Consider the following 72,089-nt stretch of genomic DNA (forward strand, 5'->3'; position numbering starts at 1 on the left):
TTTATCGACCATGTGATCTCTAGGGTCAGCATATCAGTTGACCTCAGTAAGATAGAGGCAGTGGTGAGTTGGGTGAGACCAAGGAATGTCCAAGAGGTTAGAAGTTTTCTGGGTTTGGTAGGCTATTACCGACGCTTTGTTGATGGTTTTTTTTTTTTTTTTATTTTTTTTTTTTTTTTTTTTTCAGATTATCGAGTCCACTGACGCGACTCATGAGGAAAAATGTGAAGTTTGAATGCACGAATGACTGTGAATAGAGCTTTCAGGAATTGAAGTAGCGGTTGGTCACCGCCCCAGTGTTAGCTATTCCATTAAGAGAGGACGGGTTTGTGATATACAGTGATGCGTCCCTGAAGGTATTTTGGGTGTGTATTGATGCAGCACGGCAAGGTTATCGCATATGCTTCTAGGCAGCTTAAAGAATATGAAAAAAACTATCTTGTGCATGATTTGGAACTAGCTGTAGTGGTGTACGCTCTCAAGATTTGGAGGCATTATCTGTGTGGAGGGAAATGTGAAATCTTTATGTACCACAAAAGTTTAAAATATTTCTTCACTCAGAAAGAGCTAAATATGAGGCAAAGAAGATGGCTGAAACTTATTAAATATTATAACTGCACTATTGGCTACCATTTAGGGAAAGCAAACGTGGTTGTCGATGAATAAGGATATCACTGAATTTGTAAAGCAGTGCTTGACATGCCAGTAGATAAAGGCTGAGCACTAGAGACCTACGGGGCAGTTGCAACCACTCTTCATTCTAGAGTGGAAATGGGATCACGTCTTTATGGATTTTGTTACTGGGCTACCACCATTGCGATAGTGGTTGAGTGCTATTTGGGTGATCGTTGATCGTCTGACGAAGACCGCTCATTTCATCCCTAGTAAAGTCAGCTATTCCATGGACAGACTGACAGAAATATATGTTTAGGAAATAGTTTGCGCCCATGGTGTGCCGGTATCCAAAGTTTTGGACTGAGATCCTCAGTTTACTTTGTGATTTTGGAAAAGCTTTCAGGAGGCTATGGGAACACAATTAGCATTTAGCACTGCTTTTCACCCTCAGATGGATGGTCAGACTGAGAGAACGATCCAAATATTAGAAAATACTTCGGGCATGCGTGTTAGATTTTGGGGGTAGCTAGACTCAATTTATACCGTTGATTGGGTTTGCTTACAATAATTGTAACGACCTGCTTAATCTACTACAGAATCAATCATATTAAATACCCTGATACCATTAACTTAAAACATAACAAAGTCAACCCGACCCCGTCGGTAATGGGGACACACCTGTCATACACAGCGAACACCTAAGCAACGGTAAATATAAATTTCATCCATTCAACCATAAAATACAATACCAGAGTTACTTACATTCCACCATAGTTCTATAGATGTATATATATTATCCTCAAAAACACCAAAAGATAAAACTAGGATCTTACATGAAAAACCTACTGACCCTAGTACAAAACTCACCCTTCTAGCAGGGTAGAACAACTGCCTCAATGACGCAGAGCTCGGTCTGCCTGTCTTTCTGGGTTTCCTGAAATAATTTTGTGCTGGAGTGAGACACCTCTCAGTAAGGGAAATAAACTAAAAATAGTTGTGTGGCAACATGAATATTTGCATACTATAATAAATATACAGTACATATTACATGCCTGAAAACACTAACAATATCATAACTAAATAAATATACAATTTCATAGTTATACTAAATCATACTGTATCTCACTGTTCATAAAATCATCTGCTATAACTAGTAGTAGTGAAATATACCTAGGATGAATAGCTAACTGGTGTCATGTATTACCCCCCATGATGGGTTATGCAGCCCAAAGGCGGGACCTGACAATGCCTGGTCGACCACTACCGAGTCAAAAATGTTTATAATTACGATAAACCTGCCACACCCTAGTCCGAATTGCCAGGTGGGCGTCTACAACTCTACATTAAAAGTCACATCGACTATCCATCTCCCACCCCCTCTACTAGCAGGGGTGGTTAGCACAAGTCTGAACTAAACTGAACTGTATAACTATAGTACTGTGCTCCTGAAAACTAATCTGAACTATCATCCGGGTTCTAATAACATATAGTACATGATCATATACTATTTTAACATAAATAGATTGATAGCATTTTCTGAATTCTGTCATAACATAAATAATCACGGCCTTGCGCTAGATAACATACATAACTGCAACCTTACGCCAGTTATCAATCACGGCCTTGCGCCGAACATATCATAGATACTGAACTGAGCATATGCATTGTTTATCATATATTATGAAACCATAAATTCTTGTGTTATCCGTGTTATTCCTGAAAATAACTGTAAACATATTTTTTCTATAAATCTAACTTAACATAATACAATATACATGAAATAATATTCATGCCACACAAACTGAATAAAAACATGAAATCTGTTCTAGAATTGACATTTTACACTAAAAACATATTCTTGTGCAATAGCAGTATTTTTCCAAATATACTCATACATAATACATGCTTTCTGAAAATTAATATGCTATTAATTAATAATAATTTTCATGAAAAAAACTGCTTTAGTTTACTCCCTTACCTGACTACTAGAAAGCCCCTAAAATGACTAGTCCTGCACCCGCAGGGTTCCCCGCTCAACACCCTGAAAACAACATTGCCCTAAACAAAACTTCAGTATTTCTCCAAATGCTACCTTTTCTACAATTGTAGGAATGTCAAATACTCAATAAAAAGTCTTACCCTAAACCTGGGATGGAGTCCAAGTTAGCCCCACCAACGATCTACTCCAGCAAACTTGAAGAAAACTTCCCCAGGAGTAGCATAGCGGCTTCAGATCGTCAATCCTGTAAAGAATGGACGCAAAATCTTAGAGATAAAGAAGAAGAACCGAAAAGGAGAGAGAGAGAGAGAGAGAGAGAGAGAGAGAGAGAGAGAGAGAGAGAGAGAAGTTCTTCGCATAAATTCTGTGGTAAAAATCGAGTTCAGACTATTTATACACCTGCACTCGTTGACGAGACATGTCACCTCGTCGATGAGGCCACGAAGGGAGGTTGTCGACGGACGCTTATTCCTTGTCGACGAAATTCAGAACTGAAAATATCCCCTTGGTAACTTCTCGTCGATGAGACACGTGTCCACGTCGACAATCCCATCAAGCGTGTTTGTCGACGAGACCCTGTTGAATTCCAAATTTAAAATTTCCTTTTCTCTCCTGCTTCTATTATATAATTAATATAATTCACCGAGTCTCTACAATAACAACTATCAAGCCAGCATTGGCATGACACCTTATAAGGTGCTTTATGGTAGGAGGTGTCGTTCTCCTCTTTTCTAAGATGAAGTAGGCAAGAGGCAAGTTTTGGGTCCGGAGACGGTACAATAGGGGTATGATAAAGTTCGACTAATTAAAGAAAGAATCAATACAGCTCAGAGTCGACAGAAAAGCTATGCAAACACTCACCACCGGGAGTTATGATTTGATGTGGGGGATTAGGTATTCTTGAAGGTAGCATCTCTGAGAGGGGTTATGAGGTTTTGAAAGAAGGGCAAGCTGATCCCTAGGTATGTTGGCCCTTTTGAGATACTTGAGAGAGTATTGTTAGTTGCTTACAGGCTAACTCTGCCACCAACTTTGTCTAGAATACACGACGTATTCCATGTCACCATGCTAAGGAAATATGTCCTAGACCCATCCCACATAATCAGTTATGCAAAAATAGAGCTTAGAGATTCACTAGCCTATGAGGAAGAACCAGTACAGATCTTAGACCGAAAGACATAGGAATTGCGCACCAAGGAAATTCAGTTGGTGAAAGTTTTGTGGAAGAACAATGCTATAGAAGAAGTTTCGTGGGAGCTTGAGAAAGAAATTAGAAAGAAGTACCCACACTTATTTAATGAATTATAGTATTAGTTAGTATTGTTTAAATAAAAACAAAGTTTGTTTAGTATAGAGTGATACATATATGGTTGTATTTTAGATTATAGGATAGGTAATGTTTTGGTTTTGGGAGAATTTTCTTTTATGAGTATATTTGTAACCTCCTAGGACATTGGATGTAACCACGATTTTCCTCTGCCACAAGTGAGGGTAATTAATAAAATAAGTAGCCAATTTTCTTCAGAGAGTGGTGTATGGTACAGATAGTAAATTTCGAGGATGAAATTTTATAAGGAGGGGAGAATGTAGAGACCTAAAGAATTTATAGTAATTAAATAATAAGAAAAGGAAAGAAAAGGGAAATTTCACAAAAAAGGGTCAAGGTCTCGTCGACGAACGAATCATCTGCTTGGGCTTGTCAATACGGATGTGTGTCTCATCGACAAAAATTTACCAAGAGGCTATTTTCAGGGCCTGAATTTCGTTGATGAGGGCATCATCTTCGTCGATGAACCACCTTCATGGACTCATCGATGAGATGACGTGGCTCTTCAACGAGGCCAGCCACCTATAAATATGCAAAAAACAGGTTTTCGGCGAAAAAATTCTCTCACTCATTTTCTCTCTCTAGAAAATGGTTTCTCTTACTTCTCTCTAGATTTATGGCTCTGATTCTCCCTGGTTCGACGATCAGAAGGTACCAAAGTGATCCTGGGGAGATTCTCCACAACCTAACTGGAACGGAAATTCAATTTGAGCAGTTTGGGAACCATCCTAAAATTTGGGTAAATGGATTTTTAGGTGTTTTCAGTATTACCAGTATTATTTGGGGTTAGATTTTGTATTCTATGAGAACATACTAGTGTTTTGTGGAATAAATTTGGGGTATCATATTTTCAGGAATAGGGTGTTTTGGGCCCCTATGGTCATGGGTGAGGACCCTAACAAGTATTTGTTTGGGAGCCGAGGTAAATTATAGTTCAAGAAATTAGGGATAAGCAATCTCAGGAAATATGAGTGTATTGATTTTCTGAAAAATATGTATATGTAAATGCAGGTTTTTGGGGTTGGTACACTCAGGGTACGAGAGTTGAGTGGAGGCCAGCCTCCCAGTCAGATAAGTAAGGGAAATATGTTATACTAGGCATTTTAGAAAGTTACTAGAAAATTATATATATATATATATATATATATATATCAATTTAATATTCAGTTTTTTCCATAATATTATTATTATAGTACGACACGCAGATTCTAGAGTATGAGAATCTAATTACTTAATCGTGTGACATGAGTTCATAACAGTTTAGTATAGTATTTATACAGTTTTACAAATATCATGTTTTACAGTATATTAGCAGAAAATATCGATATGCAGTTTTCAGAAAATGTGATTCATAGTATATTTCAGAATGCCATGACTACAGAACTATAAAATTCAGCTATTCAGTTGTACAGTCAGATATTCAAATTATACAGATTTGTTTAAAAATGTTATGGTTATTTCAAAATCATGGTAAAAAAAAAAAGTTAAGATGATTATATGTATTAGTATTAAATAGTGTCAGACCCTGTGGAAATATTCAGTCAAATTCAGACAGCAAAACACAGTACCGTTGCTATTTTCATATCAAAGTGCAACCACATATCTCAAATAGTATGTGGATTCCGTTAACTGTGTCTATGGAGAGATTGCAGTCTCCCTAGTATTTTGGGTTGAGAAGGCCGGTTTGATGAGGTAGAGACTAGTTATCATGCTTGAAGAGATTGCAGTGGGCCAGATTGATGAATGGTAGAGTTTCAAATTGACTTACCTGGTGGGCCAACCAGAGTTAAGTCCCACCTACAGGCCGCACAACCTTGTCATGAGGAGTTAAATCATGACATTTAGTTCCCAGGATATTATCACAGTTGTTTCTATATACACAGATTTATAGTACACCGACAGATTTATTATAATACTAGAATTATGTGTAACTAGAAAACTCAGATATACAATTGTATTTTCAAATGTAAATAAATGTAATGACTATCAGTTTAATAGTTCCAATATTATATCAGTATATTAAATGTTTAACTCAATTGCCACACACTAGTGATAGCATATTTCCTCTTACTGAGCATTGTCTCACTCTAGTGACTTAACATTTTTCAGGTGATCCAGTTGGGCGAGCATATTAGGCTTGTAGGTAGAGAGGTTCTTGCACTGCCCTTTTTAAAAGATGAGTGTTTTCTGGGTGTTAGTTGTTTGGGTAGATCCCAAGGTTTTTTATGGATGTCACTGGAGTTTTGTAATGTATATTTTGGGACTTTCTAGATTTCTGGTATTGTAAATATTGTTTACAGTTTTATGTTTACCGCTGCTTAGGAATGTAATGTGAATACAGTTTCCTCAGTGCTTTCTTGGGGGCCTAAGATGTTTTAACAGATAATACATAGAGATTTGCTATATATGTTTAAGTGAAAAAAAAAATAGCATGAAAAAGAAGGTCGTTACAGAGAATAGCCTAGAAAGCTCTTTAGGGGAGGGTGAGTGTTCATTAGTCATTGTAAAACTTACTAGCTTTTGTCAACATGTTTCGCCTACTTGCCTCCCTCACTAAGCACACAATGTCAATGTAGGTATTTTTAATGAATTACGTTTGCTTCAATGTTTATTGCTTGCTTGCCACGACTTTCATGAATTGATTATTGTTTCCACTGCTATTTGAATGAATGCTAATGAAAGTATCTCGTGGATGAATGTTGCTAAATGATAGGCTAGCTATTCGAGCAAGAGTGCTTTAGCTAGCGCCGCACGACCCTTCATAAGGGTGTGAAAATAGTCAGATCGTGACACTTGGTATCAGAGCCAAGGCTCAGTTGCTACAAGAATTAAGTTACCTTCGTCGTGGGATTTAGAAAGTTTTGGTGAGTGACCATGGCACCAAATAATGTGAGAGGATTAGTGCACTGGAAGCACAGGTTGAATAAACAACCAATAATATGGCCAACGAGATGGCCTAACTAAGGGGACTTGTTAATGAAGTGATAGGATCACACCAGCATCAAGCAAGTTTGACAAGTGAAATGTTAGAGGACTTTCACCACACTGTGGAAACTTTGTAGGCCCAGATGGCTGATCTGGATGTAAAGGTGAATTTGATGGTTCTTGCTATGAGGAACTCCAACACTCCGAGAGTTAGCAAGACCAAGGTACCGGAACCTAGGACGTAGAGGGTGCCCATGAGGCCAAGGAGTTAGAGAACTTCTTGTTTGATATGGAACAGTATTTTCCCACTGTGAGGATGGCCTCAGAACAGGTGAAAGTGGATACTGCAAGCATGTACTTGGTTGGTGACGCTAAATTGTGGTGGCGTGCTAAGTACAATGAAATTGAAAATGGAAGCTATGGAATTGATAGTTGAGCAGACTTGAAGAGAGAGCTCAAGGCCCAATTCTTTCCTGAGAATGTTGAGTATAATGTAAGGAAAAAACTGAGAGACCTCAAGCATACTGCATCAATCAGGGAATACGTGAAACAATTTTCTACTTTGATGTTGGATATCAAGGATATGTTGGAGAAGGACAAGTTGTTCTATTTTCTAGAAGGGATGAAACTGTGGGCAAGAACTAAACTTCATAAACAAAAAGTTCAAGACTTGTCTACTACACAAGCTATTGCCAAACACTTGACTGACTATGCAAGGAAGAATATTGCTTCGTCCAAAGGGTTTGGTAAAGAGGGAAACAATGGAAAGTGTTTTAAGAAAGGCAAACCCAAGAGTGGGGGAGCTGACTATAAAGCATCAACCTCAAAGGGAGCTTCTTCATCTCGAGGGTTCAACACATCCAAGGGAAAGGGTAAACTTGAGTATTACTTGTGTTGAGGTCCTCATAAAGTTTTTAAGTGCCCTCATGAAGCAACACTTAATGCTTTACAAGGTTCCATTGTAGAATAGGCAGTGGAAGACGATGGGGAAGAGGATGATACCCCGAGGATGGGTGCAATGCAACAGGTGAGCACATTGGAAAAGCAGGCTAAAGTCCCAAATGTTACACGAGCTAGAGGGCTAATATTTAAGGACTTGAGAATCAATGGGAAGAGTACCCGTGCTATGGTGGATACCGAGGCTACCTATAACTTTGTTTCGTAACCGGAAGCTTGGAGACTCAACTTATCCTTAGGGAAGGATACAATACTCATAAAAGTAGTTAATTATGTAGCCCAGCCTACTCTGGGAGTAGCCAAGCAAGTTACTGTGAAGCTTGGGCAATGGGAAGGTCATGTGTATTTCACTGCGGTGCCATTAGATAACTTTTCAGTCATTCGAGGAATGGAGTTCCTAAGGGGGACGAGGGCAGTGCTGATGCCTTTGGCTAGTTCCCTATGTCTGATAGGAGATCACCTATGCATGGTGCAAGTTGCAATGAAAGGAGATGATGGGAAGTTCCTTTCAGCCATGCAACTCAAGAAAGGTTTGGAAAAGGGAGAGCAGACATATCTAGCCACGATGGTGGTAGATAAAGAAGTAGGCCAAAAGCTGGTGTCTATGACCATCCAAGTGGGGTTGGATGAATACTAGGAGGTGATGCCGGATAATTTGTGTAGAGACCCAAAGAATTATAGTAAATAAATAATAAAAGAAAGGATAGAAAAGAATTTTTCAAAAGGGATTTTAGCAGGGTCTCGTCAACGAGTGAAGAAGTGCTCGTCGCTGAGTAGGGCGCTTTGGCTCGTCAACGAGAACTCATGCCTCATCGATGAAAAATTACTGAGAGAACTTCTTCTAGAGCCTAAAACTCATTAACGAGAGGAAGGTGTTCATTGACGAGACTATCACTTGGATTTGTTGATGAGGAGATGTGACTCATCGACGAGGCCACATAGACCAGCATCTTATAAAAGGGCAAGAAACCATTTTTCCCGCGAGAAACATCCAGGAAATATATCTCTCCCTCTAACTTCGATCCCCTTTACCTTCTCTCTAGGTTTTCGAGCCGATTCTTCATCGGTTTGACGATCCGAAGCCGCCACGTTACTCTTGGAAAATTTCTCTTCTTATCTACAAGAGTAGATCGTTGGTTAGGCCAACTTGGGCATCATCCAAAAAATTGGGTAAGTTTATTATTTTAATATTTATTAAGGTATTTGGTATTTTTGGAATGAGGAAAGGTATTCGATAGGTTTATACTGAAGTTTTATTGGGGAAAATATAAATTTCAAGGTGTTGAGCTGGGAACACCATGGGTATAATTTTGGAGTAATTTGTGGGCTTTTCAATAAGTCAGGTAAAGGGATAAACTAAGTCAGAAATTTTCATGAAATTATTTACCATATTACAACATTTATTTTCAGAAATTATGTATGTATTAGCACAGTGTTAGGGAATACTGCAGTTGAATAGGAAAATGGATTTAATGATATTTATTAGGAAACATGATTTTAGATCAGGTTTTATGCTTAAAAACATTATTCATATTTGTGTGGCTTGAGTATAATTTTCATGAAATTGTATTGTATCAGAATATTGTGATTTTCCCAGAATAAGCATGCTTTCTTAGTTTTCAGGAATATCATGAAAACAGTACAGGAAATATGTTTAAAGTATGGTATTGAAACAGTACCTAGATTTCAAACTATGTATGTTAAAATATATGCAGGCGTAAGGGCCGTGGTTTTACATGATATACTATGTCGGCATAAGGGTCGTGGTTTTATATGATATGCTATGTTGGCGTTAGGGTGGTGGTTTTACATGTTATACTATGTCAGCATAAGGGCCATGATTTACAAAATATAATATGCCGGAGCAAGGGCCGTGATTTACATGATATGTAATGCAAAATTTATGAAAATATTATCATGATAGATATTATTATAAAATGGCTATATATCATTATTTGGAATTTACTATATGTTATCAGAACTCGGATGACTTGGTTTAGGCTTTCACGAAGTATGGTACCGTAGCTATATGATTACGATCATGTATATGTTACTGCTGCCACATGTCGTAAGGGACTGTGGGAGATCGGCCGTCGATGTGATTTCAGGGTAGTGCCAGGTCAGATCCTCTAATTGGGTCTTGCGGGTCATAGGGCTTCATACCTCCACCCTTCTATTTAATCGTTTTTTCCCCTTTCTTTTCCCTGTTGGGTGCTGCCCCCAGCCAACTCTCACTTTCTTCTCTCTTCTCTCTTCTCTTTCTCCTTCTCTTCTTCTTCTCTTCTTCTACTCTTTACCTTGATTTATTCCCATCCTCTCTTTCTCTGTTTCAGTTTGTCTTTCTTCTTCCCTGTTCTCTCTCTCTGTATTGCCTTCCCCCTCTGTTCTTTCATTCTCTCCCTCTCTGAAAATCTCTCTACCAGTACCAGACTCCCCTCTGCAACTCCGGCAAGCTCTTGCTGCTCCATCAGCCGGACTCCCTCTGCTGCTAGCCATCATCCACAGCACCCGCAGCCTCCAAAAGCTTGCTACCAGCCGGGAGCTGTTGCATGACCTCCTCCATCTTCAGCAACACCAGCTCTGCCACAGCAGAGCATCACAGACAGCCACCAACCCGAGCAGCCGCTGCAACCAGCTGAAGCTCCAGGAGCTCTTCTCTCTCTCTTTATTCCTTGATTTCTTTTATTTATTTTTTTGTTAAGACTTTAAATATTGCATAAAGTTCAGTTTTTTATTTTATTTGAAATTTCTTTTAAGATTGAATATTGTTAAGCATTTAATTTTTGTTGAATTTTTCTTACTTGTTTATCTAGTTAGTGGTAGTTTTAATTTAGTCTTTTTAATCAAGTCCAATTTGATTTCTCATGTTTTTATTATTATTTTTTTGTTATTGTTTATGTGTTAAATTTTTATTTGTTTTGTGTTTAAATTGTGATTGTGGTTCGAGTTATTGCTTTGGTTAAAGATTCAATTTTTAGTGTGTGTGCATTAAGTCTGATTGAGTTTCCATTGCGCATTTTTGATTCCATGTTCTAGGTTGTCATCTTTAATTAACGCGTGTTTCAGTGTTTCCTTGACTAGATTAGAGTTTCCGTTTTTACTCTCAATTTCAGTGCATACTAGGTCTAGAGTTTTAATTCGTGTGTTATTTAATTCATCAAAAGTGAAATTGAACCATCTTAAAAATCCCGAATCTAAACTGAGTTCAATAACCTTTTTGTTTTCAATTAGAAAAACATAAAATCTGAGATTAAACGCATTCCCTAAGGAGACGATCTAGCCCTTGGGCTGAATATTACACGATGTAACTCCTATACTTGGGATAGCTTTGGAGCTGCTCATTTTTTTGAGTGAGTCAGTTATGACCCTAGGGCACTTTTTGGTCTTTTTGGGATGTGTATGTGTATATAACAGTTTTGATAAAACTCTGGTATTGTGTTGGTTAGATGACTTGATATGTATATGATTTATGTTTTCCACTGCTTAGGTATCAAAGTTATGTTTGTAGTATGTCCCTGATACCCATGGGTCCAGGTTGATTATGTTTTATCAGCTGAATAGGATATCAAGATTATTATATTAAATGTTATTATGAAAAAAATTTATGGTAAAATAGGTAGGTTTTTACAGTATGGTATCAGAGCCTAGGTTGTTAGGTTTTGTAGACTCTAGAGTGCAGCGAAAACAATATAAGAGTTTTAGAAAGAGGGTTTGGGGTTTTGTTCTGCAGGTTAGAGACAGGACTTCTGTGGTGGTTTCTGTGTTTTTCTTAGGGTGACGATTTCAGAAAAGTCATAGTAAACTTTTGTGGGGTTTTGTTTTTAAAGTGTAGAACTGGATCTTGAAATATGATAAGGATGTCATGATAGGGGATTTTTGTTATATGCGTAAGTTATAAGGATAGAGTCCCTAAGTCGTGTTTATTGTCTTTTCCGGATGGACCCTGGAGGAGGTAGTGCCCATGCGAGCAGTAGTGACGGTGCAGGGCCCTCGAGTGCAGATGGGACTGATTCAGATGCAGTACTATGTAGTGTAGTTCAATAGGTTATGACTGAGATCGCTAGGAGCTCTAGAGAGCAAGGAGGCCCGTCTCTAGGCCATGGATGCACGATAGGGAAATTCACCAAGATGAATCTCCCAGCATTTTTAGGAGGTGCTGATCCTGTAGTTGCCGAAAATTGGATGCTAGAGATTGAAAAGGTGTTGGCAATATTTCAGTGTATGGAAGAGCAGAGAGTCCTCACCACTTATAAATTGACAGGGGAGGCCAAGAGGTGGTGGACTGTTGTGAAACTCCTGGAGCAGTAGAGGACGATGCTGATATCTATGACATGGGACCGATTTAAAAAGTTATTCTTTGACAGATATTTTATAGCCACTATTAGAGAGGCCAAAGTGGAAGAATTCTTGAATCTGAAGCAGGGACTGCATTAATCCAGCAGTATGCGGAGAGGTTTATAGAGTTGTCCCGCTTTGCCTCGTATGTTGTTCCTGAGGAAAGGTAAAACAGTTTGAAAGAGGATTGAGGCGTGGAATATACAAGCAGGTGGTAGTATTAAAGATACAATATTTTGCTGAGTTGGTTGACAGAGCAGCATTGGCTAAGGCTAGTGAGCACATGGATGCAAAGGAGCAGGGACAGAAGAAGAGATATACACCTTCAGGCTTCCAGTAGGGAACTAGGTAGGGCTAGTGAAGGAGAGGAAACTATGGCAGAGGACAGAGGCAGCAGACTGGAGGTCGTGAGTTTCAGGTGGTGCAGAATTTCCCTATCTATCAGACTTGTGGAAAGAGATAGTTGGGAGAGTGTCGAGTGGGGAGAGCCGTCTGTTATCGCTGCCGTAAGCAGGGAAATTTGATGCGAGATTGCCCTACACCATTTGGTACTGCTCCTGCTGCCAGACCTTACCAGGGAGGCTATCAGGAGCCCCATGGAGGTCTGCAGAGGAATGTAGCTCCGGTGAGGGTCTATGCTTTGACGCTTACAGATGCCGAGACTGCAGGCAACATCATGATAGGTACCTTTAATGTTTTATCATATCAAGTAATTATTTTATTTGATTCAGGTGCCACCCACTCCTTTGTGTCTGCGGCCTATATTAAATTGTCTAGAAACATGACCCAATTATTAGATGTAGAATTTGAAATTAGGAATAGCTTCCCAAGAGGGGGGGTGAATTGGCTTTTAAAATTTCTTTTAATTCTTTTTTATAATTCTTAAACTTATTTTATTTCTTTTAACCAATTCATGACTGATTTGTTTAATTTGTTAAGCACTCAAGAACTTAGTTTCTTTACTTAATTTTTAACCATACAAACATCCAATCATCCAACCAAATCAATCAACTAAAATTATAAAGTAAACAAACAAGCCAATACACAACACTTATGTAATATAACAACTCAAGATGGTTGTTTGTTTACATTTGCCAAATTTGAACCAAGCCTTGTAGTGAATGAGAATTTATGCTTGTTGATGTAAAGCCCTGTATAGATGTATCAAATCACTCTTTCCAAATATTTAGAACTCAAATAAACTCTTGGTAAATTTATCTTTGGGATGTTAACCAAGTAACGTACTTCCGTAAGGTTTCCGCAAGATATGGTGTAACCAACGTACTCCCTTTTGGTTTCCGCAACCCAAATCAAAATTAAACCTTAAGTTTGTTTGATTTCCAAATATTATGTAGTATATATGATTATCAAATAAACCATCCACGCAATTTAAATATGCTGAAAATAAAAAGTAAAGGAAAGAGAGAATGAGATGGAGATTTTTACGAGGTTCGGCTTATACCCAACCTACGTCATCGCCCTTGGCAATTCACCAAAGGATCCACTAAATCTGTTCCGTTGACGGGTGGAACAAACCTTTACAACCTCCTTGGTTAAGGCTAGAGCCCACCTTCTCCAAACGATATTCTCTCGTTCGGTCACTCCTTTAGGCCAGAGCTTGCCTCTCTAAGCAATATCCCCTTACTTAGCCAACGATCCAAACAATCCTTGGAACATCAAAGAACTACAAGAAATACAAGATAAGATCTGCGTACAAGTATACTCTCTTAAAGAGCAAGTTAGTACAATTTCAGCACTATATACTTGAATGTAAAATATCAATATGAAATACAATGAAGCTCAAGTGTAAAATTCACCAATATCCTTCTTAGATGAGGATTAGCAGTAGAAATTCAGAGGAGGAAGGATTAGCACTTCATAATATCTCAGCAAAATAGTTTTACAATGAGTGAACAAGAGAGCTTTGGAAGAACAAGAGTGCTTCAGCTTTACAAGCAGATTTTTCAATTCTTGGATGAGTTTTGATTTGCAAAACCATGTATTTATAGGCTTTCAAACTTGTTTCCATATTGAAAAAGTTTTCTTAGTGAGTTTCCCAATTTTTTAGAAAGTTTGGAGCTCAAATGGCTATATTTTAAAATATTAGAATTTAAAAAATTTGCCCGTTGAACAGTATTCAGATGTTTGACAGCAGTGACTCCGCTTCAGTGTTTTGGCCATAACTTTTTCTATATAACTCCAAATTAGGTGTTATTGGTGTCAAAAGAAAGCTAAAAGAAAATACTACAACTTTAATGTTGACCACCTTTTAAAATAATGAGTTTTTGATAGATAAATATTTACCTCAATGCGGCTGTATAAAAACTAACAACATTTGGGAAAACTCTTTTTGGTGCTTTTTATTTCAAAAATGATTCTAACCTTTTTTAAAATAATTTTTAACCTTATAAAAATATTTTTCAGGTATTTTAAAAGGTATCTAGGTCTAAGAAATTAACCTATGAGTTTCAAAATATTTCAAACGATATTTTAAACATTAAAGCACTTACATAAAGACTTCTAAGATATTAACATTCTAAGTTCTTGAGTCTTCAGGCTTTGTCCTTGGATTGAGTTCATATTTTCTTCAAGCTTCCATATTCTTTGAGCTTTCTCACTTTGCCTTTCTTTGGCTCTTTGGACTTTAATATTCCTTGGCTTTCAACAACTCATTCATGTCATATTCTTCAAGGTTTCATATATCATCTTTAAATCCATGCTTTGACTCATTTAAGCTTCATTTGATCCTTGTGAGCACTTTCACTTTACTTTCTCATATGTGAGTCCTGAAATAACATTACTTACACAAATACATTAAATTTCACTTGTTTGTTAGTATCAAAACAAGATAACAAGATTTTAAGCCTTGTAGGACCAACAGAATTGTCAGTAGCGACACCGTTAGGGTCAATGATGAAGTGTCATAAGGTGCTCAAGGGTTATCTGATAGAAATTTGGGGGAGAGTGTTACCAACTGACCTGATTGTGTTAGATATGTATGGATTCGATGTAATACTGGGTATCGATTGGCTGGTAGTCAACTACGCTAATATTTACTTTCACCTGAAATAGGTGATTTTCAAACCACCGGGGGAGCAAGAATTTAGATTTGTAAATCATAACTTAGATGAAATGAATTGCTTATACTAATCAAGATTAATCTCACTAGGTATGTCAAGAGTTTATCATAACTATGCTGGATATTGATTGATTCTTGCAACTGTATAATTATCCCTATAATTCACACATGCATCAGACTTGTGATATTAAGACATGATATGATGCTCATAAACCAAGAACAGGCCAAATCAGATCATAAAGCTTTTAGTGTTGGATATAATGTTCAAGGTTTTTCAGAAGAGCCTCAATATTTCAAAAGGAGAAATGATGCATACGAGTCTTTTATGCTTTCTCTCCATGACAGGAGCCCAGCTTCCCCTAAGTATATGATGATTATGTAAGGATGAAGTTTAATTATCTATTTGAGTTTTCACTCATCCTTTCAAAAATATTTTAACTTTCATTTTATTATAATCATCTTTGGACAAAGTTTTACTTGGGAAAATTTTAAGGAGTTAGTGTTAGCCATGTAGGTGAGAACATCACTGCATCTGCCATGCAAGAGACATTCTAGACTAAGCATGCAATCAGGTAGCAATTATCAATTCATAAATAATAATCTATCCATCAAAGAACATAAATACTAAAGAGCAATAGAATTTGAGTTCAGTGCAATTCTTATGAAGGCATATAAACATAAAGGTTATAAGATAATGAAAGCATTTTAATTTATATGACCATGAAAAATTTATGCTCCCCCCGAGCTGTGCACTAAATCATTTTATGCCTTTTCTATCTCTAAATATTTTAGCCAAGGTTCTTAAGATTTTCAATGGCTTCATCTTGGTGTTGTAAACATAGGCTTATAGGACCAAAAAGTCATAATCAATAATTTTCAAGATCATAAGCCTACTTTGCCTCTTTTCTTATGAATCTTAATTCACAAGAGGCTCAAGTTAATAATGACTTTGGAGTTTTATTATTCGTGCATAAGTTTCTATGAATTTTGTTCCATCATCTAGATTGAAACCTAGGCAATCATATCAGTCATTTGATACCAATCAAAAGTTTCAATTGTTTTGACTTAAAGTTTGAGAGCTAATGAAAGGAATTTTGAATTAATACTCTTGAAAGATAGATCATTATAAAGTTCAAAAGAGTATTCATGAGACGCCAGACATTTTCCAAAATATTTTCATGCTAGTAATCATGTCCAAGCTTGGACAAAGAGCATATAGGAGAATATGAATATTGTAAACAATGCTCTTTAGAGAATGGAAAGTATCCTTTAGATATGATCAATAAGTAGATCAAGGATATGACTCACTGAAAGGATGAAACTCTACCAGATATGATCGTGGAGTGGTAAAGGCTTCCTATGGAGGAGGAAGGCATTAGCATGAATCAAAAACCAAATAATTTTATATTTAAAGCACAAGGGATTATTTCGATTTAACAGTAAAGCTTGAATCCCTTAATCGATGACTCTAATTTTGATTATGAGAAGGATGTCTATTAATAAGCACTAGATGAATAAGGAGTTATGATCAATAGTACTTAAGCCTAGAGAGATGACTAAAATTTTTTATTAGGCTATTAAGGCACCAATATGAGTTTAGGATTAGACGATGCTTAACATATGATTCATTTCCTAAGGCTTAGTCCTACACAGCGGACATAGTATGCTTAATGTTAGATTTTCATTATTAAGTATGAGTTAAACGTTTAAAATTAAATACTAAGCAAACATGCCTTGTCCATTTGGAAGTGGATTTTTTTTATTCAAGCTGCCAATAATTTTATATTTTAAAGAATGAATATATGCATTAAGTTTAGATTGATTATATACTTGGATTTGCAGATTGACTTGATTCTCAAATGATCTTAGTGTACCAAAGGTAAAATGATTATACTAAGATTTAACATTTTAGGGACAAACCACTTCGTAGGCCAATAGACATCACTCCCCCAAAGCCTAGAACCTAAGGAAAGCATTTATGTAATTCCAATTGGAATCCGTTCCTCCTTAAGTTCTAATGAGTTTGCTTTCTTGATTATATACTTGGATTTGCAGATTGACTTGATTCTCAAATGATCTTAGTGTACCAAAGGTAAAATGATTATACTAAGATTTAACATTTTAGGGACAGACCACTTCGTAGGCCAATAGACATCACTCCCCCAAAGCCTAGAACCTAAGGAAAGCATTTATGTAATTCCAATTGGAATCCGTTCCTCCTTACGTTCTAATGAGTTTACTTTCTTGACAACCCATACCATTTTTCTATCTTTGAGTCTTGATGGGTTAGGACCAGGTGGTACTTTGACTTTCTAGACCTATTTTGGTTTCACACCTTTCCTTTTAAATGAGCAATCAAATTTTATGTGCCCCCTCTTTTTACACAAGACGCATGTGGTGTGAGTATACGATCTGGAGGAGATACTAGCATAATGTTTAGATTCTCTTACAAAGTACCCCATGTATAGGTTCTTCCTCTTCCTATTTTCAATTTCATTAAACCCTATATCTTCTTTGTCTAAGGTCATTGTTTGTAAACCTAAGAGATTGTCAAAGTTTTCTTTGCCCATAGTGAATGTATGGATGATCTTAACTTGGTCCTCAATTTTTCCTTCTAAGTCTTGAATTTTTAGATCCTTTAAACCCTTGCAAACACCTTGTAGTTTTATGAATTCTTTAGACATTGTATTTGCTTTACACTCAAGTTCTAAAATAAGAAGATCCTTTTTATTATCACTAGAGATTTGGGATTTTAAGACATTCAACTCTTTTTCCAATTTTTCATTCTTGTTTGCTAAATTTTTTATTTTCAAATCATTTTCCTTTTTAACAAGAATTTTTTATTCTAGTTCTTTCAATGATGCCTCATTCTTGTTTTTCAAAATAGTATAGCGTTTAAGTGCTTTAACAAGAGATTTATGAGTTTTAATATATTCTTGTTTGAGTTCCTCATAAGTGGGCATGCTTTCACTACCAGAACTATAGCATGATTCAGTATCAAATGTATCACAAGGTTTATTGCATGAAGCATTGCATGAATCATTTAATGAGATAGAAGGAGACGAATTTACCCCTTGTCGGTTAAGTCTATATAGCACTGATTTTCTCTTCCATGATCTTTTGAGCTTGACTCGCTTAGAGTGATAGCCTTTTCTAGCTTAGTTTTTCCATAACCCTTTTCGAGTTTCTCCCACATTTCTTTAGCATTCTAACATGCCATAACTTCATGAAGGATGTTAATATCTAAAGCATATAGGAAAGTATTCATGGCATCAAAATTTATTTGCATTAAACTCGTGTCATTCTCATCCAACTCATTTTCTAATTTAGAAACTTCAGCAAAATCAACAATTTATAGGCACAACATTTCCCTGAGTAATAACTTTCCAAATCCTCAAATTTAATGCTTTAATGTAAATAGTAATTCTAAATTTCCACTCAGTGAAATTTTTACCAAAAAACATTAGAGGGTTTGTAGATAACCTTCCTACACTAGATGATGATACACCAAATTGAGTCTTTGCGATCTTTTTGCAAAAACGTTTAAATCTAGTGCACTGAGGCTCTGATACCAATTATAGGAATTGGTGTATTCCCAAGAGAGGGGGTGAATCGGGTATTGAAAAATTTATGCCTAGGTCAAATTCAAATCACGTACATTATAGCTCAACCTAGGGCATGTCTAAACAAATACTAATTACCTAATAAGAATTTAACTGAGTAGATAATCAAAGCAAGTATAACAGACTAAGTTTATCCCAATCATTCACAATATTTAAATCATGCACACATTCATAATTAATTAAATATAAGCATACATGTGCAGGAAATTAAAGTGCAAGAATTTAAGAGCAAACATAAGATATGTTATCGGGGTTATGCCAATACTGCCTACATTCCCGCCCCTAGTTCGCAAGTCCGAGGATTCCACTAAAGCTCACTTCATGGGTGGAGCGACACCGTTTACAATACCTTTTCCTTATTGGACAAGGGAAACCTCAGGTTAAATTAACAGGGCTAACCTCAACCTTTACAACTAATCTTTACGGGCTATATCAACACCCCCTTTGGCCACGCTTGGAATACAACAGATAAACAATATAAATTTTGTGTACAATGTCAATGCTTCTCCAATAAGCAAGTATGTAGCAACAATAAGCAGAGTATGATCAATGCACTCAAGTAGGATAGAGAATTAATGCTCAAGTGAGTATGTCAAATATATCTTTCAATCAAATAAGGTATATGATAATGTGAGAGATGCTAATGAATGAGTTCCTTGATTCAAGATATAATGCACTTCAAATATTTATCAATGCACAATATTATGTCTACCACAAATGTATTTCTACAATCAAGTATAGGTAACAATAGAAATTTGCTTCAAAAATATTTTTTGAATAATTGCCAAAGAAGCTCTTAAGTCTTGCAATGAATTTGCAAAGACACAAGCTCTAAAAAGTTTTCCCAAAGATAAAGATGTAGCAATCAAGTAATATGGGAAAAACTTTAAAATAATACTCTTAAAAGGGATTTTAAAATAATGAAAATGTGAGAGTATGAATTTTGTAAACAAAAATTTGAAGCACACAATGAAGCTCAATTAATCTCCTTTCGAACTTGTAATTAATTTGCAAGTGAGGAGAACAAGAATGATACTCTCTTTTGCTAAATGATTTTTGCAAAGAATGTAAGAGAGAGAGTGAAAATTTTGGTTTTAATGTATGAAGTATGGGCAAATGGGAGTATAAAAAATTTGAGAGGATTTTTTGTTAATCTATTTGCTAATCCCATGCTAATCAAAACAAATGAGGGGTATATATTGAATACCTTAAAAAAATAGCCATTGAGGACACATTAGGTATTTTGAAAAAGTTTAATTAAATTTTCAACCCTAATTACCGCGGTTATTTCTTGACAACTTGAGAGATTCGGTCGCTCGGGGTGATTTTGAACTATAAGTTCAGGTGGACGATGCTGGTAAAAAGAGACAACTCTATGGTTCGGTCGACCATAGACATTTAGTTCAAATATGGGTCGGTCGCCCGAGCCAAGTCAAAGAATTGACTTTTTACCAGTTCGGTCGATTAAGGCATTTATAACACCCTTTGGTCGATCACCCGAAGCGTTTTCAAAGTTAGATTTTAATTTTTTTTTTATTAGAATTCACCCATGTTCGCATAGTTATAACTTTTGAGTTAAAGAGGATTTTCCATGAAATGTTATGGGGACCTAAGGTTAGTCTAAGGTTTCTTGAGCATTAAACCCTATCATGTATGTAGATGCAATTATTATAGACCATATTAATATTATAGACCCAAATAAACTAAATGCAATTACAATTTGAAAGATCTATCTTCATTCCTTTTGTACTTCGTATAGCCATGCCATGTGTAAGGTGATGTTGAATTTCAGCTCCTCATGACTTCTATGTTATCCTTACCATCTGTGCATGCAAAGTGATAATCCTACTCACACACTCAATGCACAGGATACTTTGTATTTATCATAATCAAAACGAGATAGGACTCAAAAAGTCAATAGCTACCTCCTTCCTCGCTAGGGTTACAAACAAGACAAACCAAGTTAAGCTTTAACATGTTCAAGTTTGGCTCGATAGACTAAAGGCTTAGCTTGGGCTTGAATCAAAACAAGCTCAAAATTTTGAGCTTGAGGTTGGCTTATAAACAAAACTAAAAGCTCAGTCTTGAGCTTAGGCTTGAATCTATTCGCTCATGGTAAACCAAACCACCTAAAAATTAAACGAGGCCATGAATTAAGATGTATATGTTAGGGCCTATTGTGATAATCAATAGGACTTTGAGAGAGCTTGCGTCAAGACAAGTAGCCTAGGTCAAGCCATAACCTATAGGTGACAGTTTGGAAGGGGTGGATATTTAAAAGGGGAGGAAAGGTCTTCCTTTCTTCTCTTTAGTTGACGTGGGACAAGGAATTTAAGCCAATATTTTTTCAGGAGAAACACTCTTGAGCTACAAAATTTCAAACACCTAAAGAAGTCCATATATATTTGTAAGATACGGTGTGGGGTGGAGTTAGCATGTATGCAACAATAGTAAAATTATATAGCATTTTTTTAATTGAACACAAGGGAACAACAATCCATAATGATACTAGATATTCTGCTAGGTAGATATGTTTTATATATTAGCCTTATTTGTCATTTATTAGAGTAAAGAGAGAAAGAGAGGGTGTGTGTGTGTGTGTGTGTGAGAGAGAGAGAGAGAGAGAGAGAGAGAGAGAGAGAGAGAGAGAGAGAGAGGGAAAATGTGAGAGTTTGAGGTGCACAGTTTGGTATTTATGCGGATAAAAATGGTTGCGAATATGTGGAGGTGGCTTAATTTCTTTAGTGGTAATGCAGGTGTCTCTTATAGGAAACCCTATGCAAAGCTACAACTTAATTTCTTTAGTGGTGATTCGGGAGCCTCCTCTTCTAAAACCCCTTTTTCTTTAGTGTTGATTCTAGGGAGCCTCCTCTTCTAAAACCCCTTCTTTCCTTTCTTTTTACCTTCCACTTGTCACAACATTATGTTGTCTTATAACATTGAACAATTTAATAACCATACATTAAGAAAATATATAATACTAGAAATAAATATATACAATTGGTGTTTTTTTTTTAATATGAATTTATTAGCAAGTATAATCGATCCTTTAACCTAACTATTCACAAGTTGAAATGAGCTGAACCCATATGCGTTCAAGATCAACTTGTTCATCAAACGAGTTTGAAAATTAAACTTGCGAATCACTCATTTATATAATAAATGAGCCAAAATGAGCTTTTACCAAGTCAAGTTCTCGAACGAGTGACTTAATCATTTGTAACCCAATTCCTCACTAGCTTCCTCTATCCACATATTCCTCTACCCCCATTCATCTCTGCCTTCTTTGAAAATACCCAGGTTTGACTTGTTGTAACTGCCTTCATTATAATTATTTTTTGTGTTTCTACTTTTTAAATCTAGACCATGATGAAATTCAAAAAAAAATATCAATGAGGTTTTAAAAAATTAAGTAAAAAATAATAACAATTTATTTAATGGAAAATAAAAAAAATTGTAATTAAAAATGTAGTTAACATAAAATAATTTAATTATTAATAGTAATATTAATAATTTTATTTTGAAAAATTTTAATTAGAAAAATTAATTTGAAAATAATTTTATTTTTGTTAGTACTTTTATTAACAAATTTAATAATTATATATTGTTTTTATATATTACAACCTATTACTTATAAATTAAAATAATAATATTTTTGAATCGAGTATATTAAATTCATACAATAATAATATAATGTCAGTATTCAAATGATACGTTTTTTTTAAGTACTCATAATTAACACTTACATTTTATATACAAAATTATAACAAATACAAGTCATGACTTTTAAATTTTTTTTTTTGGATTACGCACCGCGTAACCACATGTTTGTTTTACGGTCTATGTGACTAATTCTGCGCCTTTTGAAGTTGACCCCATAATTTCAAAGGAAAGATAAATTCAAGAATTTAGGAACAGAAACGAATCCGGAAGGATTTGAACAGTAAATGAAAAAGTACTTCTTACTTCTTATATAGCTGTTGTTTCACCCGATTCTTAAGTTTATAGCACTTGGACAATTCCCAGACACGCCTTCTAGTTAAAACGCTGCGTTTTGCCATCCCTTCGAATCTTTGACGCTGTGACGAAAGCGGAGATTAAAAAATAAAAAAAAACTAGAAGCTTAGAGAGGTCGGAGACACCCCGTTCGACCTTCGAGTGTGTGGACTGGAGCCCTAACGCCAGCCGCCGCCTTGCACTGCCGGACCTCACAGACTCCAGGATTCCCCTGCTTCGCCGGGGCGACGACGACTAGAGGAGTCGCAGACTTGTTGGAGGAATATCCTTGCTTTTTCAGTTCGCACACTTGTACGACTGGTAAGTGTTTTTTTCGAGCTTCTCTCTCTCTCTCTCTCTCTCTCTCTCGACCAAGGGACCAGAGGTCCAGAGCCATCGCCACGCCCCGTTTATATATATATTACTTTAAATTTCTTGATTAGCCTAGCTCACTATAAGGCATCACTGCAGTACTGCATTAGCAATGTGCGACAGAATCGAGAGGCCCGAGCCGTTCATTGTTTGCCTTTTATCATTTTTAAGTTGCTACTTATTTTTCATTAAACATCTATTATCATATAGTCTGAAATTTTGACTCGCTAGTCACTCAATCTAGTTTTTAAGAGGAAAGGAAAAATTTTGAACATTTTAAAATTTTAAAACGAAAGAAAATTAAATAAGAAAAATTTACACATTAAAAGGGCACAATTCACTCATTGCCGGCAGCACTTTATAAATTTGTCCCACGTTATTAAAATATATTTTAATGTCTGAAAATTCTCCAACACTACTCGAGAACTCTTGGTATTGTATTGTAATATGACTTTAGTTTATCCTATGAAAACTATAATTACAATAGAACACTACATCCTTGATTTTTTTTTTCAAAAAAAAAAAAAATACGACAAACTTGTTGACATTTATAATGAAAGATTTCATATACTAATTTTTTTCCAAAAAAAAGAATATAAAATTTCATATTTAAGTATATATATATACATATATATATATATTTCAATTAGTGCCTCATATCCTAAATTTGTAGAATTGTCATATTTTTGTATATATATTGTGTTATAATTGTGTGCATGTTCATGTCCTTTTACAAATAAAGCATAGATTTCTTACAAATAACTTCCAATGTATGTAGTCTAATTTATAAATTATTTTTCTGATATAAAAAGAAATTCTTTAGATAAAGAAAGAATGTACAATCAAGAGAGAAGACATCTCCTTAACAAAATATGGGAATCCTCAAGAAAACCAAAAAAATACACAAAAAATGAAAAACAGTAAAAGAAAATCAACACGCCTAAGAAGAGACTGCCAATCGCGCTGAACATCTGAAATACACATCCCCTTGAAATTTACAATGCCCACACACCATAAAGAAGCCATAAAAAGAACCTTTTCTCACACCAACCAATATGGTAACTTCTTCCCTTAAAATATGCGCAAGTTACATTCCTTCCACAAGCCCCAAAACATTGCAAATAAAGCACAATTCCATAATGCAATTCCTTCCTTCTTCCTCCCAAACCCGACAAAAGATATTGCCAAGAACTCCACTGTTCTAGGACAAACCCAGCTTTCTCCAAAGTAATTGAATAGCTTATTCCAAACCTTCCATGCAGAATCATAGGGCAAGAGAAGAAGCGATTAAAAAAAAATCACAAAGATTATTATCACTCATCTACACATGCTCGTTGTGATCTTATTATTATTATTATTATTATTTTTTAAACACATCTTCTCTTGCACTGAGATTCTGCATGGAAGGTTTGGAACAAGCTATTCAATTACTTTGGAGAAAGTTGGGTTTGTCCTAGAATAGTGGAGTTTTTGGCAATATCTTTTGTGGGATTTGGGAGGAAGAAGGAAGGAATTGCATTATGGAATTGTGCTTTATTTCAGTGTTTTAGGGCTTGTTACATATATATATATATATGTATGTATGCATAAAAATAGAACAATAGACTCTATTTGGCCTACAAACCCCCAATGCTAATTATGGTAAATTTTTTTTACGATAACCAATCAAAACTTCTCTGTATAATTAAACAAGTAGAAAATGAATTTTTTGAGAATGATCCATAAAATCAATCAAATCAAAGAATGCTAAAACAAAGAAAGAAACACAACCCCAAACGAAACTGCTCACAATGACAAACCTAATAAGCACTATTGAAGAAAACCCCTTTTTAGCCCTTTTCCACAATAGTTAATAGAGTACCACAAATTTTCCATTTCATGTTGTCCTTTGTTAACCTTATTTTCACCACCATTTGCTTGCATCTTTGGCCTTTGCCCTTCGAATTAGCTAATCGTAAACCCATTTTATCTTGAAAATGTTGAACACTTGAACATGGGAGCTGGGAACAGGCTAACTCGTCTCTTTCCTTGCCCATGCCATTGTTCTCTGAATCAGAAACTCCCTTTTAGACCTCTAGCAGAGATGAAGGCTTAAAGGAAAAATCTCCCAATACATCAGAAGAATCTGATTCAAATATGAATTGTTCACGAACCTGTCAATAAGTAACCCTCCATCATAGTCAAAATCATTGTCCAACTCATCCTCTTTGTTTGAAACGTCACCCCATTTTTACTTCTCAGTAGAATTTCCTTCATTGACCTTTTTGGGTAGATCTATTTTGACCTAAGGCTCCTCGATGTAAAAATTATTGTTGCTATGTCTTCTCTAAAACTTACCTTTCCTCATGTTTACACTAAAATGCCTCTCAATTGAGGAGTCTCTTTTATCTATGCTCATTTGCCTTCAATGAGTATAGTGATAATTTTGACTTTCCAGTAATTCGAGATTTTGTGCCCCCATCCATTCCCACATTGTTATAACTAGAATTCATACTATCTCGATCCCAATTAGCAAATATATTATCCTCCGTCTGCATATTGTAACATTCATCCTCCAAAGGAACCCCTCTGAGCTTGTCAATTTTCAGAATGAAATTATCTCTCCTCCACATGCTCGTTTTGCCCAAAACCAAACTTGCTATTCCCTTCTTTTTCAAAACCCAATGTGTCGCGAGCCTCACCACTCTCAATGTACTAGAATAACTATTGGGGGGCTTGAGGTGAACTCAACTGGACAACCTCTTCACTTGTACATTATGCCCTTCGAAACATGGTTGGTCTAGTGAAATCTCTTGAGCATTGGAGTTCTTAAAAACCCTTAGAAGATCCTTTAAGAGCCCAAAAAATTGTAAATGGACCCGATATCTCTTAATTCCCTTGGCTTATTTCCAAATGATTAGGCCATATCAATTGTAAAGCTAAGAATGCGTGAGCCAGCCCATTCGATGCCTACTCCATTCTTTGGTGCTTTCACCATCATCCCTTCCCCTTAGAAACCCTAGTTTCCTAGAAGGTCCTTGACCTCTAGCTGCCACCACTCCATCACTCACCATTTGGGAGCCTCCATATTTTCCTCATCGCCATCCACCCTTTGCTGTCTCTGAACAACTAGATAGAACCTTCTTTTAGCACTGGGGATCATGATTCCTTGGAGATTGAGCCACAACTTAACTAGTCTTCTTTGAACCCACAATCTCTTGCAACTCTTGCAAAAACCTCCATTACACTATGCTTCCTCACCTCTAGGAATGAAGATTGCCCAATCCTTGTTGTTTGATCTTAGAGCAACTCTATAAAATTGTCCTTGGGTTCTGCCTCTAATCCTCACTCAAAATTTTACCTTCTTGAACTTTTTCTAATGAGTGACTTTCTCCGATTTTGATACAAGTGAGGGCGAACATTTGCGTACCCATCTAGCGGCCAATACCATCGGCTGAGATTTTGAGTTTCCTCCTCTAGAAACAAAACCCTTGTCACAATCATCTCCTCTCGCATATCAAAGGATTTTCTTTCAATTTGCACTGATTGAATCCATCAAAATGAACAAGAAGAGAACTAGGGTGAGAATGAAAGTAAGTGTGAGAGCAAGAGATGCGCTCTCAAATGTTAGTGTACGTACTTAATATATTTTTGACTGGAATACTCTCTCTTTGTCCCTCATAAGTAGTGTGCAAGTGCATTAACTCTACTTTCAGTGCCGTCCTTCCTAAAAAAGAGAGGTCTAGGAAGGTGAAATATCTTAGGCCGATAAGTCTTCTAATTGCCTCCACATTTGACCTTGCTTACCAATTAGTGGTCCCCTCCCCAATGCTTTGCAGTGAGGATTGCAGGAATAGGGTGATGGTGGAGGGGCTTGATTGGAAACCCTTCAGGGAGGAGACCACTAATTGGTTAGTAAGGCCAAATGTGGAGGCTATTAGAAGGCTTGTGTTTGATATGGATAGAGAATTAGAGACGAAGTCCTGGGACTAGATGGTTTCACCGTGGTTTTTTTCTAGGATAGCTAGGAAGTGTTGATAGACGATGTGATGAGATTTGTTGGGGTATCCCATAGGAGTAGTGTGTAAGTGCATTAACTCTACTTTCATCGCTGTCCTTCCTAAAAAATTGAGGTTTAGGAAGGTGAAATATTTTAGGCCGATAAGTCTAGTTACTAGCATCTACAAAATCCTTACTAAGGTATTTTTTAGGAGACTTAGGGAGGTGTTGGGGGATACTATTTTAATGGCCTGGTCTGCATTTGTCGAAGAGAGACAAATTGTAGATGTAGTCTTGGTAGCTAATGAGGTGGTTGAGGATATGAAAAGGAGAGGTAAAAAGGGCATTGTCTTTAAATTTGATTTTGAGAAAGCTTATGACATGTTCAAATGAGGTTTCTTGGACAAGGTGTTGGTTACAAAAAGGTTTTTGGGCTTTTTTGGCATAAATGTATTAGAGGCTGCCTTAGTTCAGCTGATATATTAGTGATTATCAATGGGCAGTCTAAGGATAGGTTTGGGGTTTCTAGGGGCTCAAGACTAGAGGATCTGTTTTTTCCTATCTTCTCCTTGTTGGTAGTGGATGGTTTGAGTTTGCTTGTGTTTTGTGCCTAGGATCTAGGTATTGGTAGTCGGTAGGGAGGATGTGGAGGTGTCTCTTTGCAATTTGCGGATGATACTATTTTTTTCTTAGAAAATAGTGTTGAGAAATTTTATAAGTCCTTACTTTGCTTAGCATCTTTGGTAAGATTTTAGGTAGCATTTGGTTCATAGTTAGAATCAGAATTAGAATCAGAATTGAAATCAAGTAGAATCGGAAACGGAATATTAGACTCTTGTCTCATGTTTGGTTTGACACAGAATCAAAACCAAAATTATATTATAGTATTCGGTATATAACGACATAGGAATTAGAAATGAGCTTAGCTTATCAATTATGACATTATAGTATAAAAAATTTCTTCAATTAATTTGATATGGAATAATAATATTATAAATATATCATTATTATATTATTTTATGAAGTTATATAATAAATATTTTTACAATAAAAAAATTTTGATAATCAAGTACTTGGTTTGCGCTTTGCATTTTATATTTTGTTATTAGTATTTTGTAAGGTTGCATATTATATTTTGTTATTTGTATTTTGTTTTAACTATATTATTAATATTACATCTTATTTTATATTTTATAATTATTATATTTTAATCTGTAATTTTTTAAATGTAAATAAAAATCTCATATATTATAATATTATAACATAATTTATTATTTAATATGAAATAATAGTATAATAAAACAACAACCATAGCATTATATTTTATTGCATAATAGCATTATATTCTTTTGTATATTATATCACTATTAAATTTTACTATTATATATTTGTATTACTGATATTAATAATTAATATTTTATATTTATATTCATGATATTAATAATTAATATTTTATCTTATTTTAAGATTAAATATAATAATATTATGAATAAATAATCATACCACAATTATATCATAGTATTTTATAATGTAATACTATCTATTATTTTTTATGTGTTATAATATTATTATATTTAACATAAATATTAATAATAAGGGTTATAATATTTTATATTAAAAATAATATTATATATTTATATTTGGTGATATCATAATATTAATATTATTTTAAAGATTTATATAATAAGTATTATATTAGATTATATATAATATCATATTAAAATTATTTTTAAAATTTATGTAATATATATTATATTATATTATATATAATATATATGCACTTGTATATATTTATTATATAATAGTATTATATCCTTTGATATATTATATCATTATTAAATTATTATTATATATTTATAATTGATAATAATAATAAATATTTTATTTTATCTTTAAGACTATAAATAATATAATAAATCAATAATCATATCACAATTATATCATAATATTTTAATATTTAGTACTATTCTATTAAATTTTATATGCTATAATATTATTAAATATAATAAAAAATATTATATTATTGTATAATAGTATTATATTCTTTTGTATACTATATCATTATTAAAATTATTATTGTATATTTATAATTGATGATAATAATAAATATTTTATTTTATTTTTAAGATTATAAATATAATATAATATAATAAATCAATAATCATACCACAATTATATCATAATATTGTAATATTTTGTACTATTCTATTAATTTTTATATGTTATAGTATTATTATATATAAAAAATATTAATAATGATGGTTTAATATTTATATTAAAATATATTATTATATATTTATATTTAATGATATCATAATGTTAATATTATTTTTAAAATTTATGTAACATATATTATATGTAGGCGCACGTGTATGTATGTATGTATGTTTGTATATGCATTATAAAGAGTAGGGTGATAAATACTATGTTTTCAGGAATCAGGATTGGATTCTTACTCGGAATCAAATAGTAGGCAAAAGGGGGAATCCCATTCCTACATTGAATGGGAATTGGAATGAGATTACCATAAAACAAATGCTAGGAATGGGAATCAACCATTTCAATTTTATTGCTAGAGTTGATTACCAATTACCAAACACCGCCTTAGAATTGAAAATAAATTTGTCTAAGAGTGGTTTAGCAAGCTCATCTATCTTTGGGAGTTAGGACTACTCGCACTGGTGCTTCCCCATCCAGAATTCTCATTTATTTTTTCTCTTTAGAATTCCACAAAAGTCTTTGGGCACTTGGAGAAGCTAATGAGAGATTTCTTGTGGTCTGGTTATGGGGAGGACAAGAGGGATCACCTTGTTAGTGGGGAGGCAGTTTGAAGACCAAAGCCAAAGGTGGTCTAGGGCTGGTAATGTGGTTTCTAAGAACATCTCCTTAATAGGCAAATGGTTATGGAGATTCCCTTAGAGTCTAACTCCTTATTGCGCAAGGTAATTAAGAGCAGGTATGGTATTTATAAGAATGGGTGGGATACTTGGTGGGGTAGCATTGTTACTCATGCCAGCCTTTGGAAATTTGTTTCACTTAGTTATGGTTATTTTTTCCCCTCGTATGTTTCACTGTTAGCATTGGTGATAGGGTTCATTTCTGGAAGGGTAATTAGGTGGGTGAGACTTTGTTGGAATTTTTAGTTCCTCGATTGCATAGATTGTCTTCCATCCATAATAAACCTATTTCATAATTCTATTCTTCTAATGGGGGGCTTTGTGTCACAGAACTTCCTTTTATTTCTGGAGTCCTAGTGGGAGAGAGGTGGATGAACTTACTTGCTTGTGGAATGTTCTGAATTCCTTCAATCCTACCAGGAGCGGAGATGCTAGGCTTTGGATTGGGGGCTGTTCGGGGTCTTCTTTCATTCATCTTACAAAATCTCTTAACCACCCAACTCATTCCATCTGGATAAAGTTGTGTGGAAGGCAAAATCCCTCTCAAGGTTTGACCTTTCATTTGGACTTTAGTTCTCAACAAGAATAACACAAATTCTAAGATTCGAGGTTTAAACAAGGAGGCCTCACAAGGCTCTCAGGCTAGATGCATGCATGACATGTCATGAGGAGAAGGAGACTAATTGTCATTTTTTTTGGCATTGGCGAGGTTTTTGTGGAACAACCTTTTCTCCTGCTTTGGTGAGGTTTGGGTGGCCCTGCAAGATTGTTGATGAATTAATAGTGGTGCACTTTTGAGGTTTTGGAAGGGATAGAAAAAGGAGAACTTTTTGCAATTGTGCCATTTTTGTTGCCTTGTGGACACTTTGGTTTGAGAGGATTGCTAGAATCTTTAAAGATCTGAAGGCTCCTTTAGATTTGATTTGGGAGAAAGCTACTTTTTTGGCTTCCTTTTGGGCTCATTCTTTTGTGGTGTTTTTAGGGTCTCTTGCTGTCTGATATCCGTATGGACTGGAAAGCAGCTTTGATGTAAGTCCTTCTGTATTTTTAACTTTTTCTGTTTTTTGTTGTTATGGAGGTTGCCTTTTTTTGATAGCAAAAGAAATTCCATTAATAGGGAAAGAATTTACAAGGAGGGAGAATAAGATACCTCCCGAAGAAAATCTGGTCCAAACCAGAAAAAAAACTAGAACAATAAAAAAAAGAAAAAGAAAACATCAAACCACCCAATTCCTCCTATCCCTATGTAAATCCTGAAAACTAGTTTCCCTAAACTTCTTACGGAGGACGCCTTATGCTCCTCACTCTGTAATTTCCCCTGTTCTTGCTTTAGTGGAAATTTTGTTATCTGGGAAAATGCGTTGACTTACAACCATGGTAAGAATTTGTGTTAAATTTAATTATGTGCCAAAAAATTTGTATAAGTTATAAAACTAAATAATAAATTTTAATGTAATGAAATTAATTAATAATATTACTATAACGCCAATGTGCTAAATTTATCTATATGTTGTAATAGATTAATATTAACTCAATAATCATATGCTTAATGTTAGCCCACAATAATTCTTGTATTAGCCTCCTCTCTATGTAATTATACACTTAATCTTTTTCATAATTTAATATTAACATACAACAATCGTTGTCTTGATTTTCTCTCTTTCTCTCTCTCATAGAATGAATTGAACCAACCCCCACCTCCCATGAACGAACCCCCTCCACACTTCCTCTTGTCTGCTCACAGATCTAAGCAATGATGGTGGCAATCCACAACGATGAAGTGACAATGGTTAAACTCACCTTAGTTTATGGCATCAATGGCTTATTAGACCATCTCTCTTCACCTCTATTTTTTTGCTACTTTCTTTTCTATTTTTTTTTTTTTTTGGGATCTAGCATTCCAAATTTTGATTTCTGCAGGACTTGTTTGATGGTCAGGATGCATCTCTCTCTCCCCCTGACACAAACATGCAGGTGGGAAAAGAATGTTTCTCTCTCGCGCAAGGTAGCTTGCTCTGGCATGCAGTAAATTGTGAGTTACCTTTGTATTTTTTATTTTTGTATGTTATTGACTTATTATAAATGTATATTCATTTTTCCCGAGTTAACATTTTGAAATCTACGTCTGAGGAGACATGGGTGAATATGGCTGCCATGTATCTTGATGGTTCAGCATTTCAGCCAAGTTCTGGTGGCAGACCTGTAAAAACGCAGAGCGTGAAGTGCAATTAGATCCATACTTTTTTTAGAAATAATATTCTTTTAATAAAGTTGTAAAATATGTATATTGTACAGCACTTAACAAATGAAATAGTTAAATGTCTCATTGATTGTGCAGGTCTCTACTAGTAATATTGAACAATGAGTTGGAAACACAATACTTAAAGTAACAGCCTTGTTTTCAAGTTTGCACTGGAAGTTTATGTTCTGCTGTCAGTTTGAAAGTCCCTGCATCTCTCTTGCTCTTGGCTGAATCTTTAGTGCGGCTGTGCTGAGAGCGTAGCCCAGCATGATGATCTGGCGACCCCACTCATCACTTAACTGCTCTCCCTTGTTCTTCAAGACCGCCATGCATCTTCTTCCCTCTCTCTCCCCACGACCATTCATCTCCACCCTTCCTCCATCCCTTCCCTCCTCCTTCCTCCCTAAAATTCTAACCCTCCCTCACCCTCCACCCCAATCCTTGTCGTTCTCCTCCTCTTTCTTTCCCTTACATTCCTTAAGAACTCATGGCTTCGTCCCCAGTTGCGGCCTTGCTGCCGTTGTCCGCTGCATTTCCTCTATTTCTTCAGCCCATACCTTGGAGTGGAACGAACCCCCGGTTCCCTGCTCAGAGGTCAGCAATGGCGATCATGGGATTGCTGAAGAAGAAGATACAAGGCTCCCCATTTCAGTTAGAGCCTACTTCTTTTCCACTAGGTTTGATTCTCACTTTGTTTACTTGTGCTATTTATTTTGTGAATAATATTTGTTCTCAAGTTCTAATCCTTAATTTTGGATTTTGTGGGTGTAGTGTGGATTTGAGGAGCTTAGTGGATCAAAACAAGCACAATTTCATCCCCCCAACATCTCGTATGACTAATTATGTTGTTTTTAGGTTCGGGACAATTGCATCTGAACACAGTGTAAGTTTTTTTTTTTTTTTTTGGGGTGGGGGGGTTGTTGACTGATGCTGGTTCATTAGAATTTGCTGCTATTAGATTGTATGTTTTCTTCATTTTGTTATTTGAACCATGCTGATTCTACTACTGTTTGCTAAAAAAATTGGGTTGGAAGTAAATATTGCTATTTAATCTTATATTTTATGTAGTTTCAGTCTGTAAGACAAACAAAAACCCATCTAACACAAGCTGAAAATTTTAGGGGCAGCTGAATGGGGGTCATTCTATTCTTGTGGTTTGCTTACTGCAATTATAATTATTGAATTTTAGATTATAATATTTTTTCCAGCTTTTACTTATGAACCAAGGGGCAGAGCATGATTTTCTTTCTGGTTGAGTAGAAACTGAAGGAGAAGGAAACAAATACAAACTCTTGAGTCTCAATTTTATGTTATTCTGTTTAAAGAAAATGAACTGAAAAAAGCTCGCCTTTATTAAACAGCATAGTTGTGTGGGGCTTTCTTGAATGCAAGTTTGTGTTTTCCCAGGTTTGATTGATAAAAAATTTTTGATACTCAAAAAGTTATTTTACTTTGTTTCTAAAGACTCCATGAAAACAAAGTTTTTTTTTTTCTAGTTCATTAGAAACTTGTTTCATTGATCATAACATTGTGGGTTTGATGTAGGCAAAAGGAACGCCATGGTATACTGTCTCAAATGTTGAGCAAGTGAGTAAGAAAAATATTGGCTTATCATTCAATTTTGAGACAAAAGTTTTACCTGCCTCAAATATCTTGTAACTAAGTATGCTGTGTCTTGGTTTGGGAACATCTGCACATTCGACCCTTAATGGGATCATATTAGTTCTTGTGTAGATATTGTTTGTTCCAAAACTGTTGCTTATGCATTTTAATTGCTCACTGCCTTTTCTTTTATTTGAGTAATTTGAGTTTGTCCTGAGAGGATATCTTCCCTTTTAACAAAAATTAGAGAAAATTATTTTTCTTAGGCTAGTTTATTAGTCATTCTTGATTGGGAAAATAAAAGAGAGAGGGGAGGGGGGGAGGGAGGTGGTTTGCCAGTTCTTTGTCCACAAACCCCTGTGAAGGTTGCATGCAGTTTCTAAGTTCATAACCCTAGCCCATTCCCATTTTGGGTGAACGGATTTACTAATTATTTGATTCCAGTTTGTAAAAGAGATCTTGCATTAGGAAATAGCCCCTAAAAGCTAAAAAAGCATATCTGGGAAAATTAGAGGAAAATCTTCTTCTGAGCCTAGTTAGTTGTTCTTGATAGGGTAAATATGGGAAGCATTCAAAGAGAGAGAGGGGGAGGGAATAGATTCTGCCATTTTTTAATAAAAAATGAATGGGGAGGGAGGGAGATAGACTCTGCCGTATTTTTAATTAAAAATGCATGTTAGCTGGAGAAGATTAAATTGAGATGAGAACTTCAATATTGCATTACTAGCCAAGGTTATTAAAATCAGGATCCTACATAGGATCGTTAGGAAGTTAAACAGTATCGAATTCGAATTAAGGATTGTAAGATTCTACTATCTAGATAAATATGAAAAATGCATTTGCATGTTATTGTTTTCATTTATTTCTTAGAAAATTGGCTAGTAAGTTTTGAAGACTCAAAAATCACAAGTAGCCGTATGGTAGAGCTCTCATATGACAAAAAAAGAGGAATTGTTCAAATTGTTGTATTCCTAACTCAATCAAACTGGCTTATAATGCAAACAAAATGCTTATTTATAATAAGAAAACAAGAAGATAATATTTTTTTTGACACAAATCAGTTATATCACTGAACAAACAACTACAATATTACACCCAGTTTTTTGTTTTGTGGTCTTGAAAAACCAAGATAAACTGTCAAGCTAGCTTCAATCATTTGTGTCAGCATCCCAGCCACTATTTGTCTCATTAGTATCATTAAGATCATCACAAATGACTTCATCAAGCCCCATTCATTAAAATTATTTCCATCATTATCATTAGTGTCAAATGCATAATGTTCTATCTATCGTTTTTCTTGGGGGGATTTCTTATCCCCATTTCATTGCAATTATGTTTTCTTTTTAATTGACTTGTTTTATTATCTAAAAAATAATCACTAATGAACCAAAAATAAAATTTTTGAGTCATAATTTTGGCAATATAGTGTTAGAAGTTATATATGTCTTTTAGTATTATTATTATTATTAAGTGTGTTAGTATGTTAATTAGTGGGAGTTAGTAAGGGTATTATTGTCATTAGAATGTATTTAATTTGTATTATAAATAAAGGTAGAAAACTATCTTCAAGTTAGGTCATTCATTTTAATCAAAATCTTAACATGGTATCAAAGCATGTACCAACCTAAACCCTATTCCCCTCAGCCGTCACTGGAAAAGCCATTCCTGCGGCTGTCCTTCCCAGATCCACCTCCACCCATCATTATTTCACAAAACCAACCATATACCCAGAAACAAAACCCCCCGATGCCTAACCCCACAAAACCCCATCGCCGGAGGAGCTCCCACGCGCTGGCCAAATGCTAGCAGTGCTGACTCCACAGAGAATGAGTGAGTTTCTGGCCACCTCTTTCCTTTTTTTTCCTCTACCATGTGAGTTCCTTCTCTAGACAATATTATCAAGCTGATGGCCTGTTTTTTGCTAAAAAGTCCAACCTTTTTTGACCATGCACCCATGGTACTCCGTTAATCTCTGTTCAGGGTTTGTGAATGCTTCTTTTTTAGTTTTTTGGAGCAGTGACAGTGTTCGTATGTCCACTTGTGAGGCTGTGGCAGTGCTATATTCGGTTGTGAGTCGTTCAACTCGTCCGTGGTTGTGTCGGTGCTTCACATAGTTTGTGATTGTTTCGATTAGTTTTGATTGTTCTTCTTGTTTGACATTGATGTGGCTGCTGATTTGTGAGTGTTGGCATGGAATCTATGAATCCCAAAAACTAGTTTCCTACATCGCTGCCATAGGTAACGACTCAAAAGTTAGATGGAAAGAACTATGTTCAATGGTATAAAGCTGGTTGGGTTTATTTAGCAAGATTAGGAAAATCTGACCACTTGCTCCAATCTAGACCTCGCAAAGCAGATCGGGTCGGATAATCTGTGGCTGATTATGAGGTGAGGATATCACAAATCATATCTGACTTATTTAAGTTGTAGATTTATGGCGGTTTAGATCGGATAATCCGTGGCGCATGGCGGATAACCTGTCATTCTCATCCCTAATATAATATTTTTTACCATTTGATAAACAATTTATTTTGTAACATAATAATTGAAATTATTTTTAAAATTATAATTTGGTAATTGTTTAACATTTAATGATTAATCATAAAATTATAATTTTGTTTATTTTTTTAGAACATGAATTTAGAAGCTATTGTTTTGATCACGGGAAAATTGAGTATTTAGGCTTAAATTTGAATGTTGGCATGGGGTAGACTCAGAGGCGCGTACAATAATGCAAGAGTTGGGAGTGTGAGATTAAGCCTTGACCAATAGGGCTTATGCTAATTAAATTGATGCCTAATAAGCATGGACATATGAGATTATCAATGAATTTAAATATTAATTGTTAACAAATAAAGGAATATCCATCGGATAAAATCCTAAATCTGTCAACCGACTCATTTAGAGGTAGATAAAAAAAGTTTAAAACATATTCGACTCATTTAATGTGCAGATCGGTTATTAGTCGGTTTAAGCAGATCATATTTGGTTCGGATTAACGAATTTTTATTCATTTTGCTAGGCCTACTCCATTTTGATCCTTTTGATGAGAAAAGAAAAGACGTGTGGGTTCAAGAAGATGTCTTTGTTGTTTTCATCTCATGGATTTTGATGGAGGCACAGATTGCATGGATGTATATGCATCTAGATATGTGCAAGGAGATTTGGGATTATGATTTATCCCAGGAGCACTTTCAGTTACAACAAGAGGATAGGAGTATTGCAGATTATTTTGGAGAGATGAAGCGTATTCAAGAGGAGATTAACATCGTGCTACCTATAACTGTTGATGTTCATGAGATGGAGAAGCAGAGGGAGCATATGACAGTCGTTCGTGTTCTAGCAGGCTTGAGACCTGAGTTTGAGGCAACCCAGTCCCAGATACTTAGTAGTGTCGAGCCGCCATCATTTATCGATGTTTATTCTTGTGTCTTTCGTGTTTCCTTTAGCACGTATTCTCCTGCTCTTGCATCCAGCTCTAAGAGGACAGCCTTTGCTACACAGGGTGATTTTAGTTCTCCACCAAACAACTGCAAAAGTTATCGAGGTGGTTCAAGTTGTTGTGGTGGTAGAGGCGAATGAGGTAGAGGTACTCCTTGCAAGTGCACTCATTGTGGATGGAGTAATCTTATTATTGAGCAGTGTTGGGATCTCCACTATAGACCTTCACGTTTTGCCAATGCAGCCACCACCAACTCCACACCTTTGGGGGCAACCAATGCAGCCACCACCGACTCACCTTTGGGGCCAAGTGGGGGGCAACTTACTGTATCCATGTCAGAGGAAGAGTATTCCAAATTCCAGTAATATCACGTGTCACAACAAGCTTCTCCCCATTGCATCTCTTGCCCAAACAAGTAATCCCACAGTATGTCTGCCATCCGGTACTTTTTGTCCTAGTCCTTGGGTCATACATTTCACTGTCATTGATCATATCACAAGTATACCTAGCTTCTTCTCCACTTTTCAATATCCTGCACATTTGCCTTATGTTATCCACCACCACAATCAAGGGAATTGGGACTGCAAATCCCACTTCTTCAATTTCTCTTCTTTATATATTCCCAAATTTCCTTTCAATCTTATGTTCATCAGCAAAATTACTGAATTCATGAATTGTTCAGTGTCATTCTTCCTTTATTCTATGATTATTTAAGATTTGAAGACGAGGAAGACAATTAGCAAAGTTCGTGAAACTGGCGGACTCTATCACTTTGAGCCGCTATCTCCTTCTACCGCATGCACTGTTGCTGCCACGCACTTCCAAATTCATTACTGCGTGGTCATCCTTAATTTGAAAAGTTAAAATGTCTTCTTCCAAGTTTGAGTTTTGTGCCTAGTCTCGATTGTGAGTCTTGTCACTTGGGAGAGCACCATCGTGTTCCTTCCTTTCGCTTCTGGAGTCAATGAATGGGCTGCAAAACTTTTATGTTAGTTCATTATGATGTTTGGGGTCCTAGTAGGGTTGTGTCCAAGTTGGGTTTTTGGTACTTTGTAACCTTTGTGGATGATTATAAGAATGACTTGGTTTTATTTAATAAAAGATCATTTTGAATTATTTCATGTATTTTGTGTCTCTTGTTTTGAAATAAAGACTCAATTTGGTTTGCCAATTGAATATTTTGAAGTGATAATGCTAATGAGTATTTTAGTGCACAATTCACTACTTATATGACTTAGTTTGGTATTGTTCATCAATCATCTTGTGCTCAACACTCCACATCAAAATAGGGTTGCAGAGAGTGAAAATGGACATATTCTTGAAATCACTCGCACGGTCGCACCTTACTTTATCACATGTATGTACCTAAAATGTTTTGGAGTGAGGCTATACTTATTGGTTGTTATTTGATCAATAGGATGTCATCCTCTCTTCTTAGTGAGGAACAGGCAGATTCTTAACCCTGTACTTATTGCTAATGAATGCCTTGATAGTAGATTGAAAATTGGGGTGCCAAGGCTACTTTGCAAATTAGACGTTGAGAAGTCTTTTGATCATGTAATTTGGGGTTTTCTTATGCATTTACTAGAATGGGGTGGGTTCTCAGCCAAATGGAGGCGGTGGATTTTCTTTTGTATATCTATAGTTCGTTTCTCCATTCTGATAAATGGCACTCGTTGTGGGTTTTTTGAGAGCTCTAGGGGGTTGAGACAAGGTGACCCATTGTCTCCTTTGTTGTTTGTCTTGGTTATGGAAGCCTTGGGGAGAATGTTGGATAAAGCTATCCATGATGGTCGCATGTCAAGCTTTGGTGTGGGGCGAATAAAGGGAAGGGCTTTGGTGGTGTCTCATCTTCTTTTTGCGGATGATACTCTAATTTTTTGTGACGCTGATCCAGATCAGATTTTGTTTCTCCGTGTGATACTGATGTGGTTTGAGGCGGTCTCTGGTTTAAAGATAAATTCGGGCAAGTTAGAGTTGGTTTCTGTTGGTATGGTGTTTAATTTTGACTTATTCTTGCACGTCCTTGGCTGTGAACAATGTAATCTTCCTATGACATATTTGGGTCGTCCTATGGGAGCCAAATTCAAGGATAAGACAATATGGAACCCAATTTTGGAGAAGATAGAACTAAGGTTAGTAGGGTGGAAACGTTTGTACTTATCTAAGGGAGGTAGAGTCACGTTAATTAAAAGCACTCCATCTAATTTACCCACTTAACTTTCTATCTTTATTTCCTATTCCTACTGTTGTGGCTAACCGTATTGAGAAACTTCAAAGGAATTTTTTATGGGGTGGCATTGGTGATAAACCAAAATTCCATTTGGTTAAATGGGATACTGTTTGCTCTCCCATTTCTTCGGGTGGTTTGGGGATAAGTAAGGTAAGACAGTTTAATGAAGCTTTGCTTGGGAAGTGGTTATGGAGATTTGGGATGGAGAAGGCTGCTCTTTGGAGGCAAGTGATAGAGGTGAAATATGGCTGTGAATGGGGTGGTTGGTGTACTAGGCCTGTTAATGGTCCACATGGTGTTGGCTTGTGGAAAAATATTAGTCGGGGATGGCCTTCTTTTTCTTGCCACGTTCTATGTGATATTGGAAATTTTTCTAATGTGAAATTTTGGCAAGACCATTGGTGTGGTGAGACATCTCTTGCAATCAGCTATCCTGATTTGTATAGATTTTTCCGAGATAAAGAAGCTAGCGTGGCTGAGCTTATGAAGTTTGATAATGGAGTCTTGTTTTGGGATGTAAGTTTCTTAAGGGGTATGCATCTTCGGGAATTAGAGGCCTTGACTGGTTTTATGGATACCATATATGGTGCATCGGTGAAGGGGTCCGGTGAGGATAAGATGTGCTGGAAATCTGATAGAGAGAAGGGCTTTTTGGTTAAGGGTTATTATGGTATTTTAATGGGCTCCAAAGATTGTGGCTTTCCTTGGAAAAGTATTTGGAAACAGAAAATTCCATCTAGAGTAGCTTTTTTTGTTTGGACTGTTGTTTTAGGGAAATGCTTAACGATTGACAATTTATGAAAAAGAAAGGTTTGGATATTGGATTGGTGTTACATGTGCAAGTGTAATAATGAGACGGTTGATCATCTTTTTATTAATTGTCTGGTTGCAATGGACTTGTGGGTTATGGTGTTTGGTTTGTTTGGAGTGAGCTGGGTTATGCCGCAATCTGTAGTGAGACTTCTAGCATGTTGGCAAGGCAGATTTGGTCGTTATCGAAATGGGTTTATTTGGTTGATAGTTCCTCATTGTTTATTGTGGTGTCCTTGGAGGGAGAGAAATAGTAGGTGTTTTGAAGACAAGGAAAGATCCATTTCGGATCTGAAGCTGTTTTTCTTTACAACTTTGATGGATTGGTTGGCTACTTTGCGAAACCAATCATTTTCTTCTGTTTTTGATTTACTAGATTCTTGTAATTTCTGTTTTTGATTTGTTTACCCCATGTACACTCCTTGTGTACTTGGTGTTCATTTTTTATATCAATAAACTTATTGCTTATCAAATTTCCTACTCTATTCTCTTTCCTAATTCACCTTTATTTTCTCTCCCTCCTCATATTTTTGGGTGTGTCCTTTGTTCATCAACTAACTCTTGGGGTGGATATTAAAACAGGCTCCTAGAGCTTGATATGAAAGGCTAAGCAAGTTTTTACTCAAAAATAATTTTTCAAGAGGAAAGATAGATAACACTTTATTTATAAAAACCAAAAATAATGATATGCTTATAGTACAAATTTATGTTGACGATATCATCTTTGGAGCAACTCATGAAGATTTTTGTAACGAATTTGCTACAACTATGCAAAGAGAGTTTGAAATGAGCATGATGGGAGAGTTAAATTACTTCCTAAGGTTACAAATTAAACAAGCTAAAAATAGAACATTCATAAATCAAACTAAATATGTCAAAGACATGTTAAAAAAGTTTGATATGGAAGATAGTAAACCCATTGGAACTCCTATAAGCACTTCAACAAGTCTTGACAAAGATAAAAAAGGAAAACAAGTAGACACCAAACATTACCGAGGAGTGATAGGAAGCTTACTATATCTAACCGCAAGTAGATTGGATATCATATTTAGTGTATGTATGTGTGCTAGGTTTCAATTGGCTCCTAAGGAATCATTGAGAGTTCCCTCTAGCTTCTACTACCATGCCTTTGGTTTCCTCATTTGATGATCATACTTCCCATGATGTTGATCCTCCTATTGCTGTTTGGAAAGGTAAATGCATATGTACACAACATCCCATTCCCAACTATGTTTGTTATGACTCCTTATCACCCTCCTATTATTGTTTTGTTACTGCTCTATCATCTACTTCCCTTCCTAAATTTGTTTTGGAAGCCTTAGTGCATTCTAGGTGGAGGGATGCTATGGTTGAAGAGATGAATGCTTTACATGACAATGACACTTGGGACTTGATACCTTTTCCTCTTGACAAGTCTGTGGTTGGTTGTCGCTAGGTTTACACTATGAAAGTCAACCCTAGTGGTTCTATGGCTCGTCTAAAGGTCTATCTTGTTGCTAAGGGACACACTCAGGTGTATGGTCTAGATTATTCAGATACTTTTTCTTCAGCTGCCAAAATTACATCAGTACGTTTGTCATCTCCTTGGCTAACACTTGTCACTGGCCTTTGCATTAGATGTGAAGAATGCCTTCTTGCATGGTGACCTTGAGGAGGAGGTTTATATGGAGCAACCATGTGGGTTTGTTGCTTTGGGGGAGTTAGGCTTAGTGTGTCAGCTCAAGAAGGCTCTATATGGTTTAAAACAGTCTCCAAGAGCATGGTTTGGTTATTTTAGTGCTGTAGTACTTGAGTTTGGTCTTCAACTATGTGCAGTTGATCATTCCGTGTTTTATCGTCATACTTCATTGGGTAGGATCCTTCTTGTTGTTTATGTGGATGATATTGTTATTACAGGTGATGATGATAAAGGTGGTAAGATCCTTCTTGTTGTTTATGTGGATGATATTGTTATTACATGTGATGATGATGAAGGTATTCAAAGTCCCAAACTTTTTCTATAGACTAAGTTTCTGACCAAAGATTTGGGATTGTTGAAAAGCTTCTTGCGTATAGAAGTATCTATATCTTGTATGTTTTGTCACAGAGGAAGTATGTTCTTGATCTATTGGACGAAACTAGATTGTTGGGATCTAACTCGGTTGATGCACCCATGGATCCTAACAACAAGTTAGTGCTGGATATGGGTGATTTGCTACCTAATCCTGGACAATACCGGAGACTTGTTGGAAAATTGAATTATCTTACAGTCACTCAGTCGGATATATCTTTTGCAACAAGTATTTTGAGTCAATTTCTAGATTATTTGAGGACAAGACATTGGGATGCAGTAATTTGCATCTTGAGATATCTCAAAGGTGCATCGGGAGAGGTCTTTTATTTCCTGATTAGGGTCGCACTCATATCCATGGACATACAGATGCAGATTGGGTTGGATCGCCTTCCGACTGGAGATCCACAACCGGGTACTGTATCTTTGTTGGTGGTAATTTTGTTTCTTGGAAGAGTAGGAAACAAATTGTAGTGCCCAAGTCAAGTGTTGAATCAGAATATAAAGCTATGGCTCACACTGAACTTGTTTGGTTGAACATGTTGGAAGAATTGGGCATTTCTCATTCTCTGCCTATGAAGTTGATGTGTGACAATCAAGTTGCTTTTCATATTGCCTCCAACCCGGTTTTTCATGAGTGGATGAAGCACGTTGAAGTTGATTGCCGCTTTGTTCAGGAGAAACTTGTGCATTACTACTACTTATGTGAAGTTGGATATGCAACTTGCTGATTTGTTTACCAAAGCGTTGTGGGGTGCTCATGTTAAATTTATTTGTAACAAGCTAGGAGCATATGCCATTTGTGCTCCAGCTTGAGGGGGAGCATATGTCTTTTAGTATTATTATTAAGTGTGTTAGTATGTTAATTTGTGAGAGTTAGTAAGGTTATTATTGTCATTATAATGTATTTAATTTGTATTATAAATAGAAGGAGTGACCTATCTTCCAAGTTAGGTAATTCATTTTAATCAAAATATTAACACATAGAATAATGAAAATCACTTCCTAAGCAGTCCAATTCATGTATAAGTTATTAGAGACAAATTCCAAGCCTATAAGACAAGCAATATGGAAAAAATTTTAAATATAAATGTATGCAGCATTTTATAATCCCACCTCAATCTCACCAGCCCTATTGATTCTACTGTGATCCTACCAATTTGTGATTCTATGTAGGATCAGGATTGTTTTGGGAAAGTAGGATCCTATGATTCTATGATCCGGATTGCGATTTTAACAACATTGCTGCCAACATTTATATGCCTTGCACTTTTGTTTTTCAGCTTTTCAATTGGCCATTTCCTGCTTGGATTAGTTATAAGAGCTACTCCTACACTTTTCCCAGTTCTTTTTCAAAAAAACAAAAAGGGATATAAGTATAATATACTAGAACAATCTTGTTGGCGTTGAAAGTTCTATCATAATATATACAAGAAATACATTTTAGATATTTCTTAAGTTATGTTCTAGTTTGGTTTCTTGAAGAAAGTAGGGAGTAGCACAACATCTTGTTTTGGTTAAGTCTATAAAGAAAGACTATTGGAGCTTTAAAGCAGGCATTAGAGTACCTAATGTTTGCAAGACTCAGTGCAGGTATCCTTTTTACAGTTTGCTCCTACTATTTTGTCATTGTGAATTGCTTTTACTGTTCTCTAACTTCAAACTTTATCCTAAATCAGAGGTGACATATCTGCTACTCATCTTATCATCAGCATTATGCATTGCTTTGCTTTCTTTATTTTATATTTCACAAAGCAAAGTACCATTAGTCATGCTTGAATGCATTTGTGTACCACACTTGAATTCTTTACATTTAATTTATTTAAGCTTGTGAACTTCTGTCAATGCTTGTCAATGACAATGCAGATTCAAATGATTTTCTTAAAGCTGTGTTTATGTCCTTTTTTTCAGGGTTTGGGTGCTAGCTTAAGTGGAAGTGACTGTTGTTACATGGTAGTTTTCCAATATGGTTCGATAGTCCTGTTTAATGTTCATGACAATGAGGTTGATGCATATCTGAAAATTGTTGAAAAACATGCATCGGGGTCGCTTCCTGAAATGAGAAAGGATGGTGAGCATAGCATTTGGATCCAGAATTTATTTTGTTTTAATATTTGATTTTCGTATATCAGCAGTTGATTTTTTCCTTTGATTGCTGTGTTATGTCTAAAAATTTAAACAATTCACATGTTCATTTGAAATGCAACAAAAAAGTGCAGCAACAACCTCATAACTAATAATAACTAATATCGTGCAAGAATAAAATAATGGGAAAGTGTTATTGTTTTGCATTTTATTCTAGAAGCTTGATTGCTTCTCTAATGTAGATGCCTTTTGTTTCCACTTAATAGTATAGGCATATTGCTTATGGGTTCTATAATTAGTGAACCAAGGTTGTTTGGTGTAGCCACTTAATGGCTTTTAGTGTCGGAATCAACTAGTCTTTTTATTTGGTTAAGTAATCTATCAAGATGCCGCTTTGGACTCCCTCCCCCCAAAAAATCGATATTGGCAATTTTCCCAAAAATACTCTCTCTCTGTCTCCCTCCCCCCATTTTTTCAACAAGCTTTCTTTGGCTTAATCTTGACCCCTATCTTCATGGGTGACATGGAATTAGTGATATCACTTGTGCTCTCCTTTTTTCATTGATCCCTCACAACTTTTTCTGATTGGTTGGCTGGAGATAGCCATGGCCAAGTGTTGTGAGCCAAACTTGTTCAAGGCATTATGTTTGTGTGTGATCACTTTTCTTGTGTGCGTGGGATGGTTAACCATCATGTAAATAGTAGTGTAGGTTTTTTCCTTTGAGTAGGATGATGCCTTAATTAAAAATGTGAGTATGATTCCTTGGTCAATTTAATATTTCTTAGTGTCAAAGTTAGAATAAGAAAGCTTTTTAAGGGAGGGTGAGTGTCCTTCAGTCATTGTAAAACTTTATTATATATTGTAAACGTGTTTAGTCTACTTGCCTCCCTCGCGAAGCACACTTTGTCTACAAAGGTAATAATGAATTGCGTTGCTTTACAGTTTACCATGTGACTCTTACTTGGTTTCATGATTGCTTACAACTTTTCTTACTTTGTATTGAATGGTTGTGAATTTGTACATAAATGTATGAAGGACTAGAATGATAATGTCTTAACTAAAGAAGACATAAAAGAGAGGTGGAGATACTTTGATAAGCTGTTCCAAATTGAAAGCTTGAAATTGGAAGTGACAAATGAGGAAAAGTTTAAAAATAGGAGATTTATTCGCAAAATTAGAATCCTTGAAGTTGTGATGGCTGTAGAAAAAATCAAAAGTGGGAAATCTATAGGACCAGATAATATTACAATTGAAGTTTGGAAATCTTTAGGGGGTAAAGGAAGTATATTTTTAACTAATCTATTCAACACTATTAGAAAAACCAAGAAAATGTTAGAGGAATGGAGGAAAAACACGTTAATACCTTTATATAAAAAAAGGCAATATTCAAAATTGTTAACTTTCGCGAGATTAAGATTATGAGTCATACAATGAAACTATGGGAAAGGGATTGAACAAAGAATAAGGCTAGAAATGAGGGTTTTAGAGAATCAATTTGGTTTTATGCTTGGGAGATTGACAGTAGAAGCTATTTAGATTTTAAGAAGATCAATGAAAAAGTTTAGGGAAAAGAGGAGGGACTTGCATATGATTTTTATTTACCTAGAAAAAACCTATGATAGAGTACCTAGGGAAGTTCTTTGGGTAAAATGGAGGAGTGCGTCAGGCATGTTATGTGATCGTAGAATACTTTTTAAATTAAAAGGAAAGTTCTATAAGACTTCTATAAGGCCATCTATGCTTTATGGGTTAGAATGTTGGGCAACTAAAGAACATGTACAAAAAGTAAAAGTTACCGAAATGAGATTGTTAAGGTGGATGAGTGGTATAACATTAAATGATAAATTAAGCAACGAGCATATACACAATAAACTTCGTATAGTATCTGTCAAAGACAAGACAAGGGGTGGCGTAGATGCTTCAGACATTTGAAACGTAGGTCTAGTAGAACACCTGTGAGAAGGAGTGAGTTATTATTTTTGATATTAAAGGGGTAGGGGTGGGCCTAAATAACTTGGAATGAGGTAGTGAGAATGGATTTAAAAAATCTTAAACTAGCAGAGGAAAATGCTCTTAATCGGGTGAATTGGTGAAAAATAATTCATGTAGCCGCCCCACCTAGTGGGACTTAAGGCTTGTTGTTGTTGGTTGTGAATTTGTCCATAAGGTGAAACTGCAATTTACTTTTAGTTGACTAGTTAAGCTAGCGTGCTAAACTAGTGCTGCACAGCCCCTCACAAGGTGTGATGTGTTTGGCCCGTGACATTAGCGTGTCTGTCTTTGATGATGGCAGTGTCGTCATAGGATTTGTTTGGCAAAGCTATGTTGGAAGGACATGAGCATGGCTGTAATTTTATTTTTTTGCAATTTACGTTTGTGATGTCATAGCAATGAAAGTGCTCAAACTCTGCTTTGTCAAAGAAGTTACAGGAAGAATTGCAGCACTTGAATCCTATGAATTTTTAGCCTGGTACTGTTCTAGTTTTGGAAGAAAGTTCTGCAGCAAGGGAATAATGTGGGGGAGGGGTGACTCTCTGATACCAAATGATGTTGAGGAGCGTGGGGATTTATTGTTAGGAGAGAAATAAAGAGAAAAGAGGACAAGGGGTTGGGAAGAAGAGGTAGAAGAGAGGGTGAAGAAGGAGATACAAGGGAAACACATGTTCAACTTCTTCAATTCAAATTCGCAAACCAACTCTTACATGGCTTTCACACCCCTTATTAATTGGAAATCTTAAATGACGGAGAACTACAAATAAACCCCGCATATGAATGAGCCTAACTACAAATTGAACTACACACACTTGGTAACTGCAAATTAACTTAACAGTTTGGGTTTATAACCCAATTGACCCTATTTGAAATTGGTCTCCAATTTGGGTGAAAAAAAATGATGGGTCCAATTACCCATTACTTATCCTACGTCAACTTATTATATTCTTGTGGGAAGTTGGAGAAGATTAGGAGAGAATTTCCTATGGTCAGATACTGGGGAGAATAAGAGGGACCATTTAGTTAGTTGGGATGTTGTTAAGAGGACTAAGTAGGGTTGGGGCTTGGTAATGTGGTTTCTAAGAACATATCCTTAATAGGAAAATGGTTATGGAAATTTCCTTTAGAATCTAATTTCCTTTGGCATGGCACTAGGTAATAAAGAGTAGATACGGAAGACATAGGAATGGGGGGATTCTAGAGGGAGTGGTTATGCCTCTCATGTGAGTCCTTGGACGTTTGTTTCCCATATTGCTGGCCTTTTCTTTTCTTTCACACATTTCAAAGCAGGCATTGGGAATAAAATATACTTCTGGGAGGATATTTGGGTTGGTGAGTCTTCATGGAGCTGTTGGTGCCATGCTTATTTAGACTTTCCTCTATGCATAATGCACCAATTTTTAGCTTTCTTTTATTTTTTTTTGGGGGGAGGGGGTGGATTGGGATTTCCATTTTTTAGGATTATCAATGAAACTATGAAAGGGAGGTTGATGAGTGTTGTTTATTGGGTGTACTGGATTCTTTCTTGCCTAATTCGCAGGGGGATAGGGCATGCCTTGGGGTCTTTCTCTTCAAAGTTTTTCTTTTTCAACCTCACAAAGTCCACAAATCCTAGCCCTTTCCTCTTACCTAAAGCTGTTTGGAAAGCAAAGGTTATTTTAAAATCCAGGCTTTCATTTGGACTTTAATTCTCAACAAGATCAATACGAATGATATGCCACAGTCTACACGGAGGCCTTGCAAAGCCCTTAGTCCAGATATTTGCTAGCTGTGCTATGATTCTAATGAGACTATTAGCCATATGATCATTCATTGTAAGGTAGCAAGGTACATGTGGAGCAACTATTTTTTGTACTTTGGTGAGAATTGGGCAGCTCTGGATACCATTCAGGATTTTTTTAAGGTGAAGTTTTGGGGTTTCAGGGAGAAGGAGAGAAGAAGGATATTTTGGGATTGCAGTTTTTACAATTTTTTGGTCTCTATGGCTCGAAAGGAATGCTAGAGTTTTGAAAGATCAGAAGGCTTCTTAAAGATTGCTTTAGGAGAAATTTATTTTTCTTGCTTCTTTTTGGGGACATTCTTTTTGGAGTTTTTGGGGGTCTTTTGCTAACTGAAATTCAAAGGGAGAGAGCTTTAATGTAATTTTTTTAGCTTTCCATTTTTTATTTTTTATTTTTTATTTTTGCATTTTTTTTTTCTTGGAGGATTTCTGATCTTCATTCCTTTGTAATTATGACATTATGTCTTCTTTTTAATAGATTTGTTTTATTATCAAAAGAAGCCTTATTAACTTCTTGTTGGAATATTATTGAGCACACTATGCTTTTCTAACATTGCCAAACACTAGTTTTTACTTTTAGTACTTATATAGCTAACAATACTTACAGATTATAGTACTTATTAATTAGTTGTCCTAGATGAAGCCTAACACTATCGATTTTTGACTAAGTGTTGAATGTGGATGATCAGTTGTTGATATTGATGATTCACTATTAGATTGCGTGTCTTATTTGCTTATTAAATTTCAGTTGTTTTTCATTATTTGATTGAAGACAGCTGGACCATTCCCTTACAAATGGAAATTGCGTAAATGTTGGAACTTATTATTGAAGTTTGATTTTTACTGGAACTTGTTTCTGCTTTATGGAACTGTAGAGTATGAAGTGAGAGAGAAGCCAACTTTAAACACGTGGATGCAAGGTGGATTGGATTATATAATGTTGCAATACTTGAACATTGATGGCATTCGAACCATTGGTAGTGTTCTTGGCCAAAGTATTGCTCTAGATTACTATGTACGGCAGGTATGCAACAAATAAGTTACTAGTTAATCGATTGCAAAAATTTCTGGTTGAAAAAAGAATATGCTCACTGTTTTTTACTTTTGATACATATTATTGTTTAGGTTGATGGAATGGTTGCAGAATTTACTGACATAAATCGTGGGATGGAGAAAACTGGAACGTTTACCATGGAAAGGAAAAAATTATTTCAGTTGGTGGGAAAAGCAAATTCTAATCTTGCCGATGTGATTCTTAAGTTGGGACTGTTTGAGAGGTAATAGTTTCAGAATCATTATAGATGGGAAAACTGTTTTTGCATTGGCAATTTGACTGAACTGCTCGGGAAATCATATATTAGTTTATATTTTTCCCATCGTTCATGGCCATTTAGTATTATTGAAACATTACGTTTGTCTTGCTTGTTCTTGTTTGTTGTTAATAGCTTTGAAATTGTGGAGTTTCTAGGAGGAATGGAGGGAAATAATATGAGAAAATGAAGTTTGGTAACAGGTGTTTAATACTGGATTTAGAAAAAGACTATTGTTTGAAGGGTTAACGTGATGGAAAACGAAGCTTGTTTTTGAAAAGTTTTCCGAGGGAAAAAAATGCAGAAATCATGTCCATGTCCTATGTTACTAAATTTAAAATTGGGGAACTATGTTTTCCAAATATTCAAATTTGTATTGATGCTGGAAAACAACTTTGGGATGTGTTGCATATTTTTCCTTTATAATTGAATTAACACTTACCTGTATTCTCCATTTGGAAAACACTAGAGTATAATTAAATAAGGCAGAATAACACATTTCACTGTGACGTTACACCTAAGCGGCTAAGCCCCAATTTCATCTCCCCTCTTTTTTTTGATGGGTATAGAATTCATTAAAGGGCACCATGGGGTGCTACCCAAGTACAAACAAATGCAAAGAAGAAATCACCTGTTATACAATGTGTTAAAAAAGTAGAGAATTGTCTAAGAGTCTATTATGTACAAGGCATTATATAAACCAGTTAATGAAGTAATCTGTCTTTGATTATTGTGAGCAACATAGCTGATCCTTCAAAAGCTCTTCTATACCTTCCCCTCTACGCTATGGTTTAGAGCTGGAACCCTGCCTGTCCTACCTGGTTCCAGTCACTAGACCCATCTGGTCAGCCTCTCAACTTGCGAACTGGTGCAGTTTTGGCTCCCTGCTTAAAAATGAAAAATTACGCTAGTCATGCTGAAGCTTGAATTCAAAGTTAGGACCTCAGGGAGAATACGTCAGTTGCTTTCTGCTGAACCACATTCAGTTTTTGATTCATTTACAGGTTAAACAGTGTATATAAATAACAAGAAATACACACAAAGACATAGACAGCATGTGCAGCCTTCAGTTATATTTCTTTGACTAATAATAGTGTAAGTAATAAATAATAGATTTTAGGTATATTTTAGAAAGTTAAGAATAGTACAAATTTTATTTAGATTGTTCCTGATTGTTTTTGGCTTAATTGCTATTGCAATAAGTGATTTTAATCAACATTTTTGTAATATTTATACGGGGATCAGTGTAATATCAGACTGACCGACCCACTGGCTTGATGAGATTGGTTGGCATACAGGTTTTAAAACCATGCTCCACACAATCCCAAAATTGGTCAGGGGAATCAGCTTCAAGGCTTTTCCTCTTCCCTTGCTTAAGTGAATGCCTCTACAGGCCCAGATTTCATTTTCCACTGCTTTAACAGCTACCTCTGCTGCTTGACCATAGAAGTGAGGATCCCAGAAGTTTCTAGTCCGGAGGAAGATATGTTCAATGAATTCAGCATCTTCCTAAAAAAAAGTCTGTAATAGTAAGAATCTTCACAAGAGTTACCTCCCACTCGAGGAAAAAAAAAAAAAAAAAACAGCTTTTGTGGTGGCTACTAATTTCCTAAAAAGTTTCTAGGGGAAATTGCTTCTGGTTGCTATAGGAGAAACAAATTTCTAGAATTAGCTGACTGTAAAGATGCCGACCTTGTCAAAGATCCACTTTGGTCCATTGAGGAATGTCACGAGCCAAGCTTAGTCACGGCATTATGCTTGCTTGTGACCCCTTGTCTTGTGTACATGGGATGGGTAACAGTCATGTATAGCAAAGTAGGTTTTATCTTGGGTAGGATAATGCCTTAGTGTAAAATGGGAGAATGACTTGTTTGTTAGTTTAATGTTTCCCAGTGTCAGGGCTGGAATAGCGTTCTTTAGGGGAGGGTGAGCATTTATTAATTATTGTAAAACTCGCTAACAATTTTAAATATGTTTAGCCTACTTGACTCCCTCATTAATACACATTGCCTATGGAAGTGTGAATAGTGAATTGCGGTGCTTTACATTCTACGACATAACTTGTGTTTACAAGCGTACTTTTTTATTGCTTCATGCTGCTCGCACAAAAAAAACCCAATCGGTGTCATGGGAATAACTTTACTGCAAACTATGATCTCTTTCTCTTTGCTTGATTTCATTTTTCATAGTTTTTGTTGCGACATTTGCCATTAGAATTTCTTTGCCACATGATGCTTTAAAGAAAAAAAAGGATTTTCTTGTTAGTTGATTTTGACGATAATAGAGTGACCAAAAATATAATTGAAAACAAGCCTATTTTAACTTATTATAAATTTTAATTTTATGCAAGTAGTAAAAAACCATGATTTGATCATGTTTGCCAATTTTCCGAACTAGAAAAGTAGTTTTCACTCGCAACAAACGAACATGTCTTCTAATAGAAAAATGAAAACTGAAAATGGAGATATAAATTGGAATAGGGATTGGATAACTATGTTCTGTAACTAAATAGGAAGTCAGCAATTAGATCCCCAATTGTGCATTTCCTAACTTCTATACATCCTTTGCTTGCATTGAGGAACATAGGTTTCAAGTCCTTGATTTGGGATTCTGTGGATTTGGACAAAACAAAATTCAAAATTGTATTGGGCTTTGTTGAAATTTTAGACGATCCAAACCCGATGCTCATTCTCCATGCGTTGAAATTCAGCATTATGATATCCAAAAAATCTCTTATCTCTGTGATTTTGAACAAAATAATTGTACATGCTGATTGCTAATTGTTTCTAAGTTTTTAATATTGTTTCAATGACTTTGATTACATATTATTATTTAATAGTTACAACTGCCATTTCTGCTGTTATTGTTGATAGTGGTGCCGATTTCAGCTGGGCACTTAATTATGGGAATTTTTTTTTCCTTAGCACTGGTTTTACTTTCAGTTAAGACTGATTAGTCATCCCACTTTAAAAATGATTAAACAGAAACAAAATTTGGATTAAGTGGGTCTTTCTGGAACTTTGAGTTATATGTTCAAGATTTGGGTTGGATTCCTTCTCAAACTTATTTGATTTCCTTTTCAAGACAAATTTAAATCTTCAAATGGAACCAGTGAAGGCAATGGTGAAATTGTATTGTGAAGCGTTTTTCTGGACAGGAGAGATGGGGGCAGAGTAACTTTGGAAAACTATGTGGAGATCAGCCATTCCTAGCAGAAGTTAGTTTCTGGTCTGGGAAGCAGCATGGGGAAGGGAATTACTAAGTAGCACCTGGTAATCTTTGGAAACGTGGGTAGACTTGGTTAATATATGCTGTCTGGGCTAGGAAGACCACAAATCGGTTCAGCATATTATTTTGAATTGTAAGTGGACTAAATTTTTTGTGAAAAGTGTCTTTTAGTCATGGGGGGTTGACACTGGATGATTTCAGAATAGAAGAGTCTGCACTGGGTGATTTCAGAGTAGCAATAGCTTTGGGCCTAGTCATGTGTGAAGGCTTGTATATGTAGAAAGCTACTTTTTCTCACTATATTTTGGGTTGTGTGGAGGGACAGAAATATGAGGGCATTTGAGGGTATTGAGTTTGTTCATCAAAATTACAAATAGGTAGCTTAAAACTTTCTTCTTTGGTTTAGTGGGGATTGAAGAACAGATTTTATTTTATTGTTTTTTTTTTTACCTGTAAATGAGCTGAGGTACTTGGTACCTCCTGGTGCCTATTGATGTTTTCTCTCTTTTCCTCTAAAAAATAAGGGAAAGAAGAGCGATGATCAATCCCTACATCTGTTATTGCTTGTGTTCTTTTGATGAGCCTATTTTTCTAATACAAGTTCACTTTATAAGCTGGTGTTTAAATCAAAAAGTTTTTTGGCATTGATTTTCCAGATCAGACATTGCCTGGAAGGACGCAAAGTATGCCCAAATATGGGAGTATCTGCGTGATGAGTTTGAGCTAACTCAGAGATTCGCAAGTCTTGATTTTAAGTTGAAGTTTGTTGAGGTAATGCCTTTAATTTTTTACGGTGTCTTCTGATTCAATTTTTTTTTTTCCAGCAGCAAGAATAATTGCGTTAAAATTTTGAACTGATGTGTACATGCGACTTCTTGCTTTTTCGATGCAGCACAACATCCGTTTTCTACAAGAAATTATGCAGAATAGGAAATCAGATTTCCTGGAATGGCTCATTATTGTGTTGATTGGTGCAGAAATTCTCATCTCTGTTTATGATATTGCTCACAAGTCAGCAATTACCTCATTGTAACATTACTCTCTGATTAGTTTGTACTGCTAGGTTGGAACCAATCACTCTCGGGCATATTTTTTTTGATCTGTACATATCTATAGGAATTTTGTCATCATATAAGTTATACCATTATAACAGCATCTTTGAAAGCCCGCTAAATCCTTGATGTTTTATTTCTTGTCATGGTCCGGGGGATGTGAATGGCTTGGTACATTCTTTTGGGTTTAATATATGAAGTGTGCTCCCTGCTCAATGCGAAAGGAGTTCATTTCTGTTGAAACCTCCTACTATCATTGCATTTGGAAGCTTGCAATTTGGATTTTAACAAGACTTATGATAGTGTTTGGGAAAATGAATTTTAAGTTCAGAATTTGAATCTACCTGGATTTTGTATTACATTTTATATTCAAACTCTCAATCATGGGTTAAGAGGGTATTTGAGTTGAATTGAAAAATCAATGTAATTAACATAACACTTGAATGTAATCAGACTCAATTGAACCATTGTCGCTTCTAGTAACATAGCACTCGAATGGTGCTGGGGCTTGTGCTCAAGATGTTCGACAAAGTTCCACAAAGAAGCTGGGTAATTAGTTCTTCATGAAAGGGAACAAAAAGGTTTTGTGGGTTAATTTGTTCACCAAGAACAGACACCAACAGAACTTTGGTGCAATCCCTGCATTTGTTTCGGATGGTTCAGGTGCTTGGGTTGAAGCTGAAGGTTTTGTGCATCCTGCTGGACAATGAAAGAACTGCTTGGTTGGTCACTTTGTAGTTAAGTATCCAGGCAAAGCAGCTCTTGATTTTATTATTGGAAAATGGAATGTTAAGGCTGAAATTTTCCATCATGGGAGTGGATGGATTGTTTTCAAACTGAGGAGGAATTGATTCATGTGTTGCAAGGAGGCCCCTATCATGCATATGTCCGGCCTCTAGTGCTTAAAAGGATTCTGGATTTGTTTCAATTTGAATAGGAGAATATGAGTGTTTGTCCAATTTGGATCCAGCTTAAAAATATGACCCTTGAATTCTGGACTCCGATTGCATTGGGAAAGATATGCTGCACGTTGGGAAGGCCCATGTGCACTGATATACTCACGACTCATATGGAGAGATTATCATTTGCAAGAGTCCTTGTTGAGATTGATGTAGCCAAGGAGATTAAAAGCATTGTTAAGATCAAGCTTCCTAACGAGCAGGTAATTTCACAAGAGGTTACCTATGAGAAGGTGCCTAGTTTCTGCAAAAAATTGTATGATTCATTGCCATATTGTTGAAAACTGTAATGCCAATGACCAAGGTCAGAGCAGAGAGGAGCAGTTGTCTGTGAGCAGTGCAGATAGGTTGGGCTCCACAGTAAAAGACAATCAGCAAGTCAGTGCTGTTTTGGGCATTCCTGCTGAAGCAGCTAGGCTGTTTGCTAGACACCAACAATGAGACACAGATTAGAGATCAGGGGCGGAGAGCTGATCAGGAGTGCAGTATGGACAACCCAGCTGTAGCAAAATCCAATGGTGGAGGATCGGGCTACTCAACTGAAGCTGTTAAGGTACCTGCAAAGGTCATCAATGCCGGGTCTATAGATGCTGATATGACCAAGGAAGTTGTTATTGATAAGGGCAAATCAGTTGTCAAGGACATGAAGATAGATGGGTTTAAACCTGTCGAGAGTAAGGAAAAATGCAAGGGACCTTGGCCTCCTTAAGAGGGATGTTCAGTAACCATTGACTGTTTCCACCTTTCTGTCGATGGTTTGTGGCAGATTGATTAACAGGTATGAGCTTCAGTTCCGTAGACGGGTCCCATCTTTCCGTCGATGGTTTGTGGCTGACTGTCTTGTTGATGTTTAGAGTTTTATCTGGGCATGCCCAGTTGTGATTGTTCTTGCTACCAGGTTGTCTCCTTGGTTTGAAGATGTTTGTTTTGATTGGCCTTTGAGCCCCTGGGTATGCCTAGGTTTGATTGTATTTGAGTTTCTATTATTGGATGGGAGCTTTTGCTTCCTTTTCTCGGGTATGGCCTGTACATATCCATTTTCATCAATATAATTTACATTTACGAATAAAATATATATATATATATATATAGCTTGTTATCCACATTGTATTTTAATGATCTTGCATGACACTAGTCTCTGAGAAAAAATTACAAGAATGGGAAGAAATTTTAGTATCAATGAAGGTAATTTACCCTTGGTTTAGTCTTTGGAAATAAAATTTTTTTGAGCTTAAATATGAATGTGTGGAGTTGGAAGAAATGTAATATAAAATTTTATTTTATATATATATATTTTCAATTTTGCACATAGATAGTATTGTCAAACAAATGCAATGAAAATTTCCATTAATTAGAAAGGATTTAATTCAAATGAGTAGAACTAAAGATCCGTTTGGGTCATAGCATCAAGACTATTTAAATTAAATATTTGACCCTAATTTTCATTTCCATGTTTGGATTGGACAAATGAGAGTTGAAATCACATTTCCGCTAGATTGGTGATTCTTGCACTCAATGAGAGGGTAATTCTTCCTCTTATAGGCATGTCTTTCAATTTTATTCTTAATTCATACCTTTAAAGACAATTATACCCTTCATTAAATAATTATGAACTAAAGAATGCCAAACATTGAAAAAGGAATGAAAATGTGATTCCTGCAAATATTATGAGTTACAAACCAAATACAATAATCACATTCTAAGAGGGATTAAATTCCTATCTTGATTTTTCTTGCTTGAATTTCATTTTATAAACTAAATGAGCTAAAAGCTTAAGCATGAAAAAGACAATAATCCTGTCATTTCCTTGCAAATGATATAAAATGATGCTAGTTGCTAAATCCATGTTCTGTCGATCATACAATAATAATCATCAACAATAATTTCTTTTGCTCTCTTATCCTTGCGTTAGAAGGGTTCCACACAACTATTCTGATTATACAATTATTGTTACACCCCAGAAAATGATATGCTTGAGAGTGAAAAAAAGTTATTATAAATTAATTAATTAATTAAGTATTATTAAATTGAATTTGTTAAATAAATAATATGTATATATATATATATAATGATTATATTTATAAGATTATATAATATAATAATGATATATGTTATAGGAAGTAAACTTCCTCCTCAGGAAATTACAGCTCTCTCCTCATGTTCTCCTACTCTCTCTCCTCAAATTTTTTCCCGATTCTCGACCGATTAAAGAAAGAAAAATATCATTGGATTCCATTCTCGCCCACCAACATTTTAACCAGAGTGGATTCGTGATTAGGGCGTTGTAGGCACCACTCCTGGGATAAGGTAAACTCTCTCTCTCTCTCTTCTTAATTTCTCTCAAATTTTCAGCTAAATTAACGATCGAACACCACCACAAGGTCCTAGGTTCAATCATTGTCATTTTAATCGGAGCATATTTTTGATTTGGGGATCTTAGGCACCACTCCAAGGTTAAGGTAAGGAGTACAAATTAGGTAAGTTATTTTAGAAATTAAACCGGTTAAATTATAATATGTGATTATTAATTTGGAGTATTTGATTATATCATATTTTTGGGAATGTTTTGGGATTAAGTTAAATTGTAGAAAATTGATTAAATGGAATTTTTGGGGAATATTTTGGAATTAGATTAAACTACGGGGATTTGATCATATTGGTGTTTTCAATATGTTAGAAATTAAATTTCAATATGGGAAGTGGATAAAACCTGCATTTTTGGAATTTAACCGGTTAATGGGAGCGTGTGAGCTTAGGAATATTGAATTAATTGTAATTCTGAGGTTGAACTGATTAAACTGAAAAAAACATAATTTCAGGATTTTGAACTTCGAATGCCACGAGCGTGGAATTAGGGATTTTAGTGGGTTTCTCAGTAAGTCGGGTAAGGGGAATAAAATTATACCATGTTTTTTATTAAATTTGAATTGGTTATTTTCGAATATAGGAATCGTATAATTATAGTATGATTTTCTGAACAGGTTAGGCAATGGAAAATAATGATTTTTTTTTATTATAAACCATATTTTGGAAAAACCATATGACATGAGAATAACCTTTCATAATTAATTGGTTGTAATACTGTTTGGTTGTGAATACCATTCGGTTGTAAATACAGTCCGCTTGTGAATATTGTCTTCTTGGTAATACAGTCTGTTTGTGAATACTGTCTAGTTGTGAATATTGTCTGGTTGTGAACATAAATGGGCATGTGAGATTTGTTTGTGAAATCTTTGTGTGAAGTACACAGTAGCCCTATATGGGCCACGTACTGTGAAGTATGCAATAGCCGTGTGTGGGCCACGTATTGTGAAGTTCGCAGTAGCCCTGTGTGGGCCACGTAGTAAGAAGTAAGGTGTGATGTAGAGATGTGCATTTCATTTATGAAAGTGCATGCGTGAAGGTGAATTGAATGTAAGATAACTGTAATGTGATGTGGTAGACATGTATGTAGATTTTTTTGGTATGATTGGTGTAGGTCGTGAGTGAATATTGGTAGGTGAATTTAAATGCATAAATAATTAGGACGAAGTAAAACTCTCCGCCCGAGGGCTTACAGAGTAAGGTGAGTGTCCTGATAAGTATCAGTTGTGGCCGTACCTGAATTTAATTGGGTAAGGTTATAAATGGTATCAGACCAAAGGGACTTTACATGTATAGGCGTGTAATCTCCCCAATCCTCATGAGCTTCGCTAAAAAATAATGTTTGCATAAGAGTGAGTATGGTCTTCTTGTGTTTGTCAGTTGCTGTCGATTAATAAATGATTGTATTTTATATTTACTAAAAACTTTTCTGCCACACACTATTTTAGTTTATTCCATTTTTTACTGAGAAGTGTCTCATCCCAGTGAATTATTATATTTTTTTCAAGTCCTTCAGGTGATCAAACTTAGAGCTCTAAGGCAAGGTTTAGCATTTTTGGTAAATTTTGGGTGGTTGTAAGAACAGTCATATGTAATGTTTATGTTTTAAATGTTGGTGATGTAATATAGAGTTAATGGATATACCTTTTTGGGATGTATAGATATTACTCTGGTATTTTATTTGAGGTAGTTATTTATTATTTTTTGCTGCGTGAATGGTATTAGAGACGTATGAATGGTCTAATAACACCCCGGGCCCCACCTGGCAGGTTTGGGGCGTTACAATTATTATCATTTAGTATAGCAAGTCAAGGGAGCTTTATATATATATAGATATATATGATACATGCTAAAAAAAGCAACAAATATAATGACTACCTTTAATCTTCCTCTCTTTCTTGCTCAAATTTTTAAAGAAACATTAGCATCAAAAGAATCCTCACAAATTGGCTTGACATACATAGACAAATACCAACTTGACTCAAATGGTTAAGCTATCTTATTCATGTATACAAGTTACTCATTCTTTACTCAACTGTCTGATGTAGGACAAATCTCGCTACTAAATTTCCAACAAGAAACAAATGATAGGTTGTTGTACTACAAAATGTGCATTTCAAACCCTATATATTGATGCAATCCTAAGAGGTGAGATTGGTTGTTGATGTGGTGGGAGCAGGTAGGCAAATGTGCACAATTTTGAAAAGTGGGTTTCTTTGTGGTGGAAGGATAGTTGAAGTAGGGATATATGAAGAAAATAATGAATTGTCTTTTCTTCTTCTTTGAGTTGTCTTTTTTTTTTGGCCATTAGGTCTTGATATTGGGTTGCTTTATTTATTTAGAATCTAGTTTCTCAAACCATTAAATGATATATACCTCAAATTCCTTGCTTTTTGACATCCCCATGCTACTCTTATTGCTATAAAAGCTAAGATCCCCATTATGAATCAATTTGAAGAAGAGCTTAATGCTACCTAAGAATCCACTTGCAAAGATATGTCAAGATTTCAACATCTTGTAAAAGGTTTTATTGATGAGGGTTTTCATGGATGAAGAAGCTTAGTAGCTTTGATGAGTCATGATCTTGACATGGAGGATCACTCACTGTCATCACTTAAAATGAACCTATGTTCTTTTCCTTTTCCATGACTTAACAAAGCTTTTGCAAATTTATGCCTTGTCACCATAAGATCTAGAGCATTAACAAGAAAGCATATATATAATTTTGGAAAACTAAATTCTCTATTTAATCTTGGTCAAGAACCTTCATAGAGTATATATCTTAGTTGGATCGGGTCTAAACTATGTCTGTGGGTTGGTGGAAGTTCATTAGAATTTACGACCCACTTAGAGTCAAATCCAAGACCTGAATTCAATGCGGGGTTAAGTGGTTTGTGTCATAAAGGAGACAATTCTTTAAAAATTTATTTATTTATTTTATGTGATTGAAGCTTTCATGAATAATCATAAATTAATGCATTATCACTTTATATATAGTGTCGACATGTGTGGACCGAGATTTGATGCCTCAACAGGGATGACTATCAAAAAATGCAATAAATATCTTTTATCTTACACTTTATAGGTTCACAGAGTTGCCACTAACTTTTTTTGTCCGAGTGTGGTTAAGTTCACCCAATTACTACTGATTAATTGGTCTCTAACCAATCCATGCAAGAAACTAATAGTTTATGGTCTATGTTTCAGAGTCACATTTAGGAGTTCAGTTATATGAGAGGAAAGTATTAGCTCCCCCTATACTCATTCTTTCGAATGGTACCATAATATGTGTAGAATGTTCAATTATTAATCAAGACTGGTTTTGACTATTTAGTAAATTAGGTTATCTTTTCTTTAAAAATTGTTCCACCTCACAACCATCAGATAGCCTGTAGGAGTTATGAAACTTCCTTCACCTCAAGAACCATACGAAAAATAATAACATGTATTTCAAGGATCCATCATCATATACATTAATTACAGTTTATGCTTTGGTCAAGGTGATTCCATCACACGAATTATGTAACATATTATATCATGGTCAATCTCAAAATTGGTACCAATTGTACAATCACATCTCTTCTTGAATATACATACAAACGCGTTCAAGTTTAACGTAACACAATATGATTTCAAGGTTAAGGAAGAGTGTTTAGCAAACTTTATTTATCATGTCTTTAAATATTATTCCACCTTATAACCATTGGGTAACCCGTCAAAATTGTAAGGTTTCCCTCGCCTCAAGCACCACATGAAGAATAATAACATGTACTTCGAGGATATATTATCTGATTCATTAATTAATGTTTATGATTTTTAGATTTTCAAACATTCAAACCATTTCCAAGTTCAGATAATGATTCAAATATCACATCATAGCAAAACAACACCACATATCATTGAGATCATATACAAAATTCAAATTGACATGAATTTCTATGGAAAAAAGAAGAAGAAAAACCTCATAAAAGTGTCCTTCAACTGCATTTGGACATAACTCAACCATTCCAACATTCACAAATAGATAAATACATGCAAAACAAGGTATCGAGTGCCAACAAGCGTCATGTTTGACCCTCATACTAAAATTAGGATGCAAACAAGTTCTTAACACTTTGAAAACCTTAAAAACAAAATAAAATCCTATCTAAAAATTTTTGGTATTTTTCAAGAGTTTTTTTACAATTTGTATGACTTTAGATCAATTTGTAAAGGCTAAAATTGTAAGAAAATACAAGAAAACATATTAATTTTTTTTTTAGAAAAATATATCTTATAAAAATCCTAAATATTGAAAATAATTCCCCTAAAATTACCAAGCAACAAGCTACGTGAAAACCTAAAAGAAATTATTTTTATTGAATTAGGAACAACCAAATTAAGGAAAAATAAAAATAAATACTAAAGAAATAAAATAAATTAAGAAAATGGTTTTTAAATAAAACAGAATTTTTTCTCGTTGCCTCTTTTTTTTTATATTTTTTTGTAATTAAAAGCCATTTTTATTGATTTTTTAACTTAAAATAATATTGTTAAATGAATAAATAAATAATAAAAAAACAGGATAAATTGGTTGACCAATCTTTATGAACTAGTTGATTGATCGAGTGAAGCAGTTGCGTGGCACGCGTGCGGCACATGAGAGATGGGGGCTAGCGGGAGAACTATTATGGTTGTCTTCTCCGGTGAATCGCAAGTGAAGATGTTAGAACCCTAAAATTTAAAATCTTTATTTTTTTCCTATTCTAACATCCAAAATTGGCGTCATCACCACCATTTGACTTCTCTTAACCTTTCTTAAATCACTCAAAAAATGCCCTATAATTAGCTTGATCAACCATCACAAGCGATCATGGCTATAACTGGATTTTAGGCTTTCCAAAGCCCCTCTAGCCTATACATATATTAATCCATTTGGATCATAAGGTCCTTGTTTTACCCATTCTCTATCATTTGGACACTCCATGCACATAAAAGTAGGACCTATGAAGACTCTCTCCTCCCCTATCTTTTTCTAGCCAACCAAGGCCTTTGACTACATCTCTCCTCCCTCCTTCTTTCTCTAAATCTTCCAATTATTCCTTCTTTTGTCCAACCATGACCATGGATTTAGGCCACAAAAAGCCCACCTTTCAATCATAGCATGACCAAAACCCTAGTTTCAAAGTTAGCTTACTTTCACCATGTGTTATCCATTGTACTAATCTTTAGCGTGCAAATAAGGTATTTCTCTCTCTCTCTCTCTCTCTCTCTCTCTCTCTCTCTCTCTCTCTCTCTCTCTCTCTCTCTCTCTCTCTCTCTCTCTCTCTCTCTCCAACTCAAGCTTGAACATACTTGCCTCCTTGCTCTCTAGACTTTGCCCTCTCTTCTTAAGAGCATAACTTCCCTTTTATAAGGAAAAAGGGAGTTGGCATGCCCTAACTTCCAAATTCCAAAAATGCTCGTCTTTTAAAAAAAATGTTCTTCTTGTCCTTTTGCAAAGTGTTTGGGTAACATCCAAACCTTATCCTCCATTAAATTCTAATTAAAAACTAGGATTGCACCTAACTTTAACTTATTATTACTCCAAAACACTAAATTGAGGCTTCGAAGTACCTCAGTCATATGATTTACACATTGTAACACCAACGGGGGAGTAATGTTCTATTGACTACTCTAGAATTAAACTTACCCCTAATTTCTCATTAAACTCCAAACTTAACCAAATTTTCATTAAATTGACCCTGGACAAAATAGGGTGTCAACACATAGCATTGGAGTACTAGTAAAAATATAAATATATATAAAAAAAAAAGTCAATTTTCACTACATTCATTTTGAAAAAATATGTACTTAACAATTGCACTTGACAAGTTTTCATGTTTAAGAATCACCACATAATAAACTTATTTGAAATGCTGTTGAAAATTTTTCTCTTAATATAAGTGAGTAAACCATCATTTATTTAAGAATTTAGGATTTGAAATGAAAAAAAAAAAATAACCATAACGACCCAAGATTACTACCATTTTAAAAAAAAATAATAGTTCCAAGTCTCTAATACCATGGTAGCAATGATAAATAAGTCATTCTAGACCCAGAGTGGGGCACTAGGGACACTTTTGTCTATATTCACATTCTATCTATGCAGCAGAAACACAAACAGCAACACCGGAATATAATACCAGAATTCAGTGCTATCATATATATATATATATATATATATATATATATATATATAATTTCGTTTTCCAAAGTACTATTTGTTGACTTTACTGTAATCCCAAGAGGGGGGTGAATTGGATTTTTAAAGTTTCTCTCTCCTAGGTCAAATATCCAGTAGTAGTATTTCACAAACCTAGGGTCAATCTAGAGCATATATAAAATAAGCTAATAAATACGTCTGAATTAAATTTCCACAAGAAAATCAACCAAGCATGCCTAGTATGGTAAAGAAAGTAAAGTAGAGATAACACCAGATATGTTATCGAGGTTCGACAAATGTGCCTACGTCCCCACCTCGGCTCGTAAGCCTAAGGATTCCACTACGGCTCACTTAACGGGTGGAGCGGCACCGGGTACAACCAGGTCAAATTACTATAGCTGACCTCAACCTTTACATACAATCCTTCCGGACTAAATTATCACCCCTTCAGGCCATGCCTAGAATACAACAACTAATCAATACAACTTTCGTGTACAAAAATACGTGCTTCTCCAATAAGCAGATTTGTACCAGTATAACCAATGCACTTCACAATGACAAGATCTATAAGCTCAGTGAAGACAATATTACAGCTCTCATGATATTGTCAATGTGACAATCAAAGTGTGAGAGAGTGTTATGATAATATCTTTGAAACAATATATATAAATATATCAACCACAAATTGGGTTTCAAAGATTTCAAAGGTATAATCGAATATCTCAAAAATATTTTCAGAAAATCAAGCATGAGAGATATTTAGAACACAAGCTTGTCAAAAAATATTTTTTCCAAATAAAATACAAGACAAACTCAAGAGTCTTGCAATAAAAATGCAATGACTCACAAACTAATAAAAGTTTCCCCACAAGATAAATTTGTGGATTAAATCAATGGGGAAAACTTTTGGGCTTAATTCTCTTTAAAAAAATCAATAAACAATCACAAATAAGAGAGTATAAGCTTGCATTAGAAATGTAGGTAATCTCAAGGTACTCGCACTCAATATTATTTTGCAATGAAATGAGTAAAAGGTGAGGTATATAGGCTTGAATAGGAATGTGTAGCTCAAATAATTTCAGAGAAAAGATTTCTTAATCAAGGTGCTAATCAATCCTTAATCTTTGCAAATGAGGGTATATATATAGACTCTATAAAAAAAAAAAATGACTGTTGGGACATAGGAGGAATTATTAAATTTTTTTAATAAGCTTTTAATCCAATTTACCCTTAATTAACCTCAGTTACCGCAGTTAAAAATTATGACAACCCGAGAGTTTCGGTCAACTATATTTTAAGTTTGGTCGACCCAATTTCCAAGTTCAGTAGATCGAGACACTTTTGAACTACAGATATAGTTGACTGTATTAAGGCAATTTTGAAAGCGTTTGAGGTTCGATCGACTATATTTTAGGTTTGGTCTGTTATTTATATGGTTCCTTCGACTCAATCATAAATGAACTAAAGGTTCGGTCGGCTAAACAATTGGGTGTCAAACACGAGCCAGTTTGGTTGACTGTGGAAGATATGTTCAAAACCGTTTGGTCAGTTGAACCTTGGTCAAACTATTGACCCTTAAGTGGTTCGGTCAACTGAGCTGAATATAACCAGCTATGTTCGGTCGACCGATTGACCTTCAATTATTTATTTAGGTCCTAATTTTGAGTGTAGTTTACCCTATTTGCATAGTTATGATTTATAAGATAAAGGGGATTTGTGCAAGTGATGTGAACAAGGACCTAGGGTCGACCTAAGGTCTTTGAGCTTATAGTTCCTACCATGCATGTCATGCATTAATTATTACAGACCTTTGATTATTATTACAGACTCGAATGATTAAAAATATAAAATACAAATGTAAACAATTTGTCTTCATTTTTCCTTGAGCCTCTCCATACACCACCAAGTGATATGATCCTTTTCCATTTCATACGTAGAGAGATCCTGCACACAAACTCAGGGCAAATATAAGATACACAGATATTTGTCATTATTAAAATGGGATATGACCTATAAGGTCAACATTCTCCCCCTTTTTGATGATGACAAATACTTCATGCAAAAGTGGGTATTGCCATGAAAGGCTCCTCCTGAGAATATGCACAAAGGAATTTTAAAGCTCAAACATATAAGGAAGGGAAGACATGCAATCAAATTGTTTACCCCAGTTTTGCCTACTTCTCCCCCTTTTGGCATCAGCAAAAGGGCCAAGGTAGAAAAGATAAGATCTTATAGGCAAGCAATGAATAATGGTCATTCAAATACAATATATGGTTTTGGGAAAAAGAATTTTTAGAAATTTCGACAACATGCCATTTGAAAGTGGAGCATTTCCCAAAAAAAAAATAGTTGTATATCAAGGACCTGATTGATTTCAAGTTTACAATAATCCACTACAATCAACTCAAACAGTCTAGTATGGATCAAAACAATTAATATAAGTATATCTGTCAACATCCAAGAGATAGAATAATCATGTAATGCAAAATTAATAACATAGATAATCTCACAAAGTATGAAATATAACAATGATAGACTTAAATTTTCAGAGTCGTAGGTTTCTAAGTTAAATAGTTCCCCCTAAGTTTGTGCACTCTATTATATTTCTAGGTGGCATCTCTACTATGCCTTAGACATAACTCACGTCTAATATGTATAAATCTATCCTCTTGAAGAGGTTTTGTGAGAATGTTAGCCCACTGTTCATTAGTGCACACGAACTCAAGTGCCACATCCCTCTTTTGCACATGATCACGAATAAAATGATGTCTAATTTCAATGTGTTTGGTTCATGAATGTGAGATGAGATTCTTTGAAATATTGAATGTACTAGTGTTATCACATTTGATTGAAACCATGTTATAGTGCAACCCAAATTTCATAAGTTGTTACTTCATATAAAGCGTTTGAGCACAACAACTTCCAGTTGCAATATATTCAACTTCGGCTGTGGATAAGGCAACAGAGTTCTATTTCTTGGACAACCAAGAAACCAAAGATTGTCCTAAGTAATGACAAGTGTCGCTAATGCTCTTACGATCTACTTTACTATCGGAAAAGTCAACATCCTTGTAACTAACAATCTCAAATGAGGCATGCTTAGGGTACCACAAACCTAACTCAATAGTCCCAACAAGGTACCTATTTATCCTCTTAATTGCTAATAAGTGAGACTCCTTAAGTGCAGCCTGAAATCTAGCACACATACAAATACTAAACATAATGTCAGGCTTGCAAATAGTAAGATACAAGAGACTACCCATCATGCCATGATAAATTTTGATATCAACAAGGATGCCTTGCTCATCTTTGTCAAGTTTAGTGGAAGAGCTCATCGAAGTTCCTAGAATTTTACCATCTTTCATATTAAATTTCTTGAGTAAGTCCCTAACATATATTAATTGACATATGAAAGTCCCATGTTTGGCTTGTTTAATCTGGAGTCCAAGGAAGAAACTTAGTTCACCCATCATGCTTATTTCAAATTCGTTTTGCATGCATTTGGCAAACTCATTACATAGTTCATCATTTGTAGCTCCAAAGATAATATCATCAACATATATTTGGACAAGGAGCATATGATCATTTTTAGATTTAATGAAAAATGTAGTATCAATTTTGCCTATGGTGAATCCATTTTCTAGAAGAAAGCCACTAAACCTCTTATACCAAGCTCTAGGAACTTGTTTCAATCCATACAGGGCTTTAGACAACCTATACACATGATTATGATATTTATGATTTTCAAATCTTGGTGGTTGTTCCTCATTTATATAACCATTCAAAAAGGTACTTTTAACATCCATTTGATGCAGTTTAAAGCTCTTAAAAGCAGTATATGCAAGTAACATGCGAATGGCTTCCATCTTAGCCACGGGAGCATATGTTTCCTCAAAGTCTATTCCTTCCTCCTAATTATACCCCTGGGTTACTAGTCTAGCTTTGTTTATAGTCACTACACTATTTTCATCCTTTTTGTTTCTATAAACCCATTTGGTTCCAATAATAGTGTGATCGTCGGGCCTAGGAACTAGGGTCCAAACTTTACTTCTTTCAAATTGATTTAACTCTTCCTGCATAGACATTACCCATGATTCATCCTCTTTGACTTCCTTAATATTTTTGGGCTCTTCTTGAGATAAGAATTCAAAATAACTAACTAAGTTTCTTAAGGAAGACCGTGTGGCAACACCACGAGAGGGTTCACCTATGATTTGATCTAAGGGATGCTTCCTAATAAATTTCTAGTCTCTAGGAAGTTCCTGAACCTCATTTTCAACTTTATTATCTTCAATAGATTAATCATTAATCTCTAAATCTTTATTACAATATTTTCAATGGAGAGCTTATCTAATCCTTTTCTAATTTCAATACCATCTTCATCATCTCTTTTTGAAAAATGATTAGATTCATCAAAGACAACATGAATGTATTCAATAACAGTTAATGTTCTTTTATTAAATACTCTGTAAGTCTTACTGTCAAGTGAATAACTTAAAAAGATTCCTTCATCATATTTTGAGTCAAACTTTCCTAGGTGCTCATTATCCCTAAGTACAAAGTATTTACAACCAAAGACATGAAAATAAGATATGTTTGGTCTATGGCTATTCCATAATTCATAGGGAGTCTTATTAAGAGAGGGCCTAATTAATACTCTGTTCATTACATGACAAGCAGTGTTCACTGCTTCGGCCCAGAAATATTTGGGTAATTTATGTTCATTAAGTACTGTCCTACCCATTTCTTGTAAGGACCTATTCTTTCTTTCTATAACACCATTTTGCTATGGGGTCTTAGGTGTAGAGAAATTATGAGATATTCCCTCTAGGTCACAATAGTTCTCAATGCCATTATTTTTGAATTCAGATCCCCTATCACTTCTGATATGCGTAATTTTATGTCCCTTTTCATTTTGAATTCTTCTACAAAGTCTAGTAAATTGTTCACATGATTCATCTTTATGTGAAAGAAATAGTACCCATGTGAACCTAGAAAAATCATCTACAATTACAAATACATACAATTTTCCTCCTAGACTTTGAACTTGATTAGGACCAAACAAGTCTAAGTGTAGCATTTCAAGTGGTCTAGTGGTGGATATGAATTTCTTTTTCTTAAAACTTGACCTCGTTTGCTTACCCATTTGACATGCATTACAAATTTTATTTTTCAAAAAAGGTGTTTTTGGTAAGCCTTTAACTAAGTCCTTTTTCACAAGTTTTGAAAAAAGATCCATACTAGCTTGCTTGGCATGCCCTAGACGTCTATGCCACGACTAGCTTGCTTCATTTATAGTAGAAAAACATGTTACATGTTGTGAAGCTAAGTTATCAAAACTAGTGGTGTACACATTTTCATGACGATCAGCAATAAATAGAACTTTGTTATTAGATTTATTCTCAACAATGCATTTTTCATTTTCAAAGGATACTTTATAACCTTTATTACACAATTGACTAATACTTAGCAGATTATGTTATAAGCCATCAATGAGTAAGACATTATCAATAACGAGGGAAGGTTCCTTACCAACCTTACCTACTCCAATGATTCTGCCCTTTGCATTATTCATGAATGTCATGAACCCTCCTTCCTTGGTAGTAATGGACGCGAACTTGGCCTTGTCACCAGTCATATAACATGAGCACCCGCTATCCATATGCCACTTGTCCTTGGATGAGGACGACCTTAAGCATACCTGCAAAAATATTTAAGTAACTAATGCTGGTCCCCAAATTTTATTGGGTCCAAAGGGGTTAGTGCTTGGTTCACCTTTGAATCTCCACACTTTCTTGATTTTCACATGTTTATTTCTAAAGGGACAGTCAAATTGAATATGACCTATCTGTTTGCATTTATGACATATTATTTGTTTGACTAATTCTTTAGGTGGAATGTAGGATTCTGATTTAAGAGTAAAGTATCCCATATAAAGATCAATTCGCCTAACATTCCCAATTCCATTAAATCTGAGACCTTCTTTACTAAGTGAATTTCTTTAGGCCACAAGAAGTTTTTCAAAATTGTTTTGACCCTCTGTAAATTTGTATATAATTTTGGAGCTATCCTCCAATTTTCTTTCAAGTTCCGCCATTTTCAAATTCTTTTCTTCTTGCCAAGTAGAGTGAACAGATTTTCCCATTTCAAAAAGCTTTGACCAATTTTCACATTTCTTTTTCAAAATATCATTTTCCTTGGTCATCTTGTTTAGCAATTTTGACACACGAATGCATTCATACTGCAATTCTTTATATGTTGGCATGGTATCAGAATCACAATCATCATCATCAGAATAATAAGAGAATAAGGAGCAGGATGATAATACCTTATCATCGTGTGCCATCAAGCACAGGTTAGCAACCTCAAAGTCACTACCGTCAGTGTCTGAATCACTACTATTTTTTTGTCCCACGATGTGCCGGCTTTCATTGCTTTCTTCTTTTTCTTTGATTCCTTTTTCAGCAATGAGTAGTCTGGTTTGATATGCCCGACTTTGTTGCAGTTGTAGCATGTGGGAGCATTTGATTTTTCTTTTCTTTTGCTTAGTTCTCCCTTTTCAAATACTGAATCTCTGAACCTTCCATATGGCCTGCTATTCTTTCTGAAGAACCTATTGAATTTTCTAGTAAGCATAGCGATGTCATCTCCTGATTCTGGTTCACTACAATAACTAGACATGTTAGTTGATGTTTTCAAAGAAGTCACCTTCTTTATTTTATTTTGCTCATTTACTCTCTCATTAATGGCCAACTCGTATGTGATGAGTGACCCTATTAGTTCATTTAGGGACATTGCTTTTATGTCTCTACCCTCAGCTATAATAGTAGCCTTTGCTTCCCAAATAGGAGGCAATCCCCTAAGAATTTTCCTAATCATCTCATATATGGGATAAGTCTTGCCTAATGCATGTAGTGAGTTAATGATATGAGTGAAACGAGCGTACATGCTCTGAATAGATTCACTAGTGTTCATCCTAAATGCTTTATATGCACTATTCAACATATCAATTCTACTATCCTTGACATCTCAAGTGCCTTCATTAGTAACCTCTAACTTATCCCGAATTTCCTTGGTAGTAGAGCATGCCATAACTCGTTAAATTCATTCACATCAAGTCCACAGTATAAAATATTCATTGCAGTTTCATTTATACTTACAACTTTCATATCATCATTAGTGTATTCTTCCTCAGTCTTAGGCATTCTAACCTCCTCTTCAGTTTTCATGGGAACAAAATTTCCTTTAGAGACAACTCTCCACACCTTCCAATCAATAGTTTGAAGGTAAATACGCATCCTTTGTTTCCAGAAGGTGTAATTCACACCGTTGAAAACAAGAGGACATGTGGATGAGGGTCCCTTAGGAAAAAGGGTTACAATATATGAGCCATTTTGATCTTTTTGTAGAAAAATCGTTTAAGTCTAAACAACTAGGCTCTGATACTAATTGTTGACTTTACTGTAATCCTAAGAGAGGGGTGAATTGGATTTTTAAAGTTTTTCTCTCCTAGGTCAAATAGCCAGCAACAATATTTCACAAACCTAGGGTCAATATAAAGCATATATAAAATAAACTAATAAATACAACTGAATTAAATTTCCACAAGAAAATCAACCAAACATGCACGGTATAGTAAAGCAAGTAAAGTAGAGATAACACTAGATATGTTATCGAGATTCGGCAAATGTGCCTACGTTCCTGCCTCAGCTCGCAAGCCTAACAATTCCACTACGACTCACTTAATGCGTGGAGCGGCACCGGGTACAACCAGGTCAAATTACTAGGACTGACCTCAACCTTTACATACAATCCTTCCGGGTTAGATTATCTCTCCTTCAGGCCACGCCTAGAATACAACAACTAATCAATACAACTTTCGTGTACAAAAATACATGCTATTAATTTAATCTGTAACTGAAATAGCAATTTAATTTAAATATGTAGTACAACTCACACCTACGCCATTTAAAATACACATTTTCTATTTGAACATACTTCTAGTTGTATTTCATAGTTTCCGTTTCTGTAATTTCTACGTGTATATATATATATATATATATATATATATATATATATATATATATATATCTGTGAAAACTTCCTTAGATGGATAGTTGTAATCATGAATTGATCCCGCATGATCGAGTTGTGCACCCCGTGGGCCGGATGTAACCATGGCTGGCCTACCAGGTTAAGTCAAACTATAACTAGTCTGTAGTACGATTGGCCTGCTCAACCTTGTCCGGACTGCCAAGGAACTCCTCTACTCTCCTCTGAGGCACAATCGGCTGTCATTCCACACTCTATCTGAGATGTGTGGTTGCACTATCTATACTGTTTTAACTACAGTACCGTGCTTTGTGTTCTGTTATGATCCATCAGGGTTCTAATACTATATAATACTAATTCTGTATATTACTGTTTTACCATGATTCCGTATAAATTGTAATACCATGATTCTATAATAACTGTATGACCATGATTCTATATAAACTGTATATCATGGTTCTGTAATAACTGTAATATCATGGTTCTGTGTAACTATAATATCATGGTTATGAAAACTATGATATCATGGTTCTGTGTAACTATAACATCATGGTTCTGTAAAAGCTGTATAGAATTCTGAATTAAAACTCTATACTAAAA

At 35.3% G+C, this 72,089-nt stretch overlaps 1 protein-coding gene across 6 annotated transcripts; it reads left to right on the forward strand.

Annotated features, from left to right (window-relative positions):
• The first annotated feature begins 22,862 nt into the window (after positions 1-22,862).
• On the forward strand, positions 22,863-54,052 carry LOC131162085 (protein RETARDED ROOT GROWTH-LIKE-like). Of its 6 annotated transcripts, none has more exons than XM_058118222.1 (10): positions 22,863-23,177; positions 32,024-32,135; positions 32,442-33,022; positions 33,117-33,228; positions 33,891-33,932; positions 44,394-44,553; positions 49,216-49,364; positions 49,466-49,617; positions 53,535-53,649; positions 53,771-54,052. In XM_058118222.1, exons 3-10 carry the CDS (start codon positions 32,613-32,615, stop codon positions 53,909-53,911), a joined length of 1,281 nt encoding a protein of 426 aa, XP_057974205.1. In that variant the 5' UTR covers positions 22,863-23,177; positions 32,024-32,135; positions 32,442-32,612; the 3' UTR covers positions 53,912-54,052. The 6 variants fall into 6 exon arrangements, with proteins under 6 accessions (XP_057974205.1, XP_057974209.1, XP_057974204.1 ...); XM_058118225.1 differs by having other exon boundaries at positions 22,939-23,177; positions 32,078-32,135; XM_058118223.1 differs by having other exon boundaries at positions 22,942-23,177; positions 32,042-32,135.
• Positions 54,053-72,089: the final 18,037 nt, after the last annotated feature.

Source organism: Malania oleifera, chromosome 8 (assembly GCF_029873635.1).
Source record: "Malania oleifera isolate guangnan ecotype guangnan chromosome 8, ASM2987363v1, whole genome shotgun sequence".
NCBI lineage: Eukaryota > Viridiplantae > Streptophyta > Magnoliopsida > Santalales > Ximeniaceae > Malania > Malania oleifera.

Bases quoted from the DNA above. Each gene is read 5' to 3' on its own strand.
- LOC131162085 (XM_058118222.1), top strand. From the start codon at position 32,613: ATGATGATCTGGCGACCCCACTCATCACTTAACTGCTCTCCCTTGTTC. The intron at 49,618-53,534 runs GTAATAGTTTCA...TTGATTTTCCAG, and splicing joins AAGTTGGGACTGTTTGAGAG to ATCAGACATTGCCTGGAAGG. The intron at 53,650-53,770 runs GTAATGCCTTTA...TTTTCGATGCAG, and splicing joins TTAAGTTGAAGTTTGTTGAG to CACAACATCCGTTTTCTACA.